The 63255-nt window shown below is 47.4% G+C and overlaps 3 protein-coding genes and 1 non-coding gene across 4 annotated transcripts; 2 read left to right on the plus strand and 2 right to left on the minus strand.

Annotated features, from left to right (window-relative positions):
• Positions 1 to 2166: 2166 nt before the first annotated feature.
• Positions 2167 to 19095, plus strand: ATG4D (autophagy related 4D cysteine peptidase). Its single transcript, XM_063119038.1, has 11 exons — positions 2167 to 2253; positions 3677 to 3986; positions 8174 to 8257; positions 9670 to 9843; positions 10815 to 11151; positions 11350 to 11414; positions 11514 to 11662; positions 12757 to 12835; positions 15668 to 15744; positions 17269 to 17388; positions 18147 to 19095. Exons 2-11 carry the CDS (start codon positions 3767 to 3769, stop codon positions 18327 to 18329), a joined length of 1488 nt encoding a protein of 495 aa, XP_062975108.1. The 5' UTR covers positions 2167 to 2253; positions 3677 to 3766; the 3' UTR covers positions 18330 to 19095.
• A 7645-nt stretch (positions 19096 to 26740) lies between these two features.
• Positions 26741 to 36038, minus strand: LOC134396507 (galactosylceramide sulfotransferase-like). Its single transcript, XM_063123020.1, has 2 exons — positions 35861 to 36038; positions 26741 to 27893 (listed from the first exon to the last, which is right to left on the minus strand). Exons 1-2 carry the CDS (start codon positions 35962 to 35964, stop codon positions 26741 to 26743), a joined length of 1257 nt encoding a protein of 418 aa, XP_062979090.1. The 5' UTR covers positions 35965 to 36038.
• A 3343-nt stretch (positions 36039 to 39381) lies between these two features.
• On the minus strand, positions 39382 to 59774 carry KRI1 (KRI1 homolog). The gene is made up of 19 exons (XM_063119040.1): positions 59655 to 59774; positions 59451 to 59536; positions 58510 to 58615; positions 58245 to 58347; positions 52904 to 52955; positions 52673 to 52707; positions 52022 to 52118; positions 50094 to 50171; positions 49236 to 49363; positions 46733 to 46853; positions 46433 to 46528; positions 46137 to 46307; positions 44449 to 44524; positions 43619 to 43731; positions 42873 to 43014; positions 42279 to 42409; positions 42079 to 42143; positions 41268 to 41363; positions 39382 to 40337 (listed from the first exon to the last, which is right to left on the minus strand). The coding sequence occupies exons 1-19, from the start codon at positions 59737 to 59739 to the stop codon at positions 39884 to 39886; spliced, it is 2235 nt and encodes a 744-aa protein (XP_062975110.1). The 5' UTR covers positions 59740 to 59774; the 3' UTR covers positions 39382 to 39883.
• Positions 56285 to 56403, plus strand: LOC134397078 (5S ribosomal RNA). Its single transcript, XR_010025346.1, has one exon. It is a non-coding gene; the product is annotated as a 5S ribosomal RNA (ribosomal RNA).
• Positions 59775 to 63255: the final 3481 nt, after the last annotated feature.

Here is a 63255-nt window from a genome sequence, read left to right on the forward strand (position 1 = left end):
CACAAAACGGGCTGGAACGGCAGCTTCCAAGGGAGCCAACTCAACGAAACACATCAGTCACATATTACTAGGTGGGACAGATATAATAAGTCCCTTGAAGTGTGACTGGTGAATTTGGTTGTTAGCTCACTTGGAAGCTGCCATTCTGGCCCATTTTACGCAATATGGACTATGGCCCGGAACTGGTATTGGAACGTAGTTTTTGTGGAAGTTTTGGAGCTTATTATATCTATCCCATCTAGTCAGGTCTGATTGGTGAGTTTGGTTGAGTTGGCACTCCTGAAAGTTGCCATTCCGACCCTTTTTGCACAATATGGACTATGGCCCAGAACGGGTATCAGAACATGGTATTCATGCATGCTTTTTGGCTTATTGTTCTATTCAAGTGTGACTGATAAGTTTGGTTGACTTGGCTCACTTGGGAGCTGTCATTCCAGCCTGTTTTGAGGAATACAGAACAGGTATTCCTGAACAGAACAGGTATCGGAATGTGGTTTTTGTGGAATTTTTGTGGCTTATTGCATCCACACCATGGAGTTATGTGTGGGCTTGGTTGATTTAGCTCATTCAGAATCATAGAATAGTAGAGTTGGAAGGGACCTACAAAGCCATCGAGTCCAACCCCCTGCTCAATGCAGGAATCCACCCTAAAGCATCCCTGACAGATGCTTGTCCAGCTGCCTCTTGAAGGCCTCTAGTGTGGGCCATTTGCAGCCATATCACACCGTTGGCTCATATTCAGCTTGCGATCTACAACAATTCCAAGATCCTTCTCGCTTTTAGTATTGCTGAGCCAAGTATCCCCCATCTTGTATCTGTGCATTTGGTTTCTATTCCCTAAATGTAGAACTTGGCATTTATCCCTATTAAATTTCATTCTGTTGTTTTCAGCCCAGCACTCCAGCCCATCAAGATCACTTTGAAGTTTGTTTTTGTCTTCCCAGGTGTTAGCTATCGCACCCAATTTTGTGTCATCCGCAAACTTGATAAGCGTTCCCTGTACCTCCTCATCCAAATCATTAATAAAAATGTTGAAGAGCACTGGGCCCAGGACTGAGCCCTGTGGTACCCCACAGTTTGAGAAGGTTCCATTGATAAGCACTGTTTGATTCTGATTCTGTAGCCAACTGTGAATTCACCTAATAGTTGTTCCATCTAGCCCACTTTTAGCTAGTTTGTTAATCAGAATATCATGGGGCACTTTGTCAAAAGCTTTGCTGAAGTCAAGATATATGACGTCCACAGCATTCCCACAGTCCACAAGGGAGGTTACCAGATCAAAAAATGAGATCAAATTAGTCTGACAGGATTTGTTCCTGACAAATCCATGTTGGCTTCTAGTAATCACTGCATTATTTTCAAGGTGCTTACAGTTTGACTTCTTTATAATCTACTCCAAAATTTCCCCAGGGATGGATGTCAGACTGAGTGGTCTGTAGTTCCCAGGTTCCTCCTTTTTGCCCTTTTGGAAGATAGGGACAATGATAGCACTCTTCAAATACTTGCAAGGTTGTCACACAGAGGAGGGCCAGGATCTCTTCTCGATCCTCCCAGAGTGCAGGACACGGAAGAACGGGCTCAAGTTAAAGGAAGCCAGATTCCAGCTGGACATCAGGAAAAACTTCCTGACTGTTAGAGCAGTACGACAATGGAGTCAGTTGCCTAGGGAGGTGGTGGGCTCTTCCACACTAGAGTCCTTCAAGAGGCAGCTGGACAACCATCTGTCAGGGATGCTTTAGGGTGGATTCCTGCATTGAGCAGGGGTTGGACTCGATGGCCTTGTAGGCCCCTTCCAACTCTGCTATTCTATGATTCTATGTATGCCGCCTTGGGTACCTTGGAGGAAAAAAGGTGGGATATAAATGCAATAAAAAAAGATCTATCCAAACCACAGGATTTTAATCACAGAGATGTTTGCACCCTCCCCTTGCAAGCCAACGCTTCGAGCGCGGCTCCTTTTCACGCAGGCGCACTGGCACGGGCGTCCCAGCCCCAACAGGCGACTCTCTCGCCTCTCTCCCTTTCCTAGATCGTCGGCCCGAGCCGTGGAGAGACTTCCGGTGGCGACCTGAGGTCAGGGAAGCACTTCCGCCCAAAGGAAGGTAGTCGCAGCTGCTTCCGGGGGGGGGGCGATCTAAGATGGCGGCGGCGTGAGGGCTGTTGCCGAGGGGGGTTTGCAGGCATGACGGACTGAGGCGGCCGCGGCGTCTCGCCCGAGGGGGGCCCTTGCAGCCCTGTCCTACGCCCGCACAGGTCGGGTGAGGGGGGCGCGGCGGGAGGAGGGGAGGCACGGGGGGGGGCGTCCCGTGCTTGGCCGCGGGGCGGGGGGCTTTGGCGCGGGGCGCGTTGCTAGGGCTTGGCTTGGACGGCTGGGAAGGCGAGGCGAGGGGAGAGGGGAGGGAGGGGGGCATCCCCGGCCCAAAGAGAGAGAGGGAGGGAGGGAGGGAGGGGGCGTCCCCGGCCTGCAGAGGGAGAGGGAGGGAGAGGGGGGCGTCCCCAGCCCGCAGAGAGAGGGAGGGAGAGGGGGGCGTCCCCAGCCCGCAAAGAGGGAGGGAGGGAGGGGGCGTCACCGGCCTGCAGAAGGAGGGAGAGGGGGGCGTCCCCGGCCCGCAAAAAGAGAGGGAGGGAGAGGGGGGCATCCCCGGCCTGCAGAGAGAGAGGGAAGGAGAGAGGGGGCGTCCTTGGCCCGCAGAGAGAGAGGGAGGGAGGGAGAGGGGGGCATCCTTGGCCCACAGAGAGATAGGGAGGGAGGGAGAGGGGGGCATCCTTGGCCCACAGAGAGATAGGGAGGGAGGGAGAGGGGGGCGTCCCTGGCCCGCAGAGAGAGAGGGGGGGTGTCCTTGGCCCAGAGGGAGGGAGAGGGGGGCGTCCTTGGCCCACAGAGAGAGAGGGAGGGAGAGGGGGGAGTCCTTGGCCCACAGAGAGAGAGGGAGGGAGAGAGGGGGGGCGTCCTTGGCCCACAGAGAGAGAGAGAGGGAGGGAGGGAGAGGGGCGTCCTTGGCCCGCAGAGAGAGAGAGAGGGAGGGGGCGTCCTTGGCCCGCAGAGAGAGAGGGAGGGAGAGAGGGAGGGGGGCATCCTTGGCCCACAGAGAGAGAGGGAGGGAGAGAGGGGGGCGTCCTTGGCCCACAGAGAGAGAGGGAGGGAAAGAGGGGCGTCCCCGGCCTCCACAGGAGGGGAGCCACCACGCTGAAGGCTCTTCCCCTGATGGATTCCAATTGGCGCATGGATCTATGTGGAACCACCAGGAGCAGGCCCTGGATGACCTCAGTGACCGGGCAGGTTGGTAAGGGAGAAGGCAGAGCTCTCTCAGGTCCCAAGTGGTTTAGGGCTTTGTACACAAGTACAAGAACCTTAAACCTGGCCTGGTAGCGAATAGGCAGCCAAGATGGGGCAGAGGTTCAGTGGACCATGGTACTGATGGCACTGATGGACTTTTCAGTCATCTAGCAACCCTGGATACTTTGGGCCTTTCTCTGAGGTATCCCATGGATTCAGCACAGAGGGCCAGATGTCTGGGGCAGGGCTGCTGGGGATGGCGAGGTTGATAGTGTGTGTGTGAACAGAACATGACTCTTGCTTGCAAATATTTATCTGTCTTTAGAAACGATGTCTTAAGCCTTTGTGCTTCCTATGCCGCCTTGCTAATAAGACTCCTCCTACCCTTGTATTTGATAGCTCTGCAGTTCTGCTTCCCTGGAGATGCAGGTGGAAGTTTCATCCCAGCCCCCCAGAGAAGACCAAGCCTGCACTGGCCCCAGTTGTTAAATGAATTCCGTGTCACCCGCCTCAGTGCAGTACTTAAGCCAGGATGAGCTGCGCCACTCAGATGGACGGCAACTCTTTCATCCTAGGGCCAGCAGCCAAGGGGGGAGCTACGCCGGACTCTTCCCTGGAGGAGTTGCCGCCCGCAGCCAGCAGAGCGAGCCTGACGAAGTGGACAAGATCAAAAGCAAGCTCCTTTCTACCTGGAACAATGTGAAATATGGTGAGTTAGGGTTTCGTGGGGCTGCATGGGAATGAAGGGGAAGGGCCCTGCCCCTAATTGACTAGGGCTGAGTCTGAAACGAATGTTTAATTATTCTCATATATATATGGAGCACCCGTGACACGTTCAGGCACTTTCAGTGGGGAAGAGTTCCTTGCAAGGACTTGGTTAGCAAGGCATTCTCTGTCTTTCTCAATGCGTTTTCTTTATGCCCTGAATTTCCAAGGAGTCTGAGCTAGGACGTTCTAAGCTGATGCAGGTGGCTGAAATCTTCCTTGGCTCTTAATCTATTGTAGGCCCTCATGGCAAAGGCAGCTAAATAGGAAACTAAATCAGCGAAAATGTCTCACAGTTTCATCTGGAAAACAATCTGGCATAGCTAGATATCAAACTTCTGCCTCCTATGTGCCACCCAACTCCCAATGTAGAATATGTCACCAGGGACAGTTGGCTGGCTTGTTTTTGTTTCTGTGGAATGAGGTTCTTGCCACACATTGAACAGAGGTGTGGTGGTGGTTAAACAACCAACATCATCAAAGCCACTTGAAGGTTTTCTGAATGTGGATTGTTTAGTTTGTCTTGACGATAAGTCACAATACACACAGTGAGGGTCTCACAATAATCACCACCATAAATGCAAAGACGAATATAAGATATCACTGGGTCTTAAGTTATAATAACTACTATAAATTGATACCATCAACCCCCCAAGTATAACTTAATTTCAACACAGAGTCTTTTTCAAGTTCATGTAAATGGTAGCTTCTCATTCTTCAAAGAAGGAAGATTCTAGCTTGAGTTGTTAAGGAGCCTTGTGATAGCCTTGTGATAAGTGTAACTCCTCCAATTTGCAGGTTCTGCCTTTTTAGAAAATACTGCTTAAAAACATATCTCCTGCTTGATTTCATGTTATATAAAAACAAAAAAGAATCAACATCCATATGTTTTTGATTGTAAGTGTTAGTACAATATTAGTACTATTTATATATCATTGGGTCTTTGGCGATCATTAATAATCTACCACATGATTTTCCAAATAGATTTTCAGCTGCAAGAGCAAATAGCTTGCTTGTGCTACAGATATGTTTGCATAAAAGTTGTCCTGTTTGGTATACCTTACCAAGTTCTGAGAAACAACTTTCAAAATCATGATCACATGTTGTCAAGGAATTGTCCTTCAGTTAGCGAATAAAGAAATATTGTTACATGTGCATATTTCTTAATATGTATAGGCATATCAATCTACTCTTGAAACATATTTCAGCAGCTGCTGATAAGAAGGCAGAAAAATATGATGAAGGGTGAACCAATTGGATTGTCTTATTACATGTCCCCATCTGAAGAAAAAAAAACCCACAACCCTGTAAACTTCATTGGCAAAACTTTGCTCATCGTCCATAACCAGAATCTTAAAACAGAAATTAAAGATGGAGACATCTCCATGGGCAATATTTTGGTTTCAGCATATACCAACAACACCTCAGCACTCAACTGTGTATAATTTCAAGGTCAGGAGACTCACGATATTCCCAGATTTTAGTGTCATAAAAGATTTGTTTGTAGATGTTGGCTTTTAAAATCTTAAGAATAGTGCCCAGGTGGGTTTTCCCCCCTTTCCCAAATTTCAGGACACTTTGTATTTTTCTAGAGGCCTCATTTTTATGTTGGCTTTTAACTTGCAGTGTCATGAAATGATTTTCTTTGTCTGATACTTGTTTGTGCTATAATAATTTCTTTGAAACTCCTCCATGTGGCAAACCTCCAGCTCTTGCAACAAATGCTTTTATTCACTGTGCTAAAACAATGGACAAAAGGGCAATATCTTAGTGAGTTTACTAAACTCCATGTGAGATTGATGAGAGGCTCTTGTTTTTCAGTATTTATTTCTGCTAACAGATGCCAGGCATAACGTTTGCAGACACAGGTGGGGGAAGCATGTGTGTAGGAAGGAGGCACGCACACACTGTAGTAGTATTGCTAGGTTTGTAGATCATCTTGGATGGGGCAGAGAAAATAATCTGATTTGGAGGGCAGGTTCTGCTTCCATGCTCTTGCGATCTTCCCCTTCGTGCTTGCTGGTTTGAGAATACCTGCCTCTGCTACCACCTCTGCATCAACTTCTTGAACCACAACTGTGGCAAAGTGAGCCTGTGCACATGCTCCGTCTAGCTTAGTGATAAAGGTCCTGATACATTTTACTTAAGATAGGGCGTGTGTGTTTACAAATAAGGATTTCATTTCTTACCCTACGCCCTAAAATAACTAGTCCAAGAGGTCAGGGTGATATGTGGTTATTTGGTTTTCTTTTCTTCCTTTTCCTATAATGTTTAACTTTATTGCCTCTACGCTGGGGGCAGAAGTCCACTGTGACCACGTTTGCCTCTCCTCCTGTTGCAAAAAACACTCAGGTGAACCCTTCTCTTTCTAATTACAGGTGACTTCTCTTCAGGCTTGTCAAGGCAGGTTGGATAGGGTTGCTTATCATCAGGGGGTGATGAAAACAATAGTAAAAAATTGTGATGCTTTTCACAGTTGTAAGCAGCATCTTGGAATCTGCTTCAGCACAGTGCAACCCCACATTGCAGAGGCAGACTGGTGAATATGTGACCACGTGGGCAGCACTGATCCTGGGATGCCAATTCCAGGGGAAAGAACCTTGTGACCAGACTTGCTTACTAGGTCACTCCTCTTGCAATGTGGGACTGCACAGCAGTGAAGAGGCCCCCGTGCTGTTGGGTGTGCGTGTGAGTAGTGTCTGTGGGTGAGATACAGTATTTTGACATTTGTCCCAGCGCACAACTTGGTGCAGACTAACATACTTACTCCTAAAAGCTGAAATTTAGTTCTAAGTAAGGGAGAAAGCACATGGACTCCACAGTTAGCATGAAAGAGAGAAAACCTCTCTTGGGAAAGAGAGATTCCAGGTGGGCCCGTCGCTCCCTCTTCCAGCATTGCTTCTGTAGTGCATCCAGATTTCTCTCATCCTGCTACTGTGGTTTTCATCAAGCTCTTCAGGCCTGATTGGATTGTGCAGTTCTGTGCATAGCAAAGGCACGGGGAACGATGCCTCCATCCCAGCTAGTCTGTAAGGCAGTTCGCAGCAGTTTATGCCGACTATTTTTACTCGCACATTTTTGTGTTACATTTGGATTTAGTTTCCATATTTAAATGTATTTGGAATATTTCTAGGCCACCTTTCAGCTACATTATATCTGAGGTTTAACTTCTTCTTTAAAATGTGTCTACATATTACCCTTTTTCTTATCATTGATTCTTCTCCATCCTGGAAGAATATCTTCCTTGCAGCACTGCCTGCCCTATTCCTTCAGCTGTTTTGCTCCTTCCTCATTCTGGACTTCAGTAACCATCTGAAGGAGATGCAGACAGTGGGTGGGAGATCATAGACCACCTTTTTAAGCTTCATGTGACTCAATTTGCCATTCACTTGAGCTGAGTGGTCTCCTTCTTCCTTACTTCTTATTTTCCTAGCGTTTGTCCAGATACCAGTGGTCATTATATAGGTCTAATTGATCCTGCTTCTTCTAGGCCATGAGAGCATGAACTGAGACAGCTGCCTTTTTCCTTTTCTTCTGCATGATGAGTCTGGTCCACTGTGTGTGTGTGTGTGTGTGTGTGTGTGTGTGTGTGTGTGTGCGTGCTGACTATTCCCCTTGCTCAAGCTAGGAGGGTCTCTTCCTTTGAAACTGCATTAAAACGTGAAGCAAGGCTTTCCTTTCCTTTCATTGCCCTAAGAACAAATAAGCCCAGATAATAAGATGGGAAAGGGCTGTGCTCAGAGAGGGCACCCTCCGCCACCGCTATAGTCATGCTTTCATATGGGTGAAGACTAAAGTCTAGCTGTTGACCAGAAGGAAAAAAAGTGCATTGAACATTCCTTAAAGTCTGACTTCCATGTATCAGTAGACAGTTGGTGGGCAACGCCCCTAGATGGCAAGGTTGTAAGCAGAGCTGTGCAGGGAAAGGGCATCACCTCTGCAGAGATGTCTGCCATCAAGGGGGAGTTAAGCCAAGGTGGTAGCTGGGGAGGAAGGGGACGTCACTGTTTCGGAGGCTCGTTCGGGCCTGGGTCGCCGCACTTACTCACCGGAGGGCAGAGGACCCAGGGTCGTGAAGCTGGAATTCGATGTGGTCTGTGACAAGCCTTCCTGACTCCTTTCCCTCCCCAGGGTGGACGGTCAAGACCAAAACCAATTTCAGCAAGCTTTCCCCAGTCTACCTCTTCGGACACAGCTACAACTTTGGGCGAGATGGTAAGTGGCTTTGGTGGTAGGGTGGAGGGGCTTCTCAGAGCTCAAGTTCAGCCTTGTCTGGGGGCGGTCTTGTACGTCTGCTTCATGCAGTCTTCTCCCCCAGCCAATCTGGTGCGAAATCCCTCAGACCGTGGTCTGAGGGATTTCGCACCAGATTGGCTGGGGGAGAAGACTGCATGAAGCAGACGAACAAGCCCGCCCCCCCAAACAAGGCTGAACTTGAGCTCTGATGGCATGATTTCCAAAAGAGATTGCCAGTTCTCTAAGAGAGCACAAACGGGAGCACGTGGCTTTGGAGGCCCAAGGCCTGGAAACCTTTTCCTGCCAATCTTTTACTGCCTGCCTTTTCTTACTCCGCAGACTGGGGGCCAAGGAGGTATCAGCTCATGCCTCCCACCCACCCCTTCTTCTTTCTCGGCTCTTTGAGTTTATTGATTTCACATCTTAAAATACAACAACATAATACTAATTAAAACACATAAATCATTACATAAATTGCTTACAATTTAACATTTGTAATTTATCATTTTAACATAACATAAGTGCTCCCCTCCACCCTTCGGGATCTATTCCTGCTTCCAGAATCTCATTGTTTCTTCTGGTGGTGGTTTTCCACTCCCCTTAGAGAATACATATTCTAGGAACTGTTTCCAAATTCCCTCAAATTCATTTACATTTGTTATACCTTTTCTTACCCTTATATTACATGTCAATTTATCATTAATAGCTCTATCCCAAATTTCTTTATACCATTCTTCAATATGATAATCTCCTTGAACCTTCCAGTTCCTAGATATAATTAACCTCGCTGCTGTCAGCAAATTTGTTATCAATTCTTTAGTCTCTTTATTACACTTTAAATCTCCATATAATGATAGTAATGCCACTATAGGTGTCTCTTCAATCTCCATTCCAACAATGTTTTTTTATCTCAATAAACACCATTTCCCACAATTTTTCTACAAATTTGCATTCCCACCACATATGTAAATACGTTCCTTTCCCCCCATATCCTCTCCAACAATTTGCTGAATTCAGCTTATTTATTCTATTTAATCTCACCGGGGTCAGATACCACCTCCATACAATTTTATAATAATTTTCTTTATTTGTATTTCTATAAAACTCTTTTGAGTTTTATAGTTTGAATTCAAACCTGTTCTAGTCCTCATTCATTTATCCCAACTTTCGGAGGAGGGTTCTCTTGCTTGACAGTGCCCCAGGAGGGTCTCCCTGCAGTTATGGTTGGGGACTTCCGATGCGTGCTATGACTGCCAGAAATGTATGATATACAGTATATATATATGGGGGTGGGGGAACCCTGGGTTTGTCTGTAGCTGGCTTCCGGGGTGGGCCTCTCGGGCCCACTTGCTGAGGGTCTTGTCGTGACTGGGCTGTGTTCTGCCTTGCAGAGGATGTGGAGCGCTTCCAGAAGGACTTTGCTTCCCGTATCTGGCTGACCTATCGCCGGGACTTTCCGCCGCTGGAGGGCACTATGTGGACCACGGACTGTGGCTGGGGCTGCATGCTGCGCAGTGGGCAGATGTTGCTTGCTCAGGGCCTCCTTGTCCATTTCCTCAGCAGAGGTGAGGGTCAGCGGTGGGCGTGGGATGTGGGACGTGGGAGAGGAGGTCTCTTCTCGCCTCGCCTCCACCTCAACTTAAAGTGTGCAAACTAAGCGCTTGCGTGCAGGTATTTGCATCCTGCCCCCAGAATCATGCACGGAAGGTCCCAAAGCACCCTCTAGCCCAACAGCCTCGTTGCTCCATTGCGCCTGCCAACTCCCGTGGAACAGCGAGCAGAGGAGAACTGCGCAGTAGGAAAAGCCCTTGGTAGAGCGTGTGGCTCCAGAGAGGCCTCGCGAGGTCGTGTGCGGTGGCAAAATGGAGTGTTAATGGCACCAGATTCCTCCACACGCACCCCAGTCAAAGTGTAGGTCACAGTTTAGCCAAAGTATGGTGGCCTTGCTGGGAAATCACGCTCTAACCAGAGTTGAGCAGAAGTAGCAGCGGCTCTCAGTTTAGGACGCAGCAAAGACTCGATGAGGCAAAGGATTCTTTGTAAGTTAAAAGCAAACCCTTTACTGACAGTTGAAATAATTTAGTTATGGCAGCACATATACAAATACTCACAGACGATCAATACACAGCAGCATACATCAAGATGGGGCAAGATGAAGGAATAAAAAGCATGCAAAACTCAGCTACTTATATAGGCAGTCCTGTACAATGACGCAATCACTAATTGATTCATTGCAGAAAAGAGCTTCCATACAATAATTCAATAAGTGTCCAGCTGAGACCTTGACATTTAAGGGAATTGCACGTTCTGCTGACTCCTCATTTTCTTCAGGTCTCCAGGTAATTGTAAAAAGAGTGGAAAAAATAAAAACCAGATCCAATCCAGGATCCAACAGGCCTCGCGTTCCAATTGTTCCCGTGTGCTTGCAGTTGATGCTGAAGTCACGTGCCTGTGGGGTCCTCGGGAGTTTGTGTGAGCAGATTGGGCGGCCTGCTGCTCTTTCCAACGCTCCTTGGTTTTGTATTCCGCTTTTCAGACTGGATCTGGCCGGATGCCCTTTTCACCACCAGTTTGGCAGAGGTGGAGCCCCCCATGAAAGCTGTCTCCCTGCCCTGCCCCAGCACAGCCAGTCTGCGCCAGGGTCCGCCCATCCCCACGGATAGGAGCAGGGGCCCCTGGGACCTGCGGGCCCCTCGACACACCTGCAGTCCCGATGAGCTGGAGAACGAGCGCTACCACCGGAAGATTGCGTCCTGGTTTGCAGATCAGCCCCAAGCGCCCTTTGGGATCCACCGCCTGGTCGAGCTGGGGCGCAGTTCAGGGAAGAAAGCCGGGGACTGGTATGGGCCTTCCGTTGCTGCTCACATCATCAGGTGAGAGGGGGCAGTGGTGTTCCAGGGAAGGGGAGGCAGGGGCCCTTTCTCAGGACCCTAGCAGGAACCTTTCGGGCGGGGGGCGGGGGATCTTTTCCTTGGGATGAAAACGTTGGGGGATGATCTTGGCCGGAGAGAGGGGTTGGGAGGCGAAGCTGGCAGAGTGTCCCCCTGAAGTGCACCATTTTGTCCCTGCAGGAAAGCAGTGGCTTGCTGTTCGGAAGCAGGCAATCTAGTGGTCTACGTATCTCAGGACTGCACAGGTAAGAAGGATTTAAGCAGAAGGGAGGTCATGGTGGAGGCGGTTGGGCCGAAGTCCTCGTGGCTTACGATTGCATTCCCTTCTCTGATGCCCACCACAGTGTACAAAGGGGACGTGGCAAACCTGGCGAACAGGAGTGAAGGCAGGTCAGCATGGGACACTGGTGCGGAGTGGAAAGCTGTCATCATCCTGGTGCCCATGCGATTGGGCGGAGAGACTTTTAACCCTGCCTACGTGGACTGCATCAAGGTGACTGGGGAATAGCCGCATGGTGGTGCGACTCCAGGGCGTGTGGGAATCCGTGGCGATGCCTCACTCTTTTCCCATGCTGGGTGCCACGGAGGAGAGAGGGCACGGAGCAGAGCCTTTGTGGCTTCGTGGGTGGCATGAAAATGAAATGGCTCCATAGAGGTACTGGTTCCTCTCTATTCGGCCCTGGTTAGGCCTCATCTAGAGTATTGCGTCCAGTTCTGGGCTCCACAATTCAAGAAGGACGCAGACAAGCTGGAGCGTGTTCAGAGGAGGGCAACCAGGATGATCAGGGGTCTGGAAACAAAGCCCTATGAGGAGAGACTGAAAGAACTGGGCATGTTTAGCCTGGAGAAGAGAAGACTGAGGGGAGACATGATAGCACTCTTCAAATACTTTAAAGGTTGTCACACAGAGGAGGGCCAGGATCTCTTCTCCATCCTCCCAGAGTGCAGGACACGGAATAACGGGCTCAAGTTACAGGAAGCCAGATTCCAGCTGGACATCAGGAAAAACTTCCTGACTGTTAGAGCAGAATGACAATGGAATCAGTTCCCTAGGGAGGTTGTGGGCTCTCCCACACTAGAGGCCTTCAAGAGGCAGCTGGACAACCATCTGTCAGGGATGCTTTTGGGTAGATTCCTGCATTGAGCAGGGGGTTGGACTCGATGGCCTTGTAGGCCCCTTCCAACTCTGCTATGCTATGATTGTATGAAAATAATGTTTTAGTTCCTATGCAGGAGGCACTTTCTGATGGGGTGGGGGGGTTGCTGTGTGAGAAGCACCCCATTGCAGAGCTAATATAGGGAAGCTGCCTCTCAACAATTACAGCAGGCGGTGGGTTGCCAGCGGTGAACGTGGTTGGTCGCCACCGGCCTTTCCAACCACGTTCTCCTGCCAGTTGCATCGCTCTCGCCCTGCACCACCTATTCCGCTGCCCAGAGTAGCTGGAGGTAAGCACCTGGCGCCTCCCTAGGGCGGTCGCTTCCTCCCATTGTTGGACATCGCTCGGAGGGAGAGCCAGTCAAGGGCGGTGGTAGTAAATTCTGAAGCCGCCCCCCCCCCCTTTCCCCCGGTCTCCCTTTGTTATGCAGGAGCTTCTGAAGCTAGATTTCAGCATCGGGATCATTGGAGGAAAGCCAAAGCATTCTCTCTACTTCGTTGGATTTCAAGGTAACAGACTCACTGCTGAGCCTCAGAAATCTCCCCTCTCCTCCCCCCAATCCTTGGCTTATTACATGCTTCCCTGCTGCTGCTTTTTTTTCTTCTTCTTCCAGTGGTAGGGGTGTTAACCAGATCAGGCCTCCCAAATTCTGTCTCAAAATACATCACCAATAAGCCACGTTATGCAAATGGTTAGCCTAAAAATATGATAAGCTCTGCAATTGCATAAAATTTGAACCATGTTTAACAACAAGATAAGGGATCATCTACAGCAGGGGGGGCAATACTAGGCCCCTTATTCTTTATTTATTTATTTATTTATATAGCACCATCAATGTACATGGTGCTGTACAGAGTAAAACAATAAATAACAAGACCCTGCCGCATAGGCTTACATTCTAATAGAATCATAATAAAGCAATAAGGAGGGGAAGAGAATGCACCAAACAGGCAGTATAAAAGTCAGAACAAAATCAAGTTTTAAAAGCTTTAGGAAAAAGAAAAGTTTTTAGCTGAGCTTTAAAAGCTGCGGTTGAACTTGTAGTTCTCAAATGTTCTGGAAGAGCGTTTCAGGCGTAAGGGGCAGCCGAAGAAAATGGACAAAGCCGAGCAAGGGAAGTGGAGGCCCTTGGGCAGGCGAGAAACATGGCATCAGAGGAGTGAAGAGCACGAGCGGGGCAATAGTGTGAGATGAGAGAGGAAAGATAGGCCTTGTACTCTCCTGCCGTGCCAAATTCTGTGGCAGTTTTGGTGGTGGTGGTGGTGGGAGTGGGGTGAGTTCTGGTGAGGCAATGAGGGCACCCACCAGCCTCCAGAGGCTGTCTGTTCCTGAAGGAGCAACTGAAGATTTTGCTCCTTGCGATCTTCTCTGCAGGGTGCAGCCTTGTGGGATCTTGGCATCAGTATGGCCGTTGACGGCTGCCCTATCTCTGTTCTGACACCCCTCGCCATGCAAATCCTGTATCACTTTGGAGCTTATGGGGCAGGGATGGGCAATTTGTGGCCTGCAAGTCCCAGCATCCCCCACCACTGACCATGTGATGGCCCTCCAGACGTTTTAGCCTACAGGTTGCCCACCCCGTTCTGCAGGAATCTCTTTCTCTCTGCACTCTGCCTCCTGTTGATAAGTGTAACTTTCCAAGCAGGAAGCTCCTGCAGCATTGGGCAGGCCACAGAGCTGACTTCAGAAACGCCACAAGCCATGGTTGGTTTCTCCCCTCCCCTCAGTTCAGCCGGGTGACACAAGTTTCCTAATGCTGTTTTTGAATAATGTGCTTAGTGTTGCGTAAAGAGATATATTTGAACTAGTGAACAGACGTGGCTTTGCATGGGTTGGAATTGCCCTCAAGCAAACATACACAGCGGTCACAGTTGGAGACATTGTGCCCCCCCCCCGCCCCGAGAGAAGGCCTGCCTGCTGGCTCCCCTTGGCCTGGGCTTTGCCATGGCCCACTTCTGTAGTGATCTGTCCAGTCCATCCTCCTTAGACAAAGCTGCCCCACGGCAGAGGGGAGGGGAGGGGTGGGTGGGGGCAGGCCTATAACGCAGACTACTTCTTCTCTGTCTTCAAACTGCACTTGTTCTTTTTTCATACATTGACATTCCCCCCCCCTTTTAATATTTGGTGCTTGATTTTTTTTTTTAATGTCTAAAAAACATGAATGGAAGGAAAGGAACCTCTCGTGCAAGCACATTACTGACTCTTGGAGGGACACCAGCTTTCGCTGACGTTTTCTTGGCAGGCCTTATAGCGGGGTGGTTTGCTGTTGCCTTCCCTGGCCGTGATTACCTTTCCCCCAGCTAACTGGGTACTCATTTTACCGACCTCGGGAGGATGGAAGGCTGAGTCGACCCGAGCCGGCTGCCTGAAACCAGCTTCCGCTGGGATCGAACTCTCACGCCGTGGAGAGAGTTTCAGCTGCAGAAACTGCTGCTTTACCGCTCTGCACCACTTGCTTGCTGCAGTGCTGCTGACTCAAGATGCACAGTTTGGTTGAAATCGATCAAATGGTATTGAAGCAGGACAGCTTTGACATTTTTTGATTGGCTGTCCTTTTGGTTCAAGAGGGCAGTCGAAATTTTCCCTGTGCCTAAAACCATCCCAAATAGAGGTAGAACAACTCCTAAACTTTTTGCAACAATCGGATGTACAGTTTTCGAGTCAATTGAGGACATGTAATTAATAAATAAATATTGTCAACCGCCCAGAGAGCTTCAGCTATTGGGCAGTATAAAAATGTAATAAATAATTAAATGCAAACAAATGCTTCCTTACATTTACATGTAAGATAACAAAAAGGCTAGAGGAGGGGAAAGGGAAAAGCACCGTTTTTTTAGGTGCCCCTTTAAACCTAGGATGGACTTGCCACTTGGCAAATTTGCCTTAGCAGCCGTCTCTTGTGGGAAAGAAAGAGTCAACTAGTGGCTCCTTGGAATGTGGGCAGGTTCGTGGCTGAAAAGGGTGCAGCTGTCAGACTTGAGGCTGTCACCTCTATTTGGGGGAATGTTCCCTCTTCTGGACTGGCCATTTCTCCTGCCCCAGCTTACCCTAAGGGCAAGACATTGCCCAGCGTGGCACCTGACAGACTCACTCGGCCGGTAGCTTTTGTTTCTGCATCTGCTTCTGCATCCCTGCTAGGGAGCCGACTATCATTCAGCAGGGATGCAGCTGAACCCTCTGGGCAACTCCATGAAAATGTAGCCAGGGTACGGGTTGGGTTGGATGCTGCGTGGTCTCTTCCCTCTTAGGTCTGTAGTAGCTTCAAGCGGAGCTTGAGGCGCAGTCCCAGGACAGGCTCCATCACTGACCCCGGCCTCCTCCTTCCTTCCTTTATCTCCTAGATGACTCCCTCCTGTACCTGGACCCCCACTACTGCCAGTCCTTTGTGGACACCACCAAGGAGAACTTTTCCCTGGAGGTGAGCATCTGCAACGAAGTCTTTTTGCGCTCCAGGACTGCATGGCAGCAAATAGCTGGCTATCCTTGTACCATGTGCCCCTCTGTAGCAAACAGCCTCACGTCTGCTTAAACTGCTAAGACATAAATGTGTGTTACTAAATGTGAGAGAGTTTAATAGTCTGCTTAAGAGAAGTAGGGTGAATTAAATACTGAGCCAAAGAAAGAACCGATTAAAAAAAATGAAAACAGCGGCATAATAATACCCTTATTAGGATCAACCCCAAAGTTGCAAAACAGCTAATTTGTAGGACTGTTCTTCGTGCTGGATGTTATGCGAAACAAATACAGTGAAACCAGGGGTAGGAGTGGGGACGCAATGTAGAAAAACTCCAGAAATGTAGGAACAGTTGAATTAAAATAGTTTTTTTCTTCCTTTCAAGACTCATAAAAGTATGGGATGGGTTTGTGGTTTATGAGAATCGTTTTTATAGGTTTATAATTGGAGTTAAATGCTTTACTAGACTCCAATGGTAGCGTAATCTTATTTTAAAGATGGGCCTTGGGGTATGTTATATTGTCGTATTCAGGTATTTTGTGTATAGGTTAAACATTTCTTTTGTAACGTAAGAATTTTATTTTTCATATATTAATTAGTAATTTTTAAATGCTAGCATGTTGTAACTACGAAGCCCGAGTTGTGAACCCTGGGGCGAAAATATTAATGCGTCAGAGTATTAGCTGAGAGAAGAGGAGGCGGCATCTGTGCCACTCACACCGTGAGGAGAGGCCAGCTAGGCTTGGAGAGGCTTGTGAGTTAGCAGCCCAGAGGACAGGGTGGAATTGCTGTGGGGATTGATCCAGCCAGGGTGCTGAACTGCTCCAAGACATTCGAAGCCATTGCAGGTAGTCTCTTGCTCCCTGGCAATAGGCTGGCAAGTTATTAAAGGTCTCTTTTTAAAGCACACACAGCTTTCAGGATAGTGATCCAAATTTAAGACCTGCTTCAAATGGGCAAGCCTTCTAAACAGATTATCTAGAAAACAAATCATTATTTTTGGGGGGCGATACAGTGTGACGGCCTCTGTATTTTGCTTTGAAAACATCTACATGTTTTTCCTTTACAACTAGAGGAGGCTTTGAAGCTCTTCTTGTCTACTCCAGAATTGCTTTCACCACAGTTCCTGCTTTTAACAGGGATTCATTGCGTGATCCTAGGGAAATCACTCTCCCAGCCTCTGTTGGTCGCTGGGAGACCCACCTCACAGAATTGCTGGGTTTTGCCCACTCAACAAAAGTGGGGGGAAACCTTTGCCAATGAGAAATGCTCTTCGAAAGGATGGATGTTCTTAGGTGAGAGAGGAGCCCTGGGATTGCAGTTCCCCAGAACAAACTCTCTGTTTTGAGTATTTCTACCCTGTCCTTGAAATTTCTGCACCGGACTGATTCCAGACTCCCGTGGAGGATGGAATGGGGCGGGGCGGCGGCAGCACACGGCTGGTCCTCTCATTGGTCTGTTCACCCTTTGCTGACTTCTCTTTTCTAGTCCTTCCACTGTAACTCCCCCCGGAAAACAGCCTTCACCAAGGTGGATCCCAGCTGCACCATTGGCTTCTACGCTCGTCACAGAGGAGAGTTTGAGCACCTGTGCTTGGAGTTGACTCAGGTGAGGAATTGCGTTTCCTTGGGGGCAGCTGAAATACTGCCTTCGGACGTGTTCTGCAGTAGACTGAATTCTGCCAGTAGGGCCAGCATTGAATTAATGTGAGCGCTTGATAAAACTTGGCGTTTTGAGAGGCGATTGAAAACTAAAAGGGGAAACGTTTGGTTTGAATGTCTGGGAAAGAAGGATCGGGTTCTGGTTAGATTTGGAGGTGATAAAAGGCAATGATGAAGAAGTCGGGTAGAGGACTCCAAATGAGCTCCTTGATCATTTTAGCCCAGGTGTTGTTGTTGTTCCTTGAGAACTAGAAGGCTGAAGACCTCCTACCACAAGTTGCAAATATCTCTGTAAGGCTTGTGGTGTAGTGGCTAAAGTGTTGGACTGGGAGACGGGAGGTCCGGGTTCCAGTCCCCACTCAGCAATGGAAAGCCACCGGGTGACTTCAGGTCAGTCACACACTCTCAGCCCAACCCACCTTACAGGGTTGTTGTTGTGAGGATAAAATGGAGAGTTGGAGGAGGAGGATTATGTACGCCGCCTTGGGTTCCTTGGAGGAAAAAAGGCAGGCTATAAATGCAATAATAATAATAATAATAATAGAAGACTTCTTAGAAATGTGTCAGTCCCCCACAGTCATGAAACAGAAGTACAGAGTTGGAAATATCTACTTTAGACTGTTTGTTCCAGGGCAAAAGCCTCATCAAGTGAATGCTGCATTAGACCTGGTTGTGCCAATTCGTCCTCCTTCTTGCCCACTGCAGGTCCTAAATTCAGCAGCTGCCAAAGAGAAGTATCCCATGTTTTCAGTTGTGGAGGGCTGCTCTCAAGAGTACGGCTTGGAGGAGTTGTGCGCCCGCTTTTCCCAGCAAACAGTGCAAGTCCAGCGGTCCAGCAAACGGGGCAGAGCAAAAAAGCCTACCATGGAGGAATTTGTCGTCTTATGATTGCTGGCCGGGCAGTCCCAACACCTCTGACTTATTTATTTTTATTTATATAGAGAATGCAGGCCTGAGGTGGAGCCGTCTCTCCCTTAGGTCCACGGAAGAGGGCTTCTGTGTCATATCTACAGTAACGGTCTTTGGTGTTCCAACCTGTTGCACCACGGCTCTTCCTCTTGAAAGACACTGAGAATGCACTGTGTTAGGATCACTGAACTCTTGTGGGGTCCTATCCTATTCCATAGGCTGCTACTTGAAGAAAGTCATGGCACTGGAACAAACTTCTTGAACGTGGGCAAAAGATATTTAGCACTAAAAATGAGGGCCAAGGCCTTTTTAAAGTGGGCAGCTAACCATGGGGAGAACTTTTGAGGAGGTGATTTTGGGTAGGTTTCAGGTTTGCGTCTTTTCTGCTGAGATTCCAAGGCCTCTTCATCAGCTACCTGGAGCGCCCAGTTTTGAACTCAGGGACAGGCGATTAACCGTTAGGTTGCTGCTGTACCTCAGAGTTAAGGCTCGTGGCCAGCTCTGCTTGTGCTGTTGCTTCTCCACACCAGGACTAGACTTGTCTACTGGGCCTTCAGGCCCATTATAATGAAGGGGGTGAGGCATAGCTTGGGCCTATATGGGCAGGGAAGAGTCTGCATTCACTTCAACTGAGGGATGAGGACTACATGAGCTCGAGGCTGCTTATAATGTGTACCCCAAACAGCTGTTCGTTGGGGCAGGTGTACGGAGGAGAGTGACACAAGTAAAAAGGCTGGCTGGCTAATGTCTTGCGTGGGCTTGAAAAATTAGTATGACTATAACATGGTTCCAAAGTGCACAGAAGCTTCTCCTCAGACAGAATCAAAGGCATGAATATCTCACAGACACTTCCCTTGCACACTGGTTGAGTAGTCTGCAGCAAAACTATGTACTTCCCATTGTACAGGTTTGGGACCCCCCCCCACCCTCTGATACTATTCCCAAAGCGCTTGCGCCTGCCTCCTCAGGGTTCCCCCACCCCTGAAGCAACTGGAAGGCAGGCCAGACTGACAGCATGGACACCCCTGAAAGCAAGCTGGGGTGGCACGTCGGCCTTTTGTCAAATGCTGCTTTTTAAAAAAACTCAGGTGTGTGTATGTGCGTGTTTGTGGTCAACCAGGCTTGCCGAATGGGTGACTCTCATCTCAGAATCTTACTGCAAAGAGTTCCTCCCTCCAGTTTCCTTCACAGCTGTTTTAGTCAATAAAGGTTGCACAGGTTGAGTCGCTGTCAAACTGTGTGACTGTAAAATCATTGGCCAGAGAGGCGGATCTAAGCCATCTCATAAATACATCAGGAAACAGTCCTGCTGCCACGCAAAAAAACCTGGGGAATCTAGGCCGTGAGCAGTCCAGAAGTGCCTGCACAGTAGATTCTAAGCCACAACAACTATGAAATGGGGGGGGGGGGGGACTTTTTCCACTCAGCCCCATTCTAGGGTAGCTGTAGGTTGCAGCCAGAGCCCCCCATGCAGAAGCTCCTGCCTCTGGGTGCTACTTGCTGGTTTCTAATAGTAATTCTGAGTGCAAAGAGTTCATCCTATAGTTGCTAGATAATTCCCTACAGTTCCTTACTCACGTGAAGGCTGGCCGCCCTTTCACACTTCAGCCATAATAGAAATTTGGAGAGTGTAGCCATACCCCATGTTTAAAGATTTCCTCTCCCCACAGAATCTCAGGGGCTGTATTTCTGTGAAGAGCTGCTAGGTCAGGGTTGGGCAGCTTGGAGCTCTCCAGGATTTAGGTGCGCACGCGCCTGGTCTTCCCTGGCCCCCTCTCCTCACAGTGGCCCCCTGAAAATGCTACAGGGCCCCCCAGAGAATGGGATGAGTTATAGTGTGGGGGAGGAGGAGGTCCCTGAAAATCGGGCAGATGTACCTTCTGTGAGCAGAAATCATATCCTGGGTCCTACCCCAGATGTTTTGGCCTGCAGCTCCCAATAGCCCTAGCCACCAAGGCCAATGGTGAGGGGAGATTCAGGCCAAGACATCTGGAGGGCCCCAGGTTGTCCACTCCTAGAGAAATTTGCAGCGCTGCAGGAGATTACAATGTCCAGGATTCTTTTAGGACCCCCAGAAATATGAATTGGCCCAAAAGTGCTAAGAGTTTGTAGTGCAAGCCTGCCCTTTGCACATACGCCCTTTGCCTTTATTTCCTGTTTGCCTTTGGGACTGCCTTGTTAACGTCTTGTTAGGATGAGTTGCTAGCGCGTTCTCCGCCCGTTGCCAGGCTCACAAAGTGTGCGACCCAATACTGGGCACATTTACTGAGAACTGAACTACATGCTATGTGAAATACATTGCATACCACTGATCCTCACTGCCTTTTATTACGTCAAAGTGAGCGTGTGGGGGCCCAGTCTGGATTGGGACACCCTGCATGCATAGGAGAGGTTTAAGTTTTCCAGTTTCCCTTCCTAAATTCAACACGCATGCAAGAATGGTTGTTAAGAATGAGTGCTAAAAATTTATTTATTACAGCATTTTTTTTTATCCCGCCCTTTAGCCAAAAAAAGGCTCTCAAGGCATCTTACAGAGATATTTCTTAAGACAGTCCCTGCCCACAGGCTTACAATCTAAAGAAACACGACACAAAAGGAAAGGGGGGTGGGAGGGAGGAGGGAGGGAACTTAATGGGAGTTAAGAAGAGAATACCCCACTGATTTCAAGAGGACAGACTCCTGAGGAATCTTCTCTGTAGTGCACGTGTGTGCAATTGCGTATATACTTCACACACACACATTTACGCGCACTGTAGCTGTTTACATGTATTTTGAACTTTATTTTTGACAATTTTTTTTTAGTATAATTTTAATCAAATGAACTTGCTTCTAAATCAGTAGGAGTCAAGTAAAAATGAATACAACAGGTAGAAAAGAGCCTTTAGTAATATGTAAGGACTGGGGGTGGGCAGGTGGGCTCAGGCTATGATCCTTGCCACGAGAATTGGTGTGTTGCAGATGTCGTCCGTATGTTTTGTCTTCAAATGTTGGAAGCGTAGGCCTTAACTTAGTGCTGACAGCCACCCCCTGTAAGAATGGCCTGTGGTAGCTCTGTTAACTCCAAAGATCCAAATTTGGAATCCCTTCAAACCTCTGCCAAAGTTTTGTGTTTTGTGCTACTACCGCAAACATGAAATATTTGGAGTCTTCGTGAACCCGAAAAACCCGACATGTATAATCTCAGCGCCAAACCTCTGCCAGAGTTATGTGCTGTTTTGTGCCACAAATTCTGAGTTTTGTGTCATTATCCTAAATGTGAAAATGACATACCCAGAGTCGGTCCTGGTGAATACTAAAAACCCCAAACTTGTCTCTTCTCAAAACTGGAGCCAAAGTTTTGTGCTGTTTTGTGACTCTTCCATAACATAATTTCAGGTAACGTAGAGTATTGACACTTTCTAGGGAGAAGAATAAAAAGTTTTATATTACCACCAAAGAAAGACTATCAATACGTAATTAGTAATTCATAAACTACAGTGAAGGTAAGTGTCCTGGAAGTTGTGTTAACTTGAACGTTATATTTTAAGTTGGAGAACAACTATAAAAAGTTGTCTGCATAGGAGATTCAATATTACAGTGGGTCAACTTCAGAAAGTTGCAGGTATGTTAATGCTGAGCTTTCCAGTTGCTGTAAATAAGTAGGTGGCAGATCCCTTGCTTTGGCTGTGGTCTGATGGTGCTGCCTAGACCAGCCTTCCTCAACCTGGGGCGCTCCAGATGTGTTGGACTACAACTCCCAGAATGCCCCAGCCAGCTGGCTGGGGCATTCTGGGAGATGCAGTCCAACACATCTGGAGCGCCCCAGGTTGAGGAAGGCTGGCCTAGACAGAAACTGCTAGCAGCCCCTTCCGTCCCCACTTCCCTTTTGCTCTGGCTAGTGCAGCCTAGAGGATCGCCCATGCAAAGAACAGCTGTGCCATCTTCACACTTGCTCACCTGAGTTCTCCGCACTGGTGGGGATTGGGCCCAGTGAGCCAGATGTTTGCTGTTGTGCTACCCAGAGTGCAGGACACGGAATAATGGGCTCAAGTTACAGGAAGCCAAATTCTGGTTGGACATCAGGAAAAACTTCCTGATTGTTAGAGCAGTACGACAATGGAATCAGTTCCCTAGGGAGGTTGTGAGCTAGAGGCATCCAAGAGGCTGCTGGACAACCATCTGTCAGGGACGCTTTAGGGCGGGTTCCTGCATTGAGCAGGGGGTTGGACTTGATGGCCTTACAGGCCCCTGCCAACACTACTATGATTCTAAGGTGAGTGAGAGGAGGAGGCAGTGAGGCTTTCAGCTGCAAGGGGTGGGGGGGCCAGTGCCCCCAATTCCTCACCTGCCCCTTCCCTGTGGCCTGCTCTACCTGCTCATGCATCCCCTCTCTCTCTGGGTGATGCAGCAGGAAGGATTAGGATTAGGCCCAGGGAGGCCATCCAGAAGGTCCGAGCACTTCCTTGGAGAAGCAGCTGCAGCTCTTCCGGCTCACGCACTCCATCTCGCCGGGCAGTGTGCTGGGGGAGACTGGGCTCGGTGAGTCCAATCCCTAACATTGCACCACCCAGCTGGAGAGCCTAGGTGAGCCAGTGAGGAGGTGGTTCCTTCCGTGGCCAAACCTCTATGAATCCTTCATCAAAAATATGCTGCATCTGAATAAAACCTATTCAAATAGACTCTGGATTTTTTTTTAAGTCTCTACAGCAGCCTCCCCCCTTTGTCCCTGCAGCAATTTCTATCCCACCATTAGAGGTATTTTAAAATAATAATAACCTGTCACTTCCTCCTATTTTTCTCTTGTGCACGCTTTTCCGCCTTGGAGGTTCAGTTTTCCTGTGATTGCAGCAGCCGATGCAGCCGGACATAGACGTCCGTTCAATGCATGACGGCGCAATGTCCTGCACCATTTTACATGCGGTGGTAGCATGCTCCTTGGCAGACACTGAAATCCAAAGGTGCAGTCCTCTACCCATTTACCTGGGAGGAAACCCTCTTGAATCCAGTGAGACTTACTTCTGAGGAAACATGCATAGAGTTGGGTTATAAATCTCATACGTTAGGTTGAGGTATCTCAACAATCGCCTCCAGGTTCTCTAACATACTCTTTTACATTGAAGGTAGGGAAGATGATGTGGTACGTATAGGGGTGCCAGCTTTTCATGGTGGGGTCCTGCACCTTTAACAGGTGGCTGCCAGCCAAAGCAAAAACCAGGTGAAACGCTCCCTGTACTACATTTCCTTCCAGGGAAAGCATCGCCTGTTTGATTTCTGTCAAGCAGATGGCCAGAAAAACTTGGAAGTTCAAACCTTCAAACATCCCTCGTTATTATTTTTATTGAAACAAAGATTGTTCAGAAATCCTGCAATAAGAACATAAGAATTGCCCTGATGCTGGATCAGACCGAGGGTCCGTCAAGTCCAGCACTCGGTTCACACAGGGGCCAACCAGCCATCGGCCAGGGATAAACAAGCAGGACATGGTGCAACAGCACCCTCCTGCCCATGTTCCCCAGCAACTGGTGCACACAGGCTTACTGCCTCGAATACTGGAGATAGCACACAACCGTCAGGGCTAGTAGCCATGGATAGCCTTCACCTCCAGGAATTTATCCACCCGCCTTTTAAAACCATCCAAATGGGTGGCCGTCACTACATCTTCTGTTAGTGAGTTCCGTAATTTAACTATGCGCCGTGTGAGGAAGTACTTCCTTTTATTTGTCCTGGATCTCCCACCAATCAATGGGATGTCCTCAGGTTCTAGTATTTTGAGAGAAGGGGAAAATGTCTCCCTATCTACATACCATGCATAATTTTGTACACCTCTATCATGTCTCCCCTTAGCCTCCTTTTTTCCACACCAAACAATCCCAGTTGTTGTAACTTTCCCTCATAGGCGAGATGCTCCAGCCCCTTCATCATTTTAGTTGCCCTTTTCTGCACTTTTTCCAGCTCTATAATACCCTTTTTTAGGTGTGACCAGAACTGTACACAGTATTCTTAAGTGTGGTTGCACTGTAGATCTGTATAAACACAGTATGACATCAGGAGAAACTTCCTGACAGAGCAGTATGACAATGGAACAGGTTACCTAGGGAGGTTGTGGGCAGCTGGACAACTATCTGTTAGGGATGCTTTAAGGTAGATTCCTGCATTGAGCATGGGCTCGATGGCCTTATAGGCCCCTTCCAACTCTACTATTCTATTATTCTATACTGGCCATTTTATCCTCAAATCCTTTTCTTATAATGCCCAACATGGAGTTTGACTTCTTTACAGCGGCCACACACTGGGTGGACATTTTCGTCGAGCTGTCCACCACAATCCCAAGATCTCTTTCTTGTTCAATCACCGTCAGCTCAGATCCCATCAGGTTATACTTGAAGTAAGGTTTTTTTTGTCCCAACGTGCATCACCTTACACTTGTTTACATTGAATCGCATCTGCCATTTGGATGCCCCCTCTCCCAGCTTGGAGAGATCCCTTTGGAGCTCTTCACAATCTCTTTGTGTTTTAACAACCTTAAATAATTTGGTGTCATCGACAAACTTGGCCACTTCACTGTTAACTCCTAATTCCAGGTCATTTATGAACAAGTTGAAAATAATTGGTCCCAATACTGATCCCTGTGGGTCACCACTACTTACTTCCCTCCATCGGGAGAATTGACCATTTATTCCCACTCTCTGCTTTCTGTTCTTTTACCAGTTACTGATCCATAAGAGAACCTCTCCTCTAATTCTATGTCTACTAAGTTTATTCAGGAGTCTTTGGGCGGGGGGACTTTATCAAAAGCTTTTTGGAAGTCGAAGTAAACAGTGTCCACCGAATTAACCGTCTACGTGTTCGACACTCTACAGCATTTCAAGCATTAAGAACATGATTCTGTTGATGTTAATGAGGGCAAAAGCCCTGTTGAGCTCAGCAAAGCCTAACTTCCAAGTAAATAGCCCGTTGACTTGGCCTGCACAAGTCCCATGTATCTTATTTTTGACAAGTGTGGAGCTGAATCTGCAATTCAGTGGCCAGTCTGCCCGGTGAGGTTTCTCCAGTGAAAGGAGAATGATTATTGCTGATGGAGAAACCGCAATTGTGCCCAAAGAGTCCTGCTCCAATTTTTGTTACGTTGTGATTGGGAATTTGCCACATTGCGAGTCTTACTTGGGAGTAAATGTGAATCTGTTGGAGTGTAAAGATACATTGTGACTTTATGGTGATTTTTATCTTACTTTCACACTGTTAGTTTTATTGTCCTCTGTGCCTGTGTGGTGCTTTTCCGTCTCCTTTCTTTAAGACAATAAGAAATTTGTCTTATTATTGTGATTTTAGCTGAATGTAATCCTAGGTGACAGGGCGTTGCTGTTTTATTCTTTTACTACATACAGCACTATGTACATTGATGGTGCTATATAAATAAATAAATAAAAATAATGGTGTTAACTGAGCATGCTAATTTACTGATAGGAGTGACAGCAAGTATGATTTCAACTACTATTTCATATTATATCACTGAGGAGTCAAAGCAACAAAACTAGCAGAAACATTTGGCAAAGGTTCAGAGTGAAGGCATAAATGTACGTTTTTTAGGGTTCACCAGGACCCCATCTCTGGTAATGTTGTTTTGATGGTGGCGGTGGCTGGTGGCCCAAAACTCTGGGTTTGTGGCCCAAAACAGCACAAAACTTTGGCATAAGTTGGGAAGGGATATGGCAATGTTGGTTTTTGTGTTTCTTAACTAGGAACCCACATTTGCTATATCACTACAACCTCGTGGGTAGAAGCACAGAACCTGGAGTTTGTGGCACAAAACTTTTAACATAAGTTTGGAGGGAATTCACAACTTCCTGTCGCAGAGGGGGCAGAACGGATGAAGTGGGAAACAGCCCTTGCAATCCTGTTTCCACAAAAACTAGTCCAGCGAGCTTCCTGCCCTCCTCCAATTATGGAGCTACGGCTTCTGGTCTCATCCTGGCCTCCTGTGTGCTGGAACAAGCAGAACTATCATGTTGCCCCACAGGAGGCAGGCAGGCAGGCAGGGGGTGAGATGGCCAAGGGGGCAGAAGCTGTGGACTGTTGGTGCTTTTTGGAGAGGCCAATGGGGTCTGCCCACGAAGCGACCCTCATAACGAATGTCTCCCCTCCCCCTCAACTACTATGCAGCAGAGGGAACTAATGAGCGTGCAGCTGTGGAACGAGAAGTTCTGACTGTTCCATCCATCTTGAATTCTCAGGAGGATGTTTCCCTCCTTGTGGGAGGCTTCTGCTTTGACTTTGCTCTCAGACCTTCTGGCTTTGCAAAACTCCAGGACCCCCTCCATCAGATGGCTGAGGCAGCTGAGATCAAGCGGTGGAGCAGCTGGTAAGGGTGTAGGAATGGACCTTATATGCTCCCCCCCCCACACACACACACACTATGTGGCAGGGAGAGGGCGCATGTCCTTTCCATATTGCCTGTAATAGAGGTAAGCGTGGTACTGGAGCTCAGGTAAGACCATGCGAAAACAGGTGCCGTACTGGGCGTAGGTGAGGTTCTGCTTCAGGCTGTACCCCAGAATGGTGGCGCTGCCTGGCTGCCAAGGCCGCAGGTCATCAGCCATATCCTCTGGTCTAACAGAATCCCTTGCCAGGCACCTGGCCACAGTCTCCCGCAGCAGCCCCCGAAAGGTGTCTAACTCTCGCTTCATGCGCATGTAGCCATAACGCTCCACCTTGTGCCAGAAGACACTCTGGAAATATTTGTAGAGTTGAACATCAAACCAGTTCCAGGCTTGGATCTTCTGGACCATCACCTTCGAGAGAGGCTCCCCCTCCTTCTGGCGGACGTTGAGCCTGACGTACACCAGTTCCTCCATGTCTAGTCCTAATAACTCCCGGGCCAGGAGCAGAGACTCGTCAAAGTGCTCTGCAATCATCACCAGGTGGAAAGTCTGATTGAGCCTCTCCAGCTCCCTGAGCCACTGGTTGCTGGACGCTTCCTCCTGACTTGCATCCAAGCCCAGGTCAAAGGCCATGGGGTTCCTGGCCAGCCCGTTGCTCACATCCTGGGCATTGTAATACTGAGCGGATGCCTCCAGGAAAGCAAGGAGGGGCCTGGAGTGGTTGGCCAGCGGCTGGAAGGCAGGCACCATGTTGCGGTAGTAGTGGAAGACAGATTCAAAGGTCTGCACCGGGTGGCGCAAGATGGTAAGGAAGATGCTCTGGGGCGGCATGAGGGCCTGCACCGCCCCGAGGTCTAGCCTCATGTGGCTGCACAGCAAGTTGTGATGAGCCGCCCCGGGTGGGAGGTCCTCCACAAATGCCCTGGAGAAGCGCTCTGGGTAGGCGAACTGGTAGGAGTAGAGGGGGAACGCCACGATCAGGTTGTGCTGCTCGCTGGCCCGGAAAAGGATGTTTTGCACTGTGCTGCTGCCTGTTTTATGGGTCTTCAGAAAGACGACGTTGAGGCCCCCCTGCTCCCCGAAGCCAGTCTTTCCCGCCACCTGCTGAGCAGCCAGGGTGCGAGTAGGCGCGCTCTTCCGTTGCAGGCTCAAGAGCTCTTCTCCAGGATTGATCCGTAGTACTTCTCTGCAAGAGAAGGCCGCAGAAGCAGGGTTACACTAGGGTGACCCTATTTTGGAAACCAAAAAGGAGGACAACATGGTCGCCCCCAAGGGGGCGTGTCCAGTACCAAGGGGGCGTGCCCACCCGAACATAGCCTTGGTCACATGTCTGATTTTACAGCACACGTTTAAGACAAATCTGTTCTACATAACATCTTAATGTTAAAATCACTGAAATAAAGAACAAGTGAGAGATTCAATGTATCTGAAATTAACTTCACTCACTCCTACTTTTGTAGGTTTTGCTGTACTTTGAAGCTTTTGCTATACTCTGTGTGTTACATTCTCCCCTTCCCTCAAATATCTTTTCTGACTATCTTCACTCATTGCAAGCTGCTGTTGTTGTTAACAGGGTTTGCTACTGGCCCCAGATCTGTTTCAAATTTGGTATGGCTAAAGCTCTACCTAAAAGCTATCATGGTGCCAACTTTCAGCTCTTTATCTTTAAAAATGACAGTTTAAAAAATAATAATTTTAAAACCTCAATTTTTTAAAAAAATCCTAAAAAATCAATGGATGAACAAAGCTGTTTAAAATTTGGTATCACTAAAGCCCTTCCTAAGAGCTACCATTGTGCAAAGTTTCATCTCTTTATCTTTAAAAACGACAATTTTAAAAATAATAATTTTAAAACCTTAATTTTTAAAAAAATCCTAAAAAATCAATGGATGAACAAAGCTGTTTAACATTTGGTATCACTAAAGCCCTTCCTAAGAGCTACCATTGTGCCAAGTTTCATGTCTTTATCTTAAAAAATGACGGAGTTATAAGCATTTTTGTTAATTCCCATTAGAGCTGCTCTTTGGGGAAAAAAATCCGGATTTTCCCCTCCCTCTCCCGGATTTGCCATGAAAAACACGGACAAGTCTGGGCAAATCCGGTCATATGGTCACCCTAGGTTACACTGCAAGGCTTGGAGTAAAGCAGCCCTCCAGATGTTTTGGACTCACAACTCCCACCATTCTGGAGTTTTGGTCATGCTGGCTTGGGCTGACAGTAGCTGATGTCCAAAATATCTAGTTGGCACCCATTGAGGGAGGCTGGGGTAGAGGGACTACGTTGCAGAGCGGAAATGTACGGTAGGACCAGGGTTTGAGGCAAAAAAGCAGCCTGAAGCTACTTTGTACAATTTACATACCATAGATGATGGAAGCTGGTCTTGAGTTATAAATCAAATAATTTAGTCTCCTGCCCCATTATGTCCCACTTCAATTCTTCAAATTCCTGACACCCAAAACATGACCATGATAAATCACACACACACACACACACAGCAGCAGCCGCATACTGAATGCACCCATCGTTCAACAGACACACTTTTTTATTTTGATGTTTTGCGTATAAAACTTGATAACGCTGTTTGTGGAATGCACTTGTGTTGCTCTGTGCCCAGGGCTCCCAACTGAGAGATTATTTATCATGCTTAGCTGCCTGTCAGTGTTCATAATCTATCCATTTTATAGCCTCTTTGAATCTTTCCACATGTACTATCTATTCCATTGTGAATTTGGAAAGTGTAAATTCTGTCCAGCATAAGGGCTGGCTCGTATATACACAACATACTATTCAGTGACTTGATGACTTGACTTCAGAGTCAAGCCACACTAGTGTTTCCCAAAGTTTTGATAAACTGGGATGCAGTGTAGCTGCTTTTCTGGAAACAATTAAAATGGGAGGCACACGCTTCACTCTTGTACCCCGAAAGAGGCCTACGTTCAATTTCCCCACTGCAGAATGGGCTGGGCATCCTCATGGTGCCTGTGGGAGATCCCAGTTAATCCTGCTACCCAAACTGTGGGCTGCCTCCTTTGCCCAGCCCATTCTCCAGGATGAGGCGATGCTCGCTTTTAGGGCCCTGGTGACGTTTCCAGGAGCGCCTGGCCCTGTCGGTTTTAGTGTAGATTAGGGAATACCAACGCAGGTGTCCTCTCTCCCTTGCAGTGGTGCAGTTAAGTACCTTTGAGTCCCTGGTCTGACTGGGGTCTCCTGTTGAGATGGGTGTGTGTATTACTCCACGATCTATGAAGCCTGCCTTGCTGGGCTTGGGGGTGGCAGGCTCCTGCTGGGTGGCATTTGCCCCATTGTTCCCTTGGGATGGCATCGGTGCCCGTAGTCTAGCAGAGGAGGAGATTAGTGCTGGATAGGACCTCTTACCAGGTATAAAGTCATGCATCCAACAAGGTGCCTTTTCACACTCTAGACACATCAGAGAAAATATTCCATATGGTCAATTCATAAGGCTTAAGAGAAATTGTAAAAAAGACTCAGATTACAAAAATGAATCCGATAGCTTATATCATGTATGTCTACAAAGAGGTTATCCAGAAGGAACGATACAGAGAACTAGAAGGAGGGTGGATAACGTTAATAGAAGCTCCCTATTGTTACCTAAACAGGAGATCCAACAACAGAATAGTATGCAACTTACCCTTTCATAAGATCAGCATGTCCTTATGACACTCCATAAATAAACATACTGGTATCTAGTAAAGGATATAGTGGGATGCAAAGAAAAACCTTATATGGCTTATAAAAGAACTAGGAATATAGGCGACTGGGTAGTCAGGAGGGACACATCAAAGCAAACTAACAACTCTGACAGACAACCTCTCTTACCAGGACTAGGACCTCCTGTGGGACACTTCCCTTGTTGTCATTGTAAATATTGTGAGCTTTGCTTCAAATTAAAACATTTTGTGAATCCAACAAATGGGACACAATATACACTGAGGGGTTTCACAAGATGTAATACTAAGTGTGTTGTGTATGGCATACTTTGACCCTGCAAGAAAGTATACATAAGAAAGACAACAAGGAATCTTAAGATCTGAGTAGGAGAACATATTAGTAACATGAAACATGAAATTGTGGGAGCACCATTAGTACAACACTGGAACTGTAAATCTCATAAGATTAGTAAAGAAAAAGACTGTCAGGATTCTTTTAGAGAATCCGCAAAGCGGATTCTGAGGTTGAATACAGTCACTCGCTTAGGCCATAATGAATCTCTTCATCTTGTGGTACCGCTTTGAAAAACAGCTGTTTCCAATTACTTCCTGTGCATTCAAATACCCAACACCTTCTCTTGGAGTTAACTGAGCATAAGAGACTGAGGGGTATGAAATGGAAGAGATACATTGCATTTTGTATAGTAAGTATGTTTATTTTCATATATGTGAACAGTTGTAAATCGCTTCTATGTTTTGAGCCTCTCATTTTTGATATGTTATTCATTTGTAATATTTTATAATTTTATATGTTTATATACACTGGTAAGATTTTTGACATACAATGCTGACCAGGTGGCTCTATAAATATTACTATACATGTTGTTGCTTTAGATCACCCTGAGGAAGGACCCAAGGGTCCGAAACACGTCGGAATTTATAATAAATAACCACCTTTGTTCTACCCCTTTGCCTTTTTTGGCATCTCTGTTGGGGTTTCCTCCCCTCCCCCCCCCCCCCCCGCTGTACACATGAGAACATAAGAAGAGCCCTGATGCTGGAACAGACTGAGGGTCCATCTAGTCCAGCACTCTGTTCACACAGGGGCCAAACAGCCATCAGCCAGGGACCCATAAAGCAGGTCCCACCAATGTTCCCCAGCAATTGGTGCACACAGGCTTACTACCTCGGATACTGGCGGCACCACATAACGACCAGGGCTAGTAGCCACTGATAGCCTTCTCCTCCAGGAATTTATCCAACCCCCTTTTACAGCCATCCAGATCAGTGGCCATCACTACATCTTGTCATAGTGAGTTCCATCATTTAACTAGGCGCTGTGTGAAGTCCTTCCTTTTATTTGTCCTGGATCTCCCACCCATCAGTTTCATGGGATGACCCCATTGGGTTCTAGTATTTTGAGAGAGGGAGAAAAGTGCCTCCCTAGCTACATTCCCCATATAATTTTGTACACCTCTATCATGTCTCCCCTTAGCCTCCTTTTCCCCAAGCTAAACAATTCCAGCTGTTGTATTCTTCCCTCATAGGGGAGATGCTCCAGCCCCTTAATCATTTTAGTTGCCCTTTTCAACACTTTTTCCAGCTCTATATTTTTCTTTTTTTTAGGTGTGGTGACCAGAACTGTACACAGTATTCCAAGTTTGGTTGCACTGCAGATTTGAATATAGGCAGTATGATACTGGTCGTTTTATTCTCAATTCCTTTTCTTATAATGCCAACATGGAGTTTGCCTTCTTTACATCTGCCGTACACCGGGTTGACATTTTCACTGTGCTATCCACCACAATCCCAAGATCTCTTTCTTGTTCAGTCATTGCCAGCTCAGATCCCATCAGGTTATACTTGAAGTTGGGTTTTTTGGTCCCAACGTGCATCCCTTACACTTGCTTACATTGAACTACATCTGCCATTTGGATGCCCACCCTCCCAGCTTGGAGAGATCCCTTTGGAGCTCTTCACAATCCCTTTGTGTTTTAACAACCTTAAACAATTTGGTGTCATCAACAAACTTGGCTACTTCACTGCTCACTCCTAATTCCAGATAGTTTTGAACAAGTTGAAAATAATTGGTCCCAATACTGATCCCTGTGGGACCCCACTATTTACTTCCCTCCATCGGGAGAATTGACCATTTATTCCTACTCTCTGCTTTCTGTTCTTTAACCAGTTACTGATCCATAAGAGGACCTCTCCTCTTATTCCATGACTGCTAAGTTTGCTCAGGAGTCTTGGGGGGGGGGGGGCGCTTCATCAAAAGTCTTTTTAAAGTCTAAGTAAGCAATGTAAATTGTTTACCTGGATTTACATAGAAGGTGGAGGGAGAGGTTAGGAATGCAATAGTGTATAGAATAGATGAACAGAGGTTTAGTTGGTCACAGGCACAAACAAAACAGGATTTCCTCCCTTTTCCAATTCAGCAGTTTGATATGGTAGAGTGAACCCCTGCCCCATTCTGTGTAATAGGTAAAATGACTTTGAGCTTCATTGAAGAATACATGAAGTGGCATAAGACAAAATGATGCTCATTTTATGGTGGTTGATTTCCCTACTATTATTTTTCCACAGAGAGGTAAGTCTTTTGTCTGATGGCTTTATGTCCATGGACCAGGCAAAAGAAAAGAAACCTCACTTTTGAGCAAAGGGTACTTCCAGAGAATTGCAGATGTGTAAAAAGCAGCATAGTTCAGACATATAGGGAAAGGCAACTTGGTCCCCTCCAGCTATTTGTGGCTAGTTTTTGTAATCCCTGACCATTGACCATGTGGGCTGGAGTTTATGAGACATGTAGTCAAAAACATCTCGCTGCACAGGAGGTCTGCTGTTAAATAGACTACTGCACGTGTCATGCCTTGCCAATCCTAACTGGCAATGCATTGGAATATAAATATGGATATGGAATATAAATATGAAATATAAAAATGGAGAAGTGTGACCAGATTTACTTGGGAAAATAGCTAAAGACTCCTGTAGCCTGTTATGGGTTTTTTTAAAAAAAGTTAACCCTCTTTCTTGTCAGCAAATAATGGCATTTTAAGGCTGCTAGTCTTTAAAAGTTGAAAGCATTCTAATAATATTTTGGGACTGTAGTTTGTATTACTTTTATGTAACTACCTGCAAATATAGTACTGATCAGTTTAATACTGTTCCTAGACTTTGAAAACCTGTCTTTGATAACAGACATCTTGCCCACTTGTTGCAACACCAGCGTTTCAGGCACAGCTGTCAAAAGCATTCGTTTTTCGCACTCCCTTATCCATACGTATTTAGTGTACTATATTTAGATACCAGACTAACTTCTGCTGATGCCTGGTTTCTGAAAATGCTACACAACAGCAAATCTTCCAAAGGGTGCACTGCCCCATGAAGGTAACTCTGACCATGGTTTGTACTATATGTTTTAGTTTGTTTGGTACAAGGACACACAGCCTTTTGAAACTGCTCCGCTGGCAGAGGAGTGGGGAAGAATCTTTATTTTTGCCCTTTGTTATGGGAGCCCATCTGCCTGTGAGCCCTTCACAAGGGCCTGGGCCTGGGCCTCTTGTCCTGCATAGTGGAACAGCTTCACAGCTCTGGTCTATTGTCAAAGGTGTGTTTGCCTACAACAGCCTCAGCTCTATCCTTACGAAGAGTGGTCATCCTTCACTCTCAACATTCCTTGTTACTTAGACCTTCGGTAATCCCATAAATACCAGCCTGTAGTGGCATATAAGGCACACATTAAACTGAAAACATTTTGCTACGGCTGTCGCTTTATGTCCTTTGTATATGTCAAATAGGAAACCTCACCAGCACCACCTATTACAGTAACCTCATCATGTAACGTGTTTGTGTACGGGTGGTTAGAGCAGGAGCAAGTAGAAAGTAGCTCAGGATCCACCAATAGATCTCTGGAGGATCAGCAACGGTTTCTGATTCTCAATGGTTTGACTACTGAATTGAGGAGAGTTTAGGGGAACCAGTAGTGTGCAAAAGGAAAGGACTGTAACTTCACTTCTGGAACTGAAAACAAATTTCTATGCTCTGTATGTGCTCAGAGTCACCCTGGTTTTGTTTTAGTTCTAAGTGTCTGTCTTTTGCAGCTGGCTCTGGCTGGTAAGTCTTGGGGTTATAGTAAAAATATTAAGTAGATCCCACAAGCCCGTGTCTGGGTTAAAGGGTGGCAGCCAGCAATTTCAGTTCAGTAAACCAGGTCGAGCTTTCATGTGAAGTAATGATTCCAGAACATTTGAGATCTACAAGCTCAATCGCAACTTTTAAAGCTCAGCTAAAAACTTTTCTTTTTCCTAAAGCTTTTAAAACTTGATGTTGCTCGGACTTTATACTGTTAGTTTTACCCTACCCTGTGCCTGTTTGGTGCATTCTCTTCCCATCCTTATTGTTTTATTATGGTTTTATTAGAATGTAAGCCTATGCGGCAGGGTCTTGCTATTTACTGTTTTACGCTGTACAGCACCATGTACATTGATGGTGCTATATAAATAAATAAATAAATAAATAATGATTCCTGACAGCAAAGCTTTTATTGCTCTGCCCCACAGACAGAGAGGCTGATAGCCCAGGGATAAAGCTTGAGTAGCTACAACCCCTTTTAATACAGTTTACCAGTGACTATTGAAGTAAGGGAGAAGTCTCCAAAGGAAGCCAAGGATATGTTATCCTCTGCTAATTTGGCCTTATTTGCAAGCCACGAACTCCAGGTGCTGTTCCCCCAACACTAACGTGGGCCCTATTCTGGCAGGGTGCCATGCTACAGAGATCACAGGGAGGTGGTGGTCAGGTAGCGACAGCACAGGTTTTGCATTCTTGTTGTAGTCCCGCAGGCTGCACGTGCATTCAAATAGATTTGGTGCTACAAGTTCCAGTAGTGATATTAGCTTTCCAAAAGGTGTATATATTGGTCATGGGAGACGGGGCGAAGGTACCATGAATATGATGGACACCTAGCAATTTAGACCTATGGCTTATGCCCTGCCAGAAGAACCTTTTACAGTCTCCCTGGGTCAACAACTCTCTACTTTCCACACCTGCGGCAGAAACGGACCGCGACGACGTCTGAAGGAACAGAAACTTTTCAGAACACCAACTTCTGCACAACAAGCCAGCACTGAGTGGCAACAGGTGCCAACATTGAAAAGAGAGTGCAGCAGAGCCGCTGGCTGCTGCAGAGAAAACACTACGCCTAGGGATCTGTCTGTCTGCCTAGCTCTTTCGTAGGGTGCTTAATTTCCAAACGAAGCTTGAGGCCATTCCTTGTAGGCCGGCAGCCCTTCACCCTCATCCCAAATTCAAGGGCACTGGGTGTGGGTTACTTACTGGGGAGGGAACAGCACTCTGCACCTGCTCAAAGATACAGCTCTGTTGCCTTGGCTATGAGCCCCAGCCTGCTGAACTCAAGGCGAACCATTGCCTCGCCACCTCTGTGAGAAGCCTCCCACCCCACCACCCACTCCCGGCCAATACTCACTGCTTGGTCAGCTGCCTGAGGAGCAGCAGCAAAACTAGGAAGATGGCAGCCAGCAGCCAGGAGCGGTGCTTCCAGATGGCAACTGAGAGGCAGAAGCGGTTCATTTTCAGAGCCACAGTTATCCAGGACGGCAGCAGCCACTTTGGAAGTCAGCAAATTGGGGTAGAGGCTCCCTGAGAAGGCGGCCCTCCCCTTCACAGCACTGCCCAGCTCCCAACCATCGTCAAATCAACGCTCTGACGGAGTGGCGACTTAAGCCTCTCAGGCAATGGGTGCCTTGCCTCAACTCACCTCCCTAAAGCGGCTCAGACCCTCCACAGACCATTAAAAGAAATACCGAAACCAAACAAACAGAAGTGGTGAAATGTCAGGCTTGTGGCCTCAAGAGAGCAACTGCTGCACGCTAGGGTCTTTCCAACACGTGAACCAAAATTTAGAAGATGCTAGCATGATCCCACCCTCGACCAGAGACTAAAGGAATTCTACTGGCGTCCAATCTGTGCTAAGCAGTACCAAAACCCATCAACTAAAGCCAGCACTTAGTCTTATTGTACTCAAAACTTTGGGAAGTAACACAGCAGCAGGATAGCAGAGACATCTACGTACAGACGCATCCTGCAGTTAACACTGCAATATTTGCAAGGGCAAGAAGCTACCCTGGGGGGGGGAAAGGGTTGTAATCCAGCGGTGTCAATTCCACAAGCACAAAGATTCTTTCCCTTGCAAAAACCTTGTTTTCATCCCAGTGTCAAATCCAATACTTTGATTCTGCCGGTGCAAGCACTTGCACAATTTACTGTAACTGCATTATAGTTTGCAATAGCTGCTCTGCAAGCGCTTGGGCAACAGCTAGTGGAACATGCAGCCACTAGCAGAATAATTCCATTTCTTCCACTGCTGCTTCTAGCATTATGCTGGATACAATCCACTATTTAGGTTCTCTCCAAAAGGAGTGGGCAGGACGGTGGCCTGTGGCGCATGACACCCAGCTGGCATTTCCCCCGCTCTCTACCTTGGCCTCTCCACACTTCAGGTTTCCACCAGCAAAGCTATACACCCACTTCAGGATTAGAGATTCCAAAGCCATTTTAAGGCCATCACCAAGCTGCCTTAACAAGTTCCCGCAGGGTCACAAAGCTAAAGCCTCCAGCTGGAACGGCCTGCCTGCCTTCTGTGGTCTGCCGTGGGGACCATTTACTTTTGTCATTTCATGCAGTCCAGTTCAGACAGAATTTGATTGTTTGGTTTGCATCTACACGGTGTGAAAATGCACAGGTAGAGAGCATCTTTAGAATGCACCAATGTCCCCAGAGAGCAGAGCAGGGAACATAATTATCACCTATTCCATTTTAAGTATATACCACTGCCACTAATAATAATAATGATGATGATGATGCAAGCAAATCTGCAAACATCTTATTTTGAGCACAGCCTCAGGGAATGATCTTGGAACAAGCCGCAAACAAGTCCGCCATGTTGCTTGCAGGTCTATGGCAAAACACCTGTTGCTTTGCAATTTGAAATCTGATACAGCTGTGCAGCGATGCAAGAGAGAGAGTATGTAGTAGTGCAGGACATGGACGCTCTGGAAAGCCGTAAAATACTAGCATAGAAACGTTTGCCCAGTTTGCCCCAGTGCAGAACCCTGTGCCTACAGCGTCTTCCACTCTGAAACTCGTTAGCACAGCCAAGGCCTCTTTTCTGTTAATTAGCTAGAAATGGTATTGAAATGGTGGTTTAATGTACTCATTTAGTATATAATATAGCACTGCCTTCTCCAGGAATGCCCTTCCTTCATAGCCAAGATGCTCCTACGTTTATTCAGAAATAGCTGTCCGAACTGTTAATAAAAACGGCCTACGTTTTTTGCTTCCTTTTGAATGCAGGTAGGAATTAGTGACAAATTGACTCAAGATTCCCTCTCATTTTCTCTCTGCTTAATAACGCTATTTTGCCATTTTAAAAAGTGAAGTAAAGTCTCCCCCCACTCCTATGGAAACAGGCACTGGAGGTAAGAAAGGCTATTCAGCAGGCAACTATTAGGCTACTCACCACTAATCCCTGCTCACTACGAAGCAGTGAACCTGTAAACAGAAAATGTTTTCATAGAATCATAGAATAGCAGAGTTGGAAGGGGCCTACAAGGCCATCAAGTCCAACCCCCTGCTCAGTGCAGGAATCCACCCTAAAGCATCCCTGACAGGTGGTTGTCCAGCTGCCTCTTGAAGGCCTCTAGTGTGGGAGAGCTCACAACCTCCCTAGGTAACTGGTTCCATTGTCGTCCTGCTCTAACAGCCAGGAAGTGTTTCCTGATGTCCAGCTGGAATCTGGCTTCCTTTAACTTGAGCCCGTTATTCCGTGTCCTGCACTCTGGGAGGATCGAGAAGAGATCCTGGCCCTCCTCTGTGTGACAACCTTTTAAGTATTTGAAGAGTGCTATCATGTCTCCCCTCCATCTTCTCTTCTCCAGGCTAAACATGCCCAGTTCTTTCAGTCTCTCTTCATAGGGCTTTGTTTCCAGACCCCTGATCATCCTGGTTGCCTTCCTCTGAGCACACTCCAGCTTGTCTGCTGCTTTCTTGAATTGTGGAGCCCAGAGCTGGACACAATACTCTAGATGAGGCCTAACCAGGGCCGAATAGAGAGGAACCAGGACCTCACGTGATTTGGGAGCTATACTTCTATTAATGCAGCCCAAAACAGCATTTGCCTTTCTTGCAGCCATATCGCACTGTTGGCTCATATTCAGCTTGCGATCTACAACAATTCCAAGATCCTTCTTGTTTGTAGTATTGCTGAGCCAAGTATCCCCCATCTTGTAACTGTGCCTTTGGTTTCTATTTCCTAAATGTAGAACTTGGCATTTATCCCTATTAAATTTCATCCTGTTGTTTCCAGCCCAGCACTCCAGCCTATCAAGATCACTTTGAAGTTTGTTTCTGTCTTCCAGGGTATTAGCTATCCCACCCAATTTTGTGTCATCTGCAAATTTGATCAGCGTTCCCTGCACCTCCTCATCCAAATCTTTAATAAAAATGTTGAAGAGCACTGGGCCCAGGACTGAGCCCTGCGGTACCCCACTCGTTGCCTCTCCCCAGTTTGAGAAGGTTCCATTGATAAGTACTCTTTGAGTCCGATTCTGTAGCCAACTGTGAATCCACCTAATAGTTGTTCCATCTAGCCCACTTTTAGCTAGTTTGTTAATCAGAATGTCATGTGGTACTTTGTCAAAAGCTTTGCTGAAGTCAAGATATATGACGTCCACAGCATTCCCACAGTCCACAAGGGAGGTTACCCGATCAAAAAATGAGATCAAATTAGTCTCACAGGATTTGTTCCTTGCAAATCCATGTTGGCTTCTAGTAATCACCGCATTGTTTTCAAGGTGTTTACAGATTGACTTCTTTATAATCTGCTCCAGAATTTTCCCAGGGATGGATATCAGACTGACTGGCTTATTAAAGGCACAGGAGCCCAGTAGAAGCCTACATTGGCATTTTGCCAATCTCTATGGGCCAAGATGGAGCTCGAAATGAATTTTATTGCAAAAAACATACGACAAATCGGATGTGAAGAAACATCAAAGGACAACACAGAACACAATGGAATGCAACAGATGCTGGGTAAGAAGCGAATGAAGAAAGGGGGGCTTTCTCGGAAAAAGCTTGCACCGGAGCCGTCAGTGTGGCAGGCCCTGACTCAAGGGCTTAGAGGACAAGCGAAAAGTGCTTGAACCAACACAGAAACACAAAGAGGGGCAAGTGTGCTAAAGTGGGGTGGATTCTATAAAGAAGTCGAAAGAACATCCCACGAGAGAAAAGGGGCCCAGAGCGTGACGCATAGGAACCAGGTTACAGCACTACCTAAGGACTGCTGTTCGTATTTTCATTTATTATACCGCCCCGTAGCTGAAGCAACAGGTCCCACCTGGAGGAAAGGAGGCGGGTATCAAAGTAGCATTGTGCAGCTCAACTGGGCTGTGCTCTGAAGACCCAAAGAAGAAAAAAGAGGCAGCACAATGGCTCAGGCCTGAGCTCCCTTGCGGTCCTGGCCCCGCGGAGTCTGTCTGAGGCCCTCCGAGTTCTTCTTCCGCCGCCCCTTCTCACGAAGCAGTTGGCGGAAGCGCAGTCGCTTGGGATTGAGGCCATAAGCTTGGAGTCGCTGGCGGCTGAACTCGGCGCCCCCTACCCGCACCTTGGTGCCCAGCACCTGCCCCTTTCTGCCCCTCCTCTTCGGTTTCCGGGCGCTGGGACAGGGGGCACGAGGCCCCTCCGAGGCAGCACCCTCCGAGGCCTTGCTTGTGGCTTGGATGGATTCAACGCTGCTGGCGCCCTTGGGAAGCAGGAGCCCTTCCTCCTCATGCCCAGGGCTAGCTCGGTGCATCTCTTTAGGAAGCAGGTCCTGGGGCTTGGCCTCCTCTCTGCCCTTCTTTCCTTTCTTTCCTGGAGCTTTCTTGACCTCTTCTACTTCTTCCATCCTGCAAGGAGAACAAGTGGGACAATCAAACCACGTGGATTTCATAGGGTTGTTACTGCACTGCAGAGCAGAAGATCCACTCCGAAGGGGAATGCAATGGACTGGACGGAAACACCAGGAATCCCAGCTCAGAATCAAAGGTCAGATTTCAGAGGAGTGGAAAGGAAGGAATAGCCAGAGTGATTGTCCTCTGAATTCTATTGCTTCCTTCTGCACCAAGGGCCTTCAGGGCTTTCTCTGGGCCCATTCATAGAATCATAGAACAGTAGAGTTGGAAGGGGCCTATGAAGCCATCGAGTCCAACCCCCTGCTCAATGCAGGAAGCCACCTCAAAGCATCACCTGACAAGTGGTTGTCCAGCTGCCTCTGGAAGGCCTCTAGTGGGCATTCAAGAGGCAAGTGGGCCACAGCAGGCTACAACTGCCTACGAGAAGAAAAGGCAAGCAAGAAGGCTTGCCTTTTTGGAGGAGGAGGAGGCAGTTGAGCGAGATCCCAGCGCTCAAGGGTGGCTTTAGAGGAGGCTAAATAACACAGCGACGGACAGAAGGGTGGCCATCATCTCATCACCATATTTGGATTCAAGAAGGACCGCGCTCCAATGTGCCTGATCAGCTCCTCACCCATTTCAGTCACTTCCAACTGTACCATACAGCTCGACTCAGTCACCTGCGCTTTCTGGGTTACCTGAACAAGCCGTTCAACAAAAGCACCTCTGACACGGGGCACCTTGTTCGCTTCTAACAACGTGAGGCCTGTTAGGGTTATTGAGGGATCCAGCAGGAGGGGGGAGATGGAGCAGGAACATAGCCCATGTCAGATCATTCAACAAGATGTCCTTTCGGGGTCTTTTCTGGGCCTTCAGTCCAACTTTGTGACCCCCGGCTGCTAGACCTACCCCTAGAACAAAGCCCACACCTCGCAGAATACATACTCTGCCTGAAGGGATTTGAGAATCTGCTTCTTCTTCCAAGCATTCTGGCCTTTCTGCTTGTAGGCTGTCTTGTCCCGCAGTTCCTCCTTCTCGGACCTGTCCAGAGGATACCCGTCATTTACTGTTTCCGCACCCCACAACCCCACCCGGTCTTTTGGGCAGGAGGAATGAAGATATGGCAAGAAACAAAAAGGTCTTTGACGTCTAGTTTCTGAAGTACCAAGGCACAAATCCGGAGAAGGCCCTCTCGCAACTTGAAAGAATGGATGTGCCGTTCGTCCTTAAACCCATTACATAGAAATAAAAGTTGGGGCTGTATATTTTGTATCCCGCTGAAAAAAACTTGAACCTCATTAGCCATTTTCAGTTTAGGAAAGGAAAGGAACTTCTCATGCAAGCACTGAGTCATTGCTGACTCTTGGAGGGATGCCAACTTTCGCTGACGTTTTCTTGGCAGGCCTTATAGCGGGGTGGTTTGCCGTTGCCTTCCCCGGCCATTGTTACCTTTCCCCCAGCTAACTGGGTCCTCATTTTACCGACCTCGGGAGGATGGAAGGCTGAGTCGATCCGAGCCGGCTGCCTGAAACCAGCTTCCGCTGGGATCGAACTCAGGCCGTGGGGAGAGTTTCAGCTGCAGAAACTGCTGGTTTTTAGTCCCCAACTCTCCCCAACTCTCAATGCACCCAGAGTTCCACAAGAACCCAAAGGTCTATTTTGGCACAGCATGGTCCCCAGTTTTATTCCAAGCGGTGGCTACCTATTTACAAGGCAGCTACTGCAAAGAGCAACTTCCCACCTACCGGCCCCTCACCTGTACATGCAGGTCTTCCGCAGAGAACACCAGCGATTTAGCTCCTTGTCATCGGCTGTCAAAATCTGGAGGGGAAAGGATCATTGGTTTCTCTTGTGCTTCTTCAAGTGCTGCTCCGGAGTGCCAACGGTCGGGGGGACCGCTGGCCTTTAGCAAAAAGGAAGAAACCCATACAAGGTTCTGCTAGTGGGAAAGGTTACCTCCTCGGTGGAGAGCCCATAGCTGCATGGGACAACGGTGCGGTACTTGAAACGACAGGGCAGGTCCCCTATCAGATCCTCATAGTCCAGGTGGTAGAACTCATCCAGGTACTGCTCAAACGTCTTTGTCTCTGCAGAGACCAAGAGAAGCACGGCTGGGCAAGTGGAAGCTGAACAGTGTCCAGCTTTTAAGCTGATCCACATCTCTTAGACTATGCAGCGCATAGTTATGCTATGGAATTCACTCCCACGAGAAGCGGTGATGGTCACCAACGTGGATGGCTTGAAAAGGGGGTTAGGCAAATTCATGGAGGAGGAGGCTATCCACGGCTATCGGTCTACCTCCCTGTGAGCAGGAGGCCGCTATTGCACCCATGTCCTATTCGTGGGTTTCGCACAGGCTCTGGCTGATCTCACAGGCTGTGGCAGCAGCAACAGGAAAAAGCTCCGTTTCTGCTACTGTGTTGAAGCCTCTATGCCCAAAGGGAGTTCCCTTCTCTCTCAGCTCCCGCACTCCTCACAAGCTCTTGCCATCACCTGATCTGAGGAAGGTTCTCTAAAGCCATCTAACCCCAACACACCCAACACTCTTACCGGGGTCAAAGGGTTCCTTCTCATGACTGATGGCCTCTGCAAAACGCGACTTGTGCTTCTTCTTGCCCAGAAGGGGGGCCTCCAGCTTCCGTTTCTTCTTCGATGGGCCAGGCAGCTGGGCGGGGTCATAATCTGCATCCATCTGCAGGGGTGGCATCATCGTCATTATTATTATTATCATTATTATCCCAGAGCAGAGCAAATTCCCCTCTCCGCACAGTCACACGGGAAGCATCCTGCTGGTTCTTCAGACAACCATGAGCTGCCGCCCAGAACTCACTACGGCATTTAACATACAGAACTGCTGCCTCCAGACTTCATGATCACTACCACTGGATCCCAGCAAGGCTCACTTTGCCTGCAAATAAGTCCTAAGAAAGTCAGCTTTCATCTCTCTTTTGGACGCTGAAAATGTTTCCAGCCCTCATGGAGGAAAGCATGCGGCTACATACAAAAGGCTTGGCAGCGAAGCCTGCAGGCCCCCCCGTGAAAGGTTGAGAGGGGCACAGGACAACACCTGCACCTTCCCCCACGGCTTCAGCCATCGCCGTCCTTAGTTAGATGCCACAAGTCAAATCTTTGGGCCGTGGGCGTGGCCCCGGCTGCAGAACGGGGTTTTCTTTTCGTCAGCATTAACCCTCCCTGCCGCAGGCATCACTTCCTGCCAGCCCCAGCTTCGGCTACAGTTCAGCCATTAGTGGGGGAACAGGACACCCGGTTAAGGTCACAATAAGCGATAAACCTACCACAAAACCAGGATCATCACAGTGGAGCTGGTACTCGTCCTCCTGCTGCAGCCACGTGTCGGCTTCTGCTTCAGCACCATCCCTTCCTGTCCACTTATCCCAATTCCATTCATCTGTATGAGGGGGACGGATGGAGAGATTATTTTTGTTTTCCAAGCAGTGATCCCTTGGGTCCTGTCGTTGGAGGACCCTCATTCAGGGTCACAAGGAGACGGAAGCCCTATTCAGATAATGCGTTAATCCACAATGGTTAAGCGTTTTGCGCTAAACGTTATGGTTTGGCGTGTCGTGTGAACCATTCCTAACCATGGTGGCTATATAACCATGGTTTAAACAAGTTCACTAACCACTCGCTGCAAAAGGGTTAGTAGCCTAACCATGGTTAGTAGCCTAACCAAAACTTCCTGACTGTTAGAGCAGTACGACAATGGAACCAGTGACCTAGGGAGGTGGTGGGCTCTCCCACACTAGAGGCCTTCGGGAGGCAGCTGGACAACCCTCTGTCAGGGATGCTTTAGGGTGGATTCCTGCATTGAGCAGGGGGTTGGACTCGATGGCCTTGTAGGCCCCTTCCAACTCTGCTATTCTATGATTCTATGACTTAGCGTGTCATTTGAATAGGCCCAGTGGGTAACAGGCAGGGATCCCCTCACCCAAAGTTGGGATATAAAAAACTCCCATCTGCCAGACCTCTTTCTACAACACAACTTGTCTTCCACGAATTTGCCTTTTATAAAGCCATCCAACCTAGTGTCTCTACTGCCGGCCTCAAACACATCAGTTGCCCATGGGATGCCAACTTCCCCTTGCTCCAAGCTATCACAACGTACCATCAATTCCATCCTCTGTCTCAAACTGCGGTTTCTCTTCCTCACCAACTCCATAATACTCATCCCCAAAGAATTTCTGGAAAAGAAGCAGCAGCATGAGATTTCCTAGTGCCCAGGGAGAAAGCATACAAGGACCTACCACGGCAAGGGACACAATGCTGTACCTGGCCCCTAAATCAGGGACTGGGAAACTGTGGTCCTCCAGGTGTTCCGGAACTGCAACTCCTATCATCCCTCACCATTGGCTATGCTGGCTACGGCTGCTGGCAGTTGCAGTCCAACTGGAGAACCACATCATGGTGCAAAGACTTCCTGTACACCCAGAGATGGCTTTCATCACTGGATTGGCCTTTTATAATTAACAGTTTAATTTGAAAGACATCAGTCCGTATACTGCATGATTTATCAAAAGAAGAGCTTTTTCTTCAGTAAATGCCAAAAAGACTTTACCAAGTAGGACTCCTTTGTACTTGATGGCACAGCTCCTAAATCCAACACTACTAATAAAAATTGTTTCACCTAAAACGAAAACAAGGCAGGTCCACTATATATTTCAGAATTCTCTGGGATTTAGTACTAGATGCACAGTACAGTTCCTAGAGAATCTTAACTTTCCACTGAAGCAAATTTCTAGCCCTTGTGGGTGCAAAGATAAGCGTAAGGGCAATGCCTACATTTTGGCATTTGAATTTCTTCAGATTTCTGTTGTGCTACCTAAAGCAGGGTGGGCAACTGCACCCCCTCAGTGTGACCCCAGCCTGAGATTTAAGGGGGCTATTTTATTTTAATTTCCCCACTCGCTTCATTTTTGCCACATGCAGGGTGGGGTGGGGGTGAACTGTATGTGGTCCAGGGGTGGGTGGTGTAAAAATGGTCCCTGGACTTCCCAAAATTGTCCAACCGTGACCTAAAAGGAACAACTGAACACTACATTGTGCAGTTTATCATCCCTTCAACTATACATAACTAAACTGTATACAGCAGCAAATCTGGAAGAGTTCCAAATCCCCCAAACTGATGGATTATCTCAGAAGTTGCTGTATTACAGCATAGATGAAAATATCTGATTCTGGGAAACTTTGAGAATTTTCCATTTCTCCAATTCCATTTAATTTGAGAATCAGGGCTCTTTTATCAACTGTTAAGAGTGACAATTATGATGACAACATACTTCTGGTTTATTCACCGTTATTTATGTCATACCTTGTTATGAGCTTAGAATGTTAATTTAAAAACAACAACTCCGTCCTCTAGTGTTGTACTGGAAGGAAGAGAAAATCAAACAAGGAGAATGGCAGCTGAACACACAAATCATAACCTCAGGTGTCCCTGCAATCCAATTGTAAATATTAAGATATGTTGGGTTGTAAATAGCAGCTGTTCTTGCAATCTCACAGCAAGAGTTTTGACATCGATACTACTCAAAGGTGCGATGAACACAACATTGCATTTGCTTTCGAGCGGAGGTGCTGGAATCCTTTAGCCCAGATATTCCCACTGGCGTCAAAAGACTTTGATCCCCTGCCCTACCTGCGCCCTTCTCTCTTGACAGTATCTCCAATGGGTTGGGAGAGCACAGGCCATGAAATCAGCAGCTGTGATTCTCCCTCAATCAGGGCATTATTTACATTCCGGAGATCTCTGGCCACCAGGGGGAGCCCTGGGCAGCATGCGGAACAGGCGCTCACCTCCATGAGCTGGTCATGATGCGCAGGGTCAAAGTCCCCTTCGAGATCCCCCTCCTGGAAGGTGCTGCGGGCGGCGCCCGTGACCCCGTGCAGCTTCTGCAGTCGTTCCAGAATCTCCCGGCGTTTCAGGTTCTTCAGTTGCTTCAACTCCTCCTGCTTGTGCTCCCTCTCCTTTTAAGATGGCCAATGAGCAATATGTCAGGGGTAGGCCAACAAGGCAACCAGCTCCATTCTAGGCAAAGGTCTCAGCCTTCGTGCCTAGCCATGGGGAGCCCAAGGCCCACGGCAGAACTCACTTTCCTCTTGCGCTCCCGGGTCTCCTGGCGCTTCTCTTTGCGGCGCTCATCCTTCCGGCGCACTGAAGTTGCAATGTTGCGGGGGAAGGTATTCACCTTGCGGGCAAAGGGGGGGGGGCGGGGAGAAGAAGACGGTGCGGGGCATTGCGTCAAGCCTCTTGAATTCTTTTGAAAGGGTGGGGGAAGGGGGCCCTGGGGTAACACCCCCTCCACCCAGATCCCCTCACAGAGGAGATCCTGCCCAAACTTGCCCCAGGGCACTGAACAGAGACCCATCCAGGCAACGGCTGCGGCCCTCACCAATTGGGCCTCAGGCTCCTCAAAGCGGAAGTTGTACTTGCGCTCAAAATCCTCTTGCTTCTTCAGGAACAGCTCGCCCTCGTCAGAAGAGTCTGATACGTCCAGCTGCACCTCAGGTAGCCTGCAGGAAAGCAGCACAGTGGGGAAAGAGTGGCCGCAGCATCAGCCAAGGACATGGGAATGGAGTCACCTCTCCTACCATGGTACAGAATACAACACAGCCCCGCCCCAGGACTAGGCCCTGCTTCCACAGGAGTCTGTCAAAATTGAAGCCAGATCATTTCCTAGAGTACGGCTGTGCTTAAGCGGATGTGGAGTGATTGCTGTTGGAGTGAGTCCCTACAAGCGGACACTGGTCAAGACTGCCACTGCCCAGACTCAGAGGTCTGAGCGTCTCAGGGGCTGGGAAGTGTTCCCCGACTCTAGCCACACTAATAAAATAACTCTGAACTCCTACAAGGATCTCTCAGCCACCAGCAGAATCCAGCACTCTCCTGAGGCATCATGGGATGCATGTCCTGGATGTAGCAGCTCTGACAGTGCTGGCAAAGTGGACAGCTGGAAGTCACAGAACTCCTTGAAAAAATTGTGGCGACTGAATCAAGTTGAACCAAGGGGAAAAAACTGGCAAAAATAGCTGCCACGGAGGGTGTGTGTGCGGAAACGTTCTCCATCTTGCTTTAGCCTCAAAAATTCTGGCCTCACCCAAGTGGAGGCCCTTTCAGACTTCCAGAGGCCCTGAATTCCAGCAGAAGTATTCAGCCCGGCTATGTCTTGACCCCGGCAATAACCCAGTGGCCACCTTCCTTCCACGGCTCCTGCTCCAATTGGCCACAAGAGACAAATGTTTTCTTGAGCAGCCAACAGAAGCCAAATCCGAGTCTCTGGGAGGATTACAGAGAGTGATACAATACGGTAAGTTACTACTACGTTGTTAGCCTGGTGACTGCTTGGAAAAGAGGGGCGTTGGGGGGGGGGGGGGGAAGAAGAAAACAGAAGCGGCAACAAAGTTTTAGGCTTCGACTTGAGTGGCAATTTTAGGATGACAACTTGAGAGCAAGAGAGTTTATTCATACCATTGTTATTTTCAACCTAGAATAGGGATTCATGAGGTTATCCGATTTCAGTGTCAGTCCAATAACGATATCAATAAGAGTCAATAACTAGAATCATAGAATAGCAGAGTTGGAAGGGGCCTACAAGGCCATCAAATCCAACCCCCTGCTCAATGCAAGAATCCACCCTAGAGCAGCTTTCCCCAACTTGATGGGTCTCCAGATGTGTCAGACTGCAACTCCAGCTGGGAATGAGGGAAGGTGTAGCCCCAAACATCTGGAGGGCACCAGGTTGAGCGAGAGGAACAAGAATTACTTCTGCACTTGTTAGTTTCACAAAGATCTTCTTCATTAAAGTTTGGCTGGAAACTGGTGGTGGTGGTGGAACGTTGATTATGGTAGCAAAATATGTCTAACAACCCAAAGTCATTTTCAGGCCTTTTAGGAGAAAAGGCAGCAACCTTTTCATTCGAAAAGGCCCACTGTGTCGAGTCAGGATTTGGCGAGGAAAAGCAAGGGAGACCACATGGGCACAAACTCCATAGCAGTCACTGGAGAAACGGACCAAATGTCAAAATCACGTTGTCAAATGTGGGCAGGGCAGAGTGATGTGAGCTTCAGCCCACCTAATCCGAGACTTAGGAAAAACTTGCCCCCGCTCTCCACCAAAGCCTGGTTCACGCATGCAAACATGCCAGAAGATCACACTCTTTTGCCAGAGTTTGTGTGCTGGTTTGGTGAGAATCCGTGGAACTGAAAGAGGAGGAGTGTCAGGCGAACAGCTTGGCACATGGAACCACTCCCACCAATCCGGAAACACCCACTTCTAGGACTGGACTGTATGAAGGAATTATTTTGAACTACCAACCCTGCCAATAACTAAGGCAAGGAATAAGATTACCCTGATGTGTGATCAAAAAGGTATTAAGGCACATTCAGAAGTGACCAACCTCCGTTAAGTCATCTTGTATAACCGGAGTGGACAACCTGAGGCCTTTGGCCCAATTTCTTGTAGCCCTCAGGTTAATTTCAAAAGCCCTCTGCCTATGATCAGTTCAGACTTCTGAGAAGAGCTGCCCGTCCCTTCCCTGGCAGCCCAGGAACAGAGAGAGAGAGAAAGAGAGAGGGAGAGAGAGAGAGAGAAAGACGATGACGACAGAATGAGAAAAAGGATGTCTCCCCCACTTTTGGCTCTGTCTCTGTCTGCGGCTGACATGTGGCCCTGATTACCCATGAAGGGATGTGGCCCTCAGCAGAAAAAAGGTTGCCCACCCCCGTTGGATAAATATATTTGAACACAGGCCTGTGAAGATACACCATCAGTGGAGCAGGGTGGGGTGGGGAGAGGAAACGCCTAATTTTCTTTCCTTCTTACCAGCCTTGGGAAGAAAAAAAATTAGGGAAGGCTACACCCTGTCCTCAAGAGCCTCAAATCTATTGGCACTCACCCTTCCTCCTCCTCCTCCTCCTCCTCTCGATCACCTGCCTCCTTGTAGCGCTTGTTCAGGATGTAATCCCGCAAGAACCGTTCCCCTTCATCCAGTTTTGGGTCATTCCAGTATTCTTTAAGGGGCACCTGGATAAAGAGTTAATGTGAGACAGGCACAAATAAACCTGAAATAAGTTTGCCGGACTGGAGGCTGGAGCAAAGATTGCCATCAAATTCACACTCCAAGACGACTTTGACATTATCTTGCATCTCTTCACGTAAGGTTGATCCGAAACCTTCCAATCAGTAGTCCTTTCATCTCAACAGGGCAAGATATAGGGGATGGACACACACGGCCATGGGGCAAGATGGAGAAGCACTTGCAAATTTGGGAAGATGCCGCTCTAGCCCCAGGCTAACGGAGGCCCCCTCAAGTTGCAGATTTAACAGTGCTCAGAAGTCCACAACTCCTAAAACGTTCTGCTTCAAGATGAGCCCTTCCATTCCACTACTTTATTGCCGTGGCTGATAATCAGATTAGCCAGACGGACATTGTAATAAACAGCACAGACGCAAAAGGCCAAGCCTCCCCCCCTTGCTGACTTCTGTTCCCAAATAAAACCCTCAACCAGCACGCTGACTGCCCCAGGAGGCAGGGCATGAGATGGTGCAGCCCTCGTGTATTTCCAGAAATTGCCACTGACCTCTGAAGCCAGTTGCAAGAACCTTCTTTTAGGTTTAAGATGCCACTTAATTTACCAGGAAGCAGTCACGGCTCCAAACAGCGGTCATACGCTGCCCGATTTGGCTGCCAGCCCGTGCAGACCTCTGTACAAAGCCACCCAGAGCAGGTGGTGGCCCCCAGGCCATGGCTCACCAGGTCGTGAAGCTCCTCCTCTGCCTGTGACTTCTGCTGACCTTTCAACCAGCTGATGTAGTCGGCCTCCTCATGCTCCTGAGAGAAGCAAGTTAGCAGAACAGAGACAATGCTGACACCGACCAGCCCAGCTTGACTAATATTTATTTATTTAAAGTATTTCTAGGCTGCCATGCATATAATAAAAAAATGATACAATAAAAACAGCAAATGTTGCAAAAAACAACAGGCACCAGCATAAGAAAGAACCTACAATACAATTAGAGCAATAACCCAGTCTGACAGAGAAAGGCCAGAGGAAACAAGTAAGTCTTCAGGGCCTCTTAAAAGCCTGCAATGATGGAGCCTGGAGGACCCCTGATGGCAACTTATTCCAGAGGTGTGGAGCCACTGTGGAAAAGGCCCTCTCTGTTAGTTTTACTCTACCCTGTGCCTGCTTACCCTACCCTGTGCCTGTTGGCATTCTCTTCCCCTCCTTATTGTTTTACTATGATTTTATTAGATTGTAAGCCTATGCGGCAGGGCCTTGCTATTTACTGTTTTACTCTGTACAGCACCATGTACATTGATGGTGCTATATAAATAAATAATAATAATAATAATAATAATAATAATAATAATAATAATAATAATAATTGCGTACTTGCCCATCTAAGTACCCTTACAGGTGGGCAAGTTAGAAGGGCCTCTTTGGCTGATCTTGAGGTGAGGGCAGGAGGATATGGGAGAAGGCTGTCCTTCCAAGTAATTTGGTCCCAAGCCGTTTAAGGGGTTAAATCTCAAAAACAGCACTTTAAAATGGTGGCTACTTTTATTTGAATGTTTTAGCACATTTCAAATCCATACTTGGAGGTAGACAACTATTTGTTAACTGAAATATTTATTTCCTGTCTTTGGCCCACCCCCACCCCCAATAGAATCAATAGAATAAGACACCTACTATGTAGATAATTGTCTCCAAAAGTAAGGACATCTTTGCCTATCTTCACCCAGATCCTCAGAAGCCAGGCAACACCAAAGCCAACTTACAAAATGACTGGGTGATACTCAAGCTCAGATTTTGGGGTGTCTCCAGGCAAACGAGTTCAACCATTGTGGGGAGGTGAAGGAGAAGGACCCCTTCATGAGCCCTTAGTCTGCATCTCAGCAGACCTTTCCGACCATCCCTATGATGTGCTGAAAAGAAGCCACTTAAGCTTTTATGGGCAGAACTCTGCATATGCTGCACTTCCGTGCAGCTACAGAATTTGGTGCTGGGTGCAAAATTCAGCATCCTACATTGTTGAGAGGGAAGGAGGGGAAGAGGCAAATTTCTAGCCCTTGCAGCTCAAGAAGGGATGGGGAAAATAGACACCCTTCTGTTCGTACAGTAAAACCAGCACCTTGAATTGTACTGGTGAAACATTAAGGGATCCAATGCAGTTGTTCAACACGGGCATAACAGGAACCCAGGACCCACCTGTGGAACAGACAGTTGGAGGACGCCTGATATATAACAGGCCACAGTATTCTAATCTTGAAGATATGAAGCTCAAGGACATCTATGACACTTGAATCAGGAAGGAACTACATTACGTGCCATTTACAAGCAAAATGATGAGGTGTCTTGCTCTCTGAAGTGATGCTGAGTTTTTAAGTGACCCGAGAATAGCGGTTTTAAAAGGATATTGTTGTTCATTGTTTTCAACTTTTGCAAACCGTCCAGAGAGCTTTGGCTTGGGGCGGTATATAAATGTAATAAATAAATAAATATCTCTTGCACCCCAGATTATCTGGGGAACAACTGTGTAGGGAAGATGATGGATTTCCCACCCTCCCTTCCCCACCCATGAACAGCTGGGTTCTGAAGCCTGCACCTATTTAGATGAGCAAGAGCCAAAGGAGCCAGGAAAAATCCAACACTTCGTCTCACACACACACACACACACCGTCTCTTCTTTAGTTTTGGCCCGTTTGTGCAGCAAGGTTGATGAGCTGCCACCTTCGCCCTCTTCATCATCACTGTCTGCCACAAACTTCTGGAAGCTGCACAGGAGACAAAAGCAGGCTTAGCATTCACCCAGGGCCAAGGGTCTTTGGAGCGTAAAGGGTTAGATCCATGACTTGGAAGGGGGCCTCATAGCTCTGAGAAACCAACAGGTGTGGGGGGCGATCGTTAGCACGACCTCCCTGACAGGAAAGATGCCGGCAACGTCCTGTATTAACCTAACCACAGATGGAGTACCGTCCACTCAGCTGAAAGACCTTGGGGAAAACTCAGTTGGAAAGAACCAACGGACCAGGGCTTAGACCAGGCCCCAGAATCCATTTTCAATGCTCAGGCCTGGGAAACGTGAAGCAAAGAGGCAAGGGCCTGCTGAGCATGATGCGCGTTTCCCTCCCCCCGTGTTTCCAAATACCCCACGAGGCACTTGGAGACACAGCTTCCAGGAACACATGCTCCTCTGTTGCACCCCGTTTTAGAAATTAACCACTAGAACGTGCCCCACGTGCAAACACCACGTGGGAGAGAACAGGGCGGCACCGCCGACGCGCCTGCCTCCCAGCTGACCCAGCTCCCTCCCCGATTCTTGGCTCACCTCTCCTTAAGCTGCTTCTGTTCTTCAACATAGCTCTATGAAATCATGAGAAGGAAGAGAAGGTTAATACAGGATGCCAGACCCTTTAGAGCTTTTTAGAATGGACCCAGAATCCCCTTGGCCAAAACCAAAACGGTTCTCTAGTTCCACAGAGAGCCCACAGCCCGGTTCACTTAGGGGGCTCTCGCCCTGAACCCACACAGACTTCCAGCATGCCCTTCCCAGCCTTACCTTTTGGTTTTTAACTGCTACTCCCTCATCATCATCTTCATCCTCATATTTGCTGTAGGAAAAGAGAGGGTTACTGAGTTGACAAGTCCCCCATCCCCTCTCAAATGGGAGAGGAAACTGCAGCGCTTTATCCCAGTTGAAAGAACACACCGTTTATCTAGTTTATCCGAAGCTCTAGCTCAGCCCTGCCACATCTGATAAGGTGCTCACAATTGGGTCCAGATACACAGATGGTCTAGGAACTGATGCCAACGTGCTCATGCATTCACCCTCCTAGCTAGCCTGACATGTAAGCGCTTGGCGTTTGCCAACGGCCAGGCAAGCAGATTCCTGATCCGTCCAATCCAGGCCATCGCACAAGCCGAGCACAGAAAAGAAAACCCAACTTTTCTACCGCTGGCATTGTATGAACACTAGAGCCAAGACAACTAGCTACAAATATTTGACCTCTCGCAAATTTTGCAGTTTCGCCATTCAAGTGTTGAAAAGGAAATTCAAATGTTCCAGGCTTGTTAGGGTCACTTCATCATTTTGATTTTGGCGTGCCTCAGACTAAACATACTAATCACTATGGCATGTTATATATCAAATGCGGACAGATACTAAGTTAAATTTTGTATATCGATTTTTAATGTTTTAATGTTTTAATCTTTTGTAAACCGTCCAAGAGAGATTTGGCTATGGGACAGTATAAAAATGTAAATAATAATAATAGTAAGAAAAAGAACCATTATTCATCAACAAGTATTAAATGCTATTCAATGCCAAATAATATTAAGTAATATACACCAATAATGTCACACACCAGGCTATCTTCCCCGCCCTCAACTACCTAGAGAATGTTTAACACCAACATTTACAATGGAGAATTTCACAGAGCATGTGGCGGCAGCTTAGTAAATATCAAGAAGAGCGGCTACAGCTAAGCCACAACCTCATGGGAGGTTGGAATCCACATCTGAGAGATGGGAAATACGAAATATTGATGGTCCTGCTGCAATTGTAACAGTGCTGCTCAGTGGCTAGAGGAGGTGACTGCGAGAAAAATGCGGACTTTAACAAATTTTGGCTGGCCCTGGTAGCCAACCCTGCCCCCCGGCCTTCCCCATGAGGAAGGGAGGGGGCCTTGTCTCCAAGGTCATGCGGAGCTTTGATAGCACCGGGTGGGTCTCCAAAGTGCAGCACGAGGTCAGGGAAGACCCTCCTGCCCAGCGTGAAGCACGGGGGAGAGCTGAAGCTCTTCAGAAGCACAATCCAGAGACAGAAGTACCCCAGGCCTCTTCCTCACGGGTGTGCTGCTCTTGGGAGGCGCTCCCAACTGGCCTTAGAAAGATGGCACTACTCAGGCGAGCCCTAGCCTTCCTCCTCCTAAGCTTGGAGCTGGGCATGAGGCCTGAGGCTGGTTGTGCTCACCAACGGTGGGAAGAATGCTTGGCACGGGGTGAGCACATTTGTGGACTTCCGGCAAAATTGTTGGTGGCTGTGGACTTCATAGAAGTGGATTTAGACATGACGCCCCAGGGGGTGGGGAAACAGACCCCCACATCTGTACTTTTCCTCAATTTTCCTCAAACAGAAAATAGGACGTTTTCAGGAACAATGACATCTTATGAATCCTATACAATATATTTATTAAAACGTTTTTTTTTACTTGCTCCCTATGGGTAGCGTGAATATTTTTATGTAAAACAATCTACAGCTTCAAAGGTAGTTATTCTTCTTATGCTGTTGGGGTGAGCAGTCTTCAGGCTTGAGGGATTAATTTTTACTAGCACTGCAAGAGCCACCAACCTGAGCCTGGTGCAAAAAACATTCATTTAGAATTCAAGAATTCTGAGCAGAATTCAACAAATTCTGAATTTGTTCTAAGTATCAGAACTGAATGGAGCTCATAATCCTTCCAGGGGAAAACCCAGAGCTGGTTACTCCAGGGTTTCTTTGAGCAACATAATTTAGGTTGTGGGTGGGCAATTTTGTTGCTCCTGTTGTTAAATAATTGGGAATCAGAAATCCTTGCTGAACTATTCCAAATAACCCAGAGTTCTACTAGTAGATCTTGATCTAGCTTCTGCCCACCACTGCTGTAAATACAATACAGTATTCAAATCCAAGATGCATTTTTATATCTAGAGGATGCTGCCATCTTCATGAGAGGCTGCTTGCCTTTTTCTGGTGACCTTTGATCTAGCCTGGACATACTAGAAGCAATTACCCGGCCACTAGCTGCCCTTTCCACCTCTCCATTCAAACAACTGTGATACATACATCCTACTACAGAATGGGAAAGAAGGAACTTATTACCCGGCCGGCCGGGCTGGAGGATAAGAAGATCAAAAGGAGGTGGGGTAGAAACCACAAAAGGCCGCCCTTGCATAAGCCATGTTCTACAAGCTGCTGCCGCTGCAGCTTGAATATTCAAAATGGCCACCAGCACATGCTGCAACCTACCATTGCTTAAATAAACCGTGGTGGGCTGTTTGATTGTGCAAACGGACTCACTCTGTTTATTGGAGCTTGCCCCCAAGTAAGAGTGCACAGAATTTCAACTTCACTCTTAACTTTCAGTATATCTGCAGGTAATCCACTTCCTTCTACATGTTTTAGCTGGAGCTCAGTTCTCAGCCCAAATGTCAGCTTTTTCCTCTGAAACCTTGGTATTAAAGTCCCTCCTCCTTCTAGCCTTTCTATCCTCCAGCAGGCAGGGCAATGGTTTCACAAACAGGACACGGATTCTGCAAGGGTTGTTTAACCCTAACATAACCCATCATTCCTGGGTTTGGATGACAAAACAAACCACAGCTTTGAATATTCAGTATGGCGCCTGTGGCTGCCGTGGCTTAAAGAATACTTGATGATCCACAACAATAATTTGATCCCAGTCACTGGGTCTTGTTTCTGAGCATAGGACTGTTCCATAAAACTTCATAAATATGACAGTGCCATTTTATATAATAATGCATTTTGTGATGTTAAAGGAATAAAATAATTTTAGTTTTGAGAAGTATTGCATATATTTCAATCTTTCCCAGATTTCTGTGTGTCTTCCACCCAACAAATAGTAGGACACATTCTCAACACACACAGAGCTTAGCTTCAGAATTTCCAGGAATTTGTTGAGTTTCTCAAGTTGCTAATCTATGTCTGAATTTAGAGTTCAGGTCTATTCTAGGTCCTGGTGAACCAGGGCCCAACCTGGCCACTACCACACTAGCAGTGATGAAGATACCACCACTTCCAAGAGGTATCGGCTGCCCCTAGCCCTAAACCTCCTCATGTTTTATTTCAACTTTTCGTAGACAAAGCCTGACAGATACAAATATTATCTCCAATTCCAAGTGCACAAAAACAAAACCCTGCCAATGTGAATTAGGTAAAAGATATAAATATGGCCATACTACCCTGAACATGCCCGATCTCGTCTGATCTCGGAAGCTAAGCAGGGTCAGGCCTGGTTAGTACCTGGTTGGGAGACCGCCTGGGAATACCAGGTGCTGTAGGCTACCTAGGGAGGTTGTGGGCTCTCCCACACTAGAGGCCTTCAAAAGGCAGCTGGACAAGCATCTGTTGGGGATGCTTTAGGGTGGATTCCTGCATTGAGCAGGGGGTTGGACTTGATGGCCTTGTAGGCCCCTTCCAACTCTGCTATTCTATGATTCTATGGCACTGTTTATAAAGTAAACGTTGAATACCCAAAAGGCAACCCATATAACCTTGGCATTCAGCTGTTCAGTTGGTGTATGGATAGCTACTGGCATTCTGGTTTATTAAGTATTCTGGAAGAAAAATCATTCCCAATTTCCTTGAACAACAGATGCTGTAATAATGTTAACATGTAATTGGGCAGAAAAGCAAAACCTAATGCTAAAGTCCTAGACAGAGTGAGACTTGTGCAACTGCAATGTCAGCACAGAGTACAAAATATCACAACTTCGTATTTTCTTATAAGAAAATGAAAAGACCTAACAAAATATAGAGCTCTGAAAGTACAAACAGGCTTATACTTGTAGAATGTGTTCTGAATCACAGGATAACACCCAGTTCCTTCACCCCACTCACAGCCTCTGCCTTTACATTCTCTCATGGCATTCAACATTCTTTCCCCATCCCAGCAAATTCCAAGCACTGCACAAAAGCCTCTATTCTCAAAACAGAATGCACAAATTAAGCTCAAGTATACAAATTCTGCCAATGTAGTTAACGCCACAGGAAGAGGGTTATTAGAATACATGTGGAAAGAATGATAGCATCATTCATTTTCTGAGGCTTTAGTCAACATTTCCTTTGAGAAGAAAAGATAGTCTGTCTCTCTCTTACAGAGGCAGTTGAAGTTATCCCTGTTTACCAAATCTGGAAACATTCTCCAATGCTCTACAGAGGTGTGCGAGTGGACAGGTCACCTCATTCAAAGTCAGAGGAAATGCTGTTCTCCTACTACACAAATACTTTAAATGTAACCCTTTCCCTCTCATCATTTAAAAGACATCTAGTAAATCTTAACTATCACCGGGGTGGACAACCTGCAGCCCTCCAGATGTTTTGGTCTACAACTCTCACCGGTCCTAGCTAGCATAGCCAACAGTGAGGGATGATGGGAGTTTCCAGGCCAAAACACTTGGAGGGTCACAAGCTGCCCGTCCCTGTAACTATTGGAATGACAGTCCAGAGCACTACCTGTCCTCACAAGATCTATGACTAGGGAGGCTAAAATGACATGGGATGCAGGGAGAGAGAACGCATGGGTTTCCACGTAACAGTAAACCATGGTTTCCTGCTAGAGGGATGAATCCGCAGGAGCCCAAGCAAAGGAGCAGGCTCATGTGCTCCCCACTCCCCTCTCTTTCTCCCACATGGCTGAAACAATGATTCTGGTAGGCATTAGTTTCATTTTTAAATAATCCCGGCTTAGCATAACATTGGAACCAGGTTTAAACAAATTCAAGCAAGTTTCTAAACAAGTTAACTGCAAATCATGGTTTCAGAAATAGCTTGTTAAACTAACCAGATGTTTTTTAAAACCAGGATTCCTGGTTAGGCCGCTAACCCCTTTGCAGCAAATGGTTAGTGAGCGTGTTTAAACTGTGGTTATGTAGCCACCATGGTTAGGAATGGTTCACACAACAAGTTAAGTCAAGGTTCACACAACACGCTAAGCCCTAATGTTTAGCTCAACATGCTTAGCCACCATGGCTTAGCATCTTGTCTGAACAGGGTCATTCTCTTAACTGCTAATCTGCACAAAACAAAATGACTCCAGGCGACCAAGAGACATAACAGTTTAGTGCTCAAGATTCCCGCAACTAGAGATTTAACACTGCAGACACTGTGACTTTTCATGCCTTACCCTGCCTTTTCCAGAATGACCTTCCTCTCATAATCCTTCAAAAACATAGGCTTTTTCTTCTTCTTTATAGGTGCCTCCTCGCTGTCACTGGCTGAAGAGGAATCTGAGGATAACCCAATCATAACTCATCAGCTACCAATTGCAGAGCAAGAGTATTGACCCAACCCATATCAGGAAGTCCTCAGACATATTCATACCCCAGACAAGAACATCACACAGTTGCTCCGAGTCAAAAGTTCCAGGAGCAAACAGGAGCAGTACTTACTTTCCTTGCTGTAGAAGGTGACATCCTTCTGATAAATCCGGGGGTCCTTGGTTTTCAGCAAGGCCAGTGTGCAGTAAAAAGCACGATCCAGTTTGGAGTCAAGTTCCTGCCACATTAAGAAACAAGTTAGGAGGGCCTACCACTGGAGAAAGCAATCGTTTAAAAATAACTATTTTCCAGCCTGTATGAGGAAGAATAAAACCCAAGAGATTCTGCATTCCCTCTGGGAAGAGAAAAGGACAAAGGACAATGCAGTCCCACCAGCCAATCTCCACCTAAACATCCACAGGTAGCACAGGTCAGCTTTAACCCAGCAATCTTCCCCAAGCTAGTGCCCGCCACATTTTGGACTACACCTCCCATCAACTCCACCCATAGATGGGGTGATGGCGGCTGTAGTCCAAAACATCTGGAGAGCCCCAGGTTGGGGAAAGCTTGCCTAGCATAGGGTGACCATATGAAAAGGAGGACAGGGCTCCTACATCTTTAACGTTGTATTGAAAAGGAAATTTCAGCAAGTGTCATTTGTATATATGGAGAACCTGGGGAACTTTCCTCTTCATCACAACAGTTAAAGCTGCAGGTGCCCTGCCCTCTTTTAAATCTGGCCATTCTAGTATAGCTCCTGCACCTTTAACTGTTGTGATGAAGCTGGAATTTCATCAGGTTCCCCATATATACAAACGACACCTGCTGAAATTCCCTTTTCTATGCAACTGTTAAAGATACAGGAGCCCTGTCCTCCTTTTCATATGGTCATCCTAGCCTAGCAGAAGCCCCATCCTGTACTGTCTCAGCACCGCCTCCTACCATCAGGTCCGTAAAAGCTATCCCCGCCGGTGAACGGCAGGCACTCCAAACATGCCCAGAGGCACGGTTTCCTTCACTGTCCAAGTCAATTCACAGCAGAGGACGGAAGCGAAGCTTTCTCTTCCACTCACCTCCTCCGCCTCCTCACTGGACTCCGATCCGGAACTGGACTCCTCCTCCTCCTCCTCCTCGCCTGTAGCCCCATATCGATCCTGCACTGCGGGGTGAGGGGGGGGGGAGAAGAAACCAGGGTGAGGCGCTCCAGGGGCCACGAAAGGCGCAAGTCCCCTAACCAGCCCCTTCCCCGGGCGAAGCAGCAGAGCCCCGCTACTCACGCCGCTGCAGCTCCTCCCGCCGCCGGTACCGCCCGTAACGCGCAGCAAAGGCCGCGTTGATCTTCAGTTCCGGCTGTGCAGCCATTGCCGCGGCCCTCCTGCACGCCGCCGCGGTCCACTTCCGGGTCAGTCGCGGCTGAAGGCGAGGGGACGGTATAAAGGCGAACTCGCTGCCCCGGAAGCAGTTGGTGGGAAAGCGGCGGCCGCCGCCTCCTCCCCGCCCCTACAGAGCCGTCCATCAGCGGCGGCTCCCATGGCAACAAGCTCTGTTGAGCCCAGGAAAAGGATGCCCAGAAGAACTCAAGCATGAGTTCAAAAGGGTTAAAAGAAGGCAGTATTGTGGCACCTTAAGTAGGGTGACCGTATGAAAAGGAGGGCAGGGCTCCTGCCTCTTTATTTATTTATTTTTATTTATTTTATTTTTTATTTTTTTATTTTATTTATTTATTACATTTCTATACCGCCCAATAGCCGAAGCTCTCTGGGCGGTTCACAAAAATTAAAATCATAGTAAGACAGCCAACAGGTTAAAAGCACAAAATACACAATACAATATAAAAAGCACAATTAATTACACTTATATACCGCTCCCACAGCCAGGGCTCTCTGGGCGGTTTACAGAAATTCTAAAATTGAGATAAAAACAAATATACAAAATTAAAAATTCTAAAACACAGAACATACACACATAAAGCATTAAAAACCACACATAAAGCAATAGAAACCTCTTTAACATGGGGAATTCCAGCAGATGTCATTGGCACACATGCAGCACCTGGTGAGATTCCCTCTTCATCACCACAGTTAAAGCTGCAGGAGCCCTGCTCTCTTTTGTATCTGGTCACTCAACCTTAAATATGAAGTCTTTAAAGGGCCACAAGACTTCCTTGTTTTAACGCTTTTGCACTCTTGCCTGAACCAGAACTCAAATATATTATGGTATAAGCTTTCCTGAACTAGAGTCCATTTCATCAGCTGCATGAAGCATTATCCTTTTGTTGGCAGGTGCTTCCTACTTTTTTCATATCATCACTATCTGATCCCACAATTTATCATTCCCCCCTACATCCGTGGGTACATATACCCAGCCAATGAAGGAAAATGCTTCATGCATCTGATGCCATAATAAAGTTAAGTCTTTACAGTGCACAAGCTTCTTGCTTGGTTTTGCTGCAACCCCTCTGCGGCTCAGAAGAAGGTGATCATACTATTGAGTGCATCAGGACTCTTTCCCAGGCTGATGAAAAAGCAAAAGAGAAAAGGAGGGTGAGTAGAAAACAGGAGGGAAACAATGTTGCTTGACATTATTAAAGAAAACACCCACACTTTTGGGACGGGGAGAACATTTTATGCATGTTTATTCAGAAGTAAATCCTGCAGTAGAAATTCTATCCACATAAGTGTGCATGGGATTACAGTCTTAGTTCTAATAATGATTTAAATTTCTTGACACAGGTGTGGGCAACTTGTAGGCCAAATCATCCGGAAGGCCACAACTCCTATCATCCTATGCCATTGGCTGTGTTGACTAGGACTGATGTGAGTTCTAGGCCTAAATATCTGGAGGGCCAGAGGTTGCCCATCTCTGCGTAGTATGGACCAACAAGACTGTTGGCATTTTTCTGGAAGCTATGCCCACTGTTTTCAGTGGAGTTGATTGCCCATGCCCTTACATTTTGGACTCCTAACACCCATCATCCTCAACCACTGGCTATGCTGGTTGGGGTTAATGGAAGTTGGAATCCAGCAACATCTGGAGAGTCAAAGCTCCCCCCCACAGCTTAAAGTTTAACAAACCTGCATTATATGTGGCCACCTTCATGACTCAAGAGCCTGGTGGCTGAACAGAACTTGTTGTTCCATTTCATGCATCAGTTGGGGCTACCCTTCTGTCTCAAGCCCCAGCTATTTCAGTAAGTTCTTAAGGGCATGGCATCACCTTAGGCAAGAAGATTGTAAGCCTATGCGGCAGAGTCTTGCTATTTACTGCTTTACTCTGTACAGCACCATGTACATTGATGGTGCTATATAAATAAATAATAATAATAATAATAATAATACAGTGGCTTTCTTGCTTGCAGACGTGCATTGCTGGTAATCCCCGCTCTCAGCTGCTGGCGGTTTCCTGGCAGATGCAGGGTACTTGGCAAGGAGCCAAATACTCTAAAGTTGCAAAACAGGCTCAGCTGTTTGCGCTTTCCTTTTTAAAGCTCCTGCTATCTTCGCCTTGCTTACGTCTGGGGCTGAACCCAGCTCTCCCTGACCCGCCCCCCCGCCCCATGCTTGGCAAGAAGGCAGACAACTGGTGTTACAAAATGCTTGGCTTCCTTCCTTCCCTGTGTCACTGAGTGCCACACCCAGCAGCTGGGACATTATTCTGGGCGATAAAGCTCAAGCACTTTACCCTGCAGAACCCAGCAGGGTTCTTTCACTGCTGTCTGCCCGATACAGGCAGAGCCTCCCTGACTGCACTATTTCTCACTTCTCAGAACTGCTAGAGTTGAATCAGACACAGTACAGTTCCACCAATGATTGAAAGGGTAAAGCACTATGACTCCCAGCATGCATGGTTATGCTGGCTGGGGATGATGAGAATTGCAGTCCAACACATCTGGAGGGTACTAGGTTGGGGATGGATGGCATAATGCATCATTCTCCTCCCATCCAAGCATCTGGGAGACATACAGTAGGTTCGATGGCTTCCATGAACTACAGCAAACTGAAAAAGAAGCAATGGGAGACAGGGCAGGCATAGTTTTCCCTTCCAAATTCCCTCAACAGGTTGTCCAATTAAAGAGGAAAGGCGGATTCTAGGCCAGCTACAATACTCAACCTGGAGAAGTTGGATGGCTGATACAGCTTTTGCTTTTCTCTCTGTCTCAGCCCACTTATATAAAGGAAGGGCATAGTCACAAAGAGGGCATGATTTCTATCAGCCTGATTCTACACCAGCCTTCTCCAACCTGGTACCCTCCAGATGTTTTGGACTAACTCCCAGCATTCCTGACCCATGCCAGCCAGGGATGATGGGAGTTGTAGTTCATCACTTCTTTGCTACTGACAATAAGTTTAATAGTATGAACTTTGCTTCTGCGGTATCCACTTCTGGAAAATACTGCTGCAATTTAGGGCTTGTTTAAAGATCCGTTATCCTAGAAAGCAGCCTCTGGGCTGAGTTTCTTTCATAATCAAGGGGGAATCAGCTGAAGCCAAGATCAGGACTTCTCAGTTCATCGTTTCCACACCAGGATAGATAAGGGTATGAACAAAAGAAGGGCTGACCTATTTTATGTGTTGTGTTGCACCAATCACCGTGTCTCTCTAGGCAACTGGAGTTGAGCCAAGACAGTAGGTAGGTAATTGTGGATGGAACATCTTGGAATTTGCTTTTGACATAGAGTCTGTTCTCAGAAGTTATGAAGAAGCCCTAAGAGTACAATCCTATAGACTGAACTCCTCTTTGAAGGTAGCCTCCATAAATTACTATTTTCAGTGGTTTTCTCCCATCCCGTATACATCTCTTCCCTCCCAGAGTGTTTTCAGCATTCCTAGTAACTGAGAAACTAAAGCTGACCTTATATTTCTTATAACCTTCAGGGCT

The sequence above is a fragment of the Elgaria multicarinata genome, chromosome 3 (genome assembly GCF_023053635.1).
Source record: "Elgaria multicarinata webbii isolate HBS135686 ecotype San Diego chromosome 3, rElgMul1.1.pri, whole genome shotgun sequence".
Classification (NCBI taxonomy): Eukaryota; Metazoa; Chordata; class Lepidosauria; order Squamata; family Anguidae; genus Elgaria; species Elgaria multicarinata.

Bases quoted from the DNA above. Each gene is read 5' to 3' on its own strand.
- ATG4D (XM_063119038.1), top strand. From the start codon at position 3,767: ATGAATTCCGTGTCACCCGCCTCAGTGCAGTACTTAAGCCAGGATGAG. The intron at 11,415-11,513 runs GTAAGAAGGATT...TGCCCACCACAG, and splicing joins CGTATCTCAGGACTGCACAG to TGTACAAAGGGGACGTGGCA. The intron at 12,836-15,667 runs GTAACAGACTCA...TTTATCTCCTAG, and splicing joins CTACTTCGTTGGATTTCAAG to ATGACTCCCTCCTGTACCTG.
- LOC134396507 (XM_063123020.1), bottom strand. From the start codon at position 35,964: ATGAACCGCTTCTGCCTCTCAGTTGCCATCTGGAAGCACCGCTCCTGG. The intron at 27,894-35,860 runs GTGAGTATTGGC...CTTCTCTTGCAG, and splicing joins CTCAGGCAGCTGACCAAGCA to AGAAGTACTACGGATCAATC.
- KRI1 (XM_063119040.1), bottom strand. From the start codon at position 59,739: ATGGCTGCACAGCCGGAACTGAAGATCAACGCGGCCTTTGCTGCGCGT. The intron at 41,364-42,078 runs GTGAGGGGCCGG...TCCTCTGGACAG, and splicing joins CGGAAGACCTGCATGTACAG to GTCCGAGAAGGAGGAACTGC. The intron at 40,338-41,267 runs GTATGTATTCTG...TTCTCCTTGCAG, and splicing joins CTCAAATCCCTTCAGGCAGA to GATGGAAGAAGTAGAAGAGG.